The sequence below is a fragment of the Lissotriton helveticus genome, chromosome 5_1 (genome assembly GCF_964261635.1).
Source record: "Lissotriton helveticus chromosome 5_1, aLisHel1.1, whole genome shotgun sequence".
NCBI lineage: Eukaryota > Metazoa > Chordata > Amphibia > Caudata > Salamandridae > Lissotriton > Lissotriton helveticus.
Genome location: NC_136065.1, coordinates 682,773,720 through 682,845,808, shown reverse-complemented (window position 1 = coordinate 682,845,808; position 72,089 = coordinate 682,773,720).

Genomic DNA, 72,089 nt, shown 5'->3' with positions numbered 1-72,089 from the left:
GATTGGCTGTCAGCACTTCATCCAAGAAGTGTTGGCAGCCATCTTGGGACCAATATCCATGATAGCACCTCATTAAAAAGCATTGCAGTTAATAGAGGGTTTTAGGACTTTAGTTACATTATAAATCATTTGTTGATGGTACCATACTCATTTTAGGAATTGTGGTGTGTTGTAAGGTGATTTTACCATGTGGAAAAGCCTTCTGCTGTGATATCATGAATCATGTTTGAAAGAAAACTAATATCTCATGATTTTCCCACAGTGGTTTGGAAGGGGATCTATAAGCTAAACTGAAAGCATGTTTTCTGTAAATTCACATTATCTTTCTCAGTCATGTGAGAATGAAGTCTGACATTCTCAGTAAAACATGTACATCCAACAAGGACAGAGACTGTCAGTTGATTCCTTTGTGTTCTACTGCAGCCTCCTAGAGTGTTCTAAAGAACAACTAGAGCGCTAACAGTCCTACTTATTACAAAGGTATAGCACGCCTGAAGCCATCGTGATGGGGAAACATTTAATTTAAAAAGGAACAACATGAGGGGGTATATTATGCCATAGAAAGTATTATTAGTGCTGCAGAAAGAAAAATTAGGGCACATTTTGAGTGACTTCTCAAATCCTCTTCTATTTCATTAAAAAATTCTGACATGCAGTCTCCCAAGATGGCCACCAGAGACAAAAGAGCCCAAATGTAGCCCAAATATCACCCAGATGTAGCCCAAGTATAGCCCAATGACAGAATGTCCCAGGGTGTTCTAAAGAACAACTAGAGTGCTAACAGTCCTACTTATTACAAAGGTATGGCACACCTGAAGCCATCTTGATTGGAATAAAGTGGTAACTCTTAAAACATTTAATTTAAAAAGGAACAAAATGAGGGGGTATATTATGCCATAGAAAGTATTATTAGTGCTGCAGAAAGAAAAATTAGGGCACACTTTGAGTGACTTCTCAAATCCTCTTCAATTTCATTAAAAAATTCTGACATACAGTCTCCCAAGATGGCCACCAGAGACAAAAGAGCCTAAATGTAGCCCAAATATCACCCATATGTAGCCCAAGTATAGCCCAATGACAGAATGTCCCAGAGTGTTCTAAAGAACAACTAGAGCGCTAACAGTCTTACTTATGACAGAAGTATGGCACACCAGAAGCCATCTTGATTGGAATGAAGTGGTAAGTCTGAAAACATTTAATTTAAAAAGGAACAAAATGAGGGGGTTCATTTTGCCATAGAAAGTATGATTAGTGCTTCAGAAAGAAAAATTAGGGATCATTTTGAGTGACTTCTCAAATCCTCTTCTATTTCATTAAAAAAATTCTGACATGCAGACTGAAACATGCACTTTGAATACCAGCAGCAGACTTCCCTGGTGAGCAGTAGCTTTACTACAGTGATCTAATGAGCAACTAGAGTGCTAACATTCAAAATTTATGGCAAATGTGTGACACATCTGAATGCCTTCTTGATGGAACCAAAGTAAACAAGCATTGAAAATGCAATAGATCTCACCCTCGTTTAAGTTAAAGCCATTCTGTTTGTAATGAGGTGGCTTTTTAGCTTTGCTTGTATTAGTGTTTTTTAAACTTTCATGTAAATAACATGCATCTGTATGCATATATGTATATGTATGCATGCATTTATATTTGTATTTATATAGATATACAGATTATATATGTTTATATATGTATGTATGTATATATATATATATATACATACACATACATATATATAAATGCATATGCATATATATGCATATATATATATGTGTATATGTGTGCGTGTAGAGAGAGGTAGAGAGGTAGAGGTGTAGAGGTAGAGAGGTAGAGGTAGAGAGGTAGTGGTAGAGAGGTAGAGACTAGTAGAGAGAGAAGTAGAGAGAGGTAGAGAGCTAGAGAGTAGAGAGTGAGTAATAGAGAGTAGAGAGTGAGTAGTAGAGAGTAGTAGAGAGCAGTAGAGAGAGTAGCAGAGAGTGAGAGTGAGTAGTAGAGAGTAGTAGAGTGAATAGTAGAGTGAGTAGTAGAGAGTAGTAGAGAGTGAATAGTAGAGAGTAGTAGAGAGTAAGTAGTAGAGTGAGTAGTAGAGAGCAGTAGAGAGTGAGTAGTAGAGAGTAGTAAAGAGTGAGTAGTAGAGAGTGAGTAGTAGAGAGTGAGTAGTAGAGAGTAGTAGAGAGTGAGTAGCAGAGAGAGAGAATAGTAGAGAGTAGTAGAGAGTGAGTAGTAGAGTGAGTAGTAGAGACTAGTAGAGAGAGAGTAGTAGAGAGTGACTAATAGAGAGTAGTAGAGAGTGAGTAGTAGAGTGAGTAGTAGAGAGTGAGTAGTAGAGAGAGAGTAGTAGAGAGTGAGTAGTAGAGAGTAGTAGAGAGTGAGAAGTAGAGAGTGAGTAGTAGAGAGGGGTATAGAGTGAGTAGTAAAGAGTGAGTAGTAGAGAGAGTAGTAGAGAGTGAGTAGTAGAGCGTGAGTAGTAGAGAGTAGTAGATAGTGAGTAGTAGGGAGTGAGTAGTAGAGAGAGAGTAGTAGAGAGTAGTAGAGTAGTAGAGAATGAGTAGTAGAGAGTGAGTATTTGAGAGTAGTAGAGAGTAAGTAGCAGAGAGAGAGAATAGTAGAGAGTAGTAGAGAGTGAGTAGTAGAGTGAGTAGTAGAGACTAGTAGAGAGAGAGTAGTAGAGAGTGAGTAGTAGAGAGTAGTAGAGAGTGAGTAGTAGAGTGAGTAGTAGAGAGTGAGTAGTAGAGAGAGAGTAGAAGAGAGTGAGTAGTAGAGAGTAGTAGAGAGAGAGAAGTAGAGAGTGAGTAGTAGAGAGTAGTAGAGAGTGAGTAGTAAAGAGTGAGTAGTAGAGAGAGTAGTAGAGAGGGAGTAGTAGAGAGTGAGTAGTAGAGAGTAGTAGATAGTGAGTAGTAGGGAGTGAGTAGTAGAGAGAGAGTAGTAGAGAGTAGTGGAGAATATTCCAAAGTTTGGCACAGCACCACTTGCACAATAAGTCCAATCAAATCATATCACTTAGAGTCCTTATTGAAGCGCTGAATCTTGGTGTATATTCAAAAGCTTTTATTTTCCTTAAGTTTATGTACCACAGCCAGCCGAAACGTTTCGTTCTGTACAACAGAACTTCTTCAGGGCGTTCTTATTTCCTTCAAGTTATGTCGGTATCCTGTTGTCATATAACTAGATATTTCTTCCAAATGTTAGACGAGACGTAAGTACATTCTTATTCAAAGTGACTAGGTATCAATTTTACCCACACAATTCGGGCAGACTTGAGTAATTTATAGCATCCTCAAAGTCAGTCTTTCAAAAATTCCAAAGTATAGGACATGATCATCCAAATCCAAATGTTTCTCAAGAAAAGTCATTTTCAATCGTTCGGAATATCGGTGTTTGGGCAGATATGACCCAGGGACCCCCAGTATGCAAGGGGAATTAGTCCCCCCTCTGCAAACGTGCCAGTGGCCTGTGTTGCAGAGAGGTGTAAAAAGGGGCATAGCCTCATTACACCTCTGTGCAATGCAGCCCCCTGGCGCCTACTGGAGGTTCCAGGTGGGCTAGTTGGCCCCCAGGGACCCCTAGTATGCAAGGGGAATTAGTTCCCCCTCTTCAAACATGCACGGGGCAGCGTTGCAGAGAGGTGTAAAAAAGGGTGTGGCCTCATTACACCTCTCTGCAATGCAGCCCCCTGGGGCATACTGGAGGCTCCTGGTGGGCTAGTTGGCCCCCAGGGACCCCCAGTATGCAAGGGGAATTAGTTCCCCCTCTGCAAACGCGGCAGGGGGCTGCGTTGCAGAGAGGTGTAACAAGGGGCATAGCCTCATTACACCTCTGCAATGCAGCCCCCTGGCGCATACTGGAGGTTCCAGGTGGGCTAGTTGGCCCCCAGGGGCCCCCAGTATGCAAGGGGAATTAGTTCCCCCTCTTCAAACATGCACGGGGGCTGCGTTGCAGAGAGGTGTAAAAAGGGGCGTGGCTTCATTACACCTCTCTGCAATGCAGTCCCCTGGCGCATACTGGAGATTCCTGGTGGGCTTTCAGGTCTTATATAGTTAGGAATTAGCATTAAAAAAACCTTTGAAATTCACTGAAAAAAACATAGGTTTCAGGCCTTATATAGTTAGGAACTAGCATTTAAAAAACCTATGAAATTCACTGAAAAAACCATAGGTTTCACACCAGTTATAGTTAGGAATTAGCATTTAAAAAACCTATTAAATTCACTGAAAAAACCATAGGTTTGACACCAGTTATAGTTAGCTGGAAATTTTACTGACATAAAACCATTGAAATTCCCACGTTATAGTTAGTTGGTGTTGGACCCGGCCTCGTGGCGTGGTCCCATCTCTCCCGCCTAGCGGGCCCTGGACAACATCAACCCTTATCCCCCAGCCGGAAGGCTACACCTGCCGAACTGCACGAGAGCCGCCACCCCTAGCGATCCCCGGCTCTCCCCCTCGGGAGCCCGGCGACCCCGGCTCGCCCCACTCTGCGGATCCGACCCCGATGCCAGCCCACCATTTCAGGCCCGACTCCATCTTGGACCCTACACGTCCGAACCACGTGACCCTGGCCCGGCCTCGGTCACAGCCCCAGCGAAGCCCAGACATCGAGGCACCAAGATCCAACCAGGTGGTAAAGCGGCCACTTGACGGATTCCAGGAAGAGGGGAGTTTCGATGGACCTCCAACCATTCCCGGACGCCTAGTTTTGATCGCCCTCCGGCCTCCCTGGGCGCTGGCTCCACCCCCTTGCTGGGTGTCTGGACACTCTCATCCCGGCCCCTCTGACCCCCAGGCGCGAGGGTCCGGACATCAAAGGACACCAGACCTATATCTGGGGCAGCTCTGGGATAGGTAGGCAGTTGTATCCTGGAGTCGAGTGCCCTGCTGACACTATCGTGGCTGACCCCGAGAAGAACTCACTACTTGGAACCCTGTACCCTTGGAGTCCTGCTGGCGCTGCCGCGGCCCAACCTCGCTGAAATCATCTTTGGAGTCCTGCTGGCGCTGCCGCGGCCCAACCTCGCTGAAATCATCTTTGGAGTCCTGCTGGCGCTGCCGCGGCCCAACCTCGCTGAAACCATCTTTGGAGTCCTGCTGGCGCTGCCGCGGCCCAACCTCGCTGAAACCATCTCCGGAGCCTGCTGGCGCTGCCGCGGCCCAACCTTGCAGACCCCCCCGGCTCGAGGATTGAGAGGTGAGCGTAGGGTATCCCCGTGCTAGACTAAGATTAAGACTGTCCCGCTACCCGTGAACCCCCTTATTACCGAGACTTTGTGGATCCCTCGATCCGTTGTATATATACCACCGAAGGAACCGAACCATTAATGCTGATAAAGATTCTAAGAAGTACTCTCTTGTGTGGTGTTCCTTTGTAGTGTGTGAATACTCTGCTGTGACGATTCTGGGAGAGGGCCCTCGCTCAGGAGGCCTCTCGGTGGCGCTCGGCCAACTCCTTAAAGAGAGGTGGGTCTCGGGGTGGTCAGTCAGACATCTTCTGCCTCCCCAGGGACCGCCTTTCTAACATTCGTGGCAGGCGGTGCGATCCGAGCCAACGCAAATCGTACAGAGAGTGACTCACCCACTACGGACAGAAACACACCGCAACCATGACTACCAAAGAAACCAGACCAACGGCGGAGTTTCAGAAAGAACGACTAGACGACTATGGTCACAGAGAATTGAAACAATTCTGCAAGGACCTGGGCATCGCTACCACTGGACTAAGCACCAAGGAAGATTTCAAACAGGCCCTGCAAACATGGGTGGAGGCCGGAGCAACACCACCCCAAAGCGAAGACGACACGGGTCCGAAGCTACACCCCGAGACCAGCGCAATCCCAGCGGGGGAAAGACCTACAAACATAGACACGGGCCTCTCCCCCGAAGACGCCCGAGAGCGAGAAAGGAGCCGGCTCCACGAATTGGAGCTCGCCCCTGAGGACAAATGAGAACCGTTACGATGCTAGCAAATGTGGTATCTATGAACCGTAAATGACGAGATTAATAGGTGTGCGCATTTTCGCTACGCTACTTAGAAGGGTTCGTCTTATTTACAGGTTCTTAACTTTGAACCCTCGGGTTCCATTTTAGATACGGCATCCATTTTGTTTCTTGCCCTCACGTAGTCAGCGAACAGGCAAATGTCCGCCTCATGATCCCGTGATTCCTAAGACTGGGGGATGGCAAGGCAAAGACAGATGGCTCCGCAGCTGGGTAATCTTCCCACGTTGGCCTATTGTTTCAGCCTTGCATGCGCTCGGCTCGAATCCTTTGATCCTGGGATCATGCTTCCGATACAACCTCCACACTCCTTCTCCTTCTGTTGTCTGACTTCCTTGCACCTGTTCCTGTTTCTTACTCTCGTCCTTTTACAACTAGAGTGGAATGTGCATAGCAGCAGGATAATGTGCTTTTACAGTTGGGAACCGACAAATGTTACTGTGATTATGTTCCGGGTTTCCGACACCATGAATGAAGCCTTTTAAGTTTATTGTGGGAACTGAGTTGTAACCTTTTGTTCGTTACGTTATTGAATGCAGAAAATGTGTATAAAAGGAGCGACGCACATTTGCAATTTGAAGCAGACTCTTGGAACCTACACTCTGTTGTACTTCCCATGACTTTTGCATCCCTGCAGTAATAAACGCTGATCTTTGACGCCGAAGGAAGTGTCCCGTGTCTCTGTCACTTGTGCGTCGAACAGGTATCCCACGAAGGTTTCAGGTGTTGTTCCCTGGCACCGCTGGTTCTTAAAAGTCCAGTCCTTCAGTTGGCGCCCACCGTTGGGCGGCATCAGCGGTACCGGTCCAAACCCTGACGATTGCGAGGAACTTCGTGTGAAATCTCCGAGGAAAAGGTGCACCCCGCTTCATCGATCCTGTTGTCGAAATAAGTGGTCCAAAGATTTTTCCCGCGAAGATTCCCGCCTCCTGATGGCTGCAACGGACCGATGCTCTGACTGTTTGGTGCCTGGCGTAGTCCTTTGTATGGCGAGACGATAAACGGGCCTTCCTGGTGACGCCATCGAACTCTCAGTTAAGTATTTGTGGGACGCTCCCAGACCTTAGTTGTTGGTGCTTAGTTGTTTGCATGGTTCCATTGCATTCGTGGTGCTTAGTTGTTGGTCCTTAGTTGTTATTTGACAGTTGCAATTGCCAAAAACCGAGGGTTTTGTCTTTCACGAAGATTTAGTGCTTTGGTACCCCTTGAAGTTTGATACTTGGTTAGTGTGCATGATGCCTAGCCGTAGTGGTTTCATTGGTTTCTTCAAATGGTGCAACAAGGATTCCCGGTTGGAGGACTCGTGTCCGATACCTCCAGTTGGAACTCCGATATATGAGCTCTATAGTCGACATGGTGTGGGCCCTATTATATATAATGATTGTTGGGTCCGTTATACGAGAAAAGATGGTGTCCTTAGTTGGCCACCACACGGAAGTTTTGGAATGGAGATTTTAGATAATCTAGAAACTAAATTATTTAAGAAGAAAGCTAGGCCAGCTATGTTTGATTCCCTTCGGTTATGGCGTAAAGAGGCCAAACAGAAGGAAATCAAACAGCTTAAAAAGAATCGTAAAGAAGGTATCGTCCCGATAATGCAAGTTGTACAACAATGTCAGCGAGATAAAGAAGAAAAAGAAATAGAAGTTTCTACTAGACTACATCACATGAGAATAGACAAATGTTATCCGGTATTATCAACTAGTCTTGATAAGACAGAAGAGGACTCGAAGGAGGATCCTCTGTTAGCGTATTTGATGAAATCGCCACCTCCTTATGCACAGGGTGCTACAGCCCCTGTAGTTCCCCCTGTAGTCCCTCCTGTAGCTCCTCCTGTAGTTCCTCCTGTAGTTCCAGCGGCTGCTGGTCAGCCTGTTGTTGGTCCTGCGTTTGGCCTACCACCTGGTCCTATTCCTACTGCTCCTTTGCCTGTACCTCCTCAGTCAATTGTTCCTGTTACCTCAGCCGTCCCGGCTACCTCTGCTGTCCCTACGTTCACTTCTAATGTTGTTGCTCCTGTTCTTTTTTCTCCTTCTGTTCGTAATCGTATCCCTAATACTGTCGCTACTCTTTACTCCCCACTTTCTGGATCGTTATTTCGATCCGATGTCTCTGAAACTCCTCAGAGGCGCAGTCAAATCCCTGGTGGAAGGCAGAGTGCCACGTTGGTAACTATGGCGCGTAGATGGATAAGACACCCTGCTAACTACCCGCCGCGCGTGGTCTTTGATACGTTTTCTCAGTTTAATGAGCCCACTCAGAGATTTGTGTTTGAAGAAATGTGTAACTTTTTGAGAGAAGAATGGTATAATGATGATTTAGATAATGTACCGCCCGATATGACTGAACTTCAGAGTCAATTTTCGAATGGCATGATCGTAGGTGGAGATGTACGACGTGAATTAGAGCGATTATTAGCCTTACGGTGCACAGAGTTTTCTCGAGTGTCGTTTGATGACGATTCCGATACTCAGAAAACGAACTCTGGTCAGTATCCTATGAGAGAGGTTCCGCCAGTGTACATGCCAGGTGACCCGCAAGCTAATCCTGTGATTCCGCCATACTTTCAGAGAGTTTGGATACACCTCCCATGGAAGCGATCAGAAGTTTTGCAGGTGAAACAATCTTTACCTGATCCACGCAAGAATCCGGCAGGTTATTATAAAGAGTTGTCTCAACTGGTAGACGCTACTGTTATGAATCTTGCGGACATCGACATGCTGTTTGGCAATGTCGTACCACAACCGATTTGGGCGAAAATCCGCCAAGAGAATCATTTAGTTGAGTTAGGTGGTGACTGGGCTACACTAGTAGCGGCAGATGGACGACAAGTTGGTGGGGCTAAGCCTGAGCAGTTAATTACGGAGCTGCCTCAGAAAATCATTACACTTATGAAAACGCTCATGCCAGCGATTAAGGTAAATTGGAACAAATTATCGGCTTGTAAGCAAAAGAAAGACGAGAGTGTCTCCGATTTCTTTACTAGATTTGAGGAGGCATTTGTCGATCATAGTGGTCAGGACATGAGCACCGAAGGTGGTCAACGGTTATTTGTTGATAAGTTTGTGTTAAATTTGTTGCCTGAGCTGTGCAACAAATTGAAGAATTCAGAAAGTGCATGGGCTGTTTCAACCACTGCACAGATATTAGCTACGGCTCAATATTATGAGAATAGGGAAAAGGAAGAAAGTGATCGTTCAGACAAGAAAACGAAGGAGCTTAAAACGAAGGTTTTGTTACAGCAGGCATATCCTCCACGTTCGAATCAAAATGATTCGCAACAGCAGTATCGACCACGAGACCAGTCCACTAGAATGCAGTCACGATCTGACTTCTCCGATTTTAGATCTACGCTTGGGTATAATCAGTGTGCATATTGTAGAAGAGAGGGCCATATGAAATATGATTGTCCAGCTTTGCGTGACCGGCACGAGGGGGTCGTGGTGGTCCTCAACAAGCACCCCGAGGTAGAAGCCGCGGTGCCCCTCAAAATCAAAATCATGAGCGCCCTCATACCCCATCAGACGCGAATAATTATTTTGACCAACGAAATGTGAGGTCCGATAAATCAGCACAGTATCATGTGGACGATTATTACGTCGAACACGAGATTGATGCAGGTAACCACTACTAGGACAGCCACCGACAAAGAGAGGGAGTAGTATCAGTTCCGGTTGATCAGAGTGGGCCTTACGTCGCAGTTGCTACATCTGGCGTAGTTGAGCCTTTTCTGTTAGACACTGGTGCAACGAAAAGTTCCATCATGCATTCGAAACTCCCTGGCGCACCTTTGTCCGGCTTAACAAATGTTTCCATTGGATTCTCTGGCGCCCCTGTTAGCAATCCTGTCTCTAGCCCTTTGTCCCTTACGATTGGTCCTCATGAGCTAGAGGCCCCATTGATTTTATCTACTGGTTGTGGTGAGAATCTTTTGGGCTTGGATTTGTTAAAACGGTTATACTGAAGAGTGTCAGAAAAGTTTTTCTGAATTGCGTGATGCGTTGTGTTCGGCTCCTGTGTTGGGTACTCCTGATTACAATAAGCCGTTCACACTTTATGTTCACGAGAGGGACGGTTGTGCGTTGAGTGTGCTGACACAACAATTTGGCGACAAACAACGTCCATGCGCATATTTTTCTTCGACCTTAGACCCAGTAGCTAGAGCCTTGCCGAGTTGTTTGAGAGCAACAGCGGCAGCTGCGGCGTCCATTCGACAGTCCGCAGGTCTGGTCATGGATAATATGCTCACAGTGATGGTCCCGCATGCAGTCGACACTCTCTTGAACCGAACGAAAACTCAACATTTGACGAGCGCAAGGTTGTCTGGATATGAGTTGACGTTATTGGCAAGTCACATACGGATAAAACGGTGTAATGTGTTGAACCCAGCAACGTTGTTGCCGATTGACATGGAATTAAGTGATGTAACACCACATGATTGCTATTTGAGAACTGAAGAGGAGACGAAGGGTCGTATTGACCTGAAAAACACTCCATTGGTAGATCCCGATGGAACTTTGTATGTGGATGGTTCATGTTTTAAATTACCAAATGGTGATGTAACGACTGCATATGCTGTGGTAACATTGAGTACGATTGTTGAATCTGCGAGATTGAGTCAGAATTCGGCCCAAGCGGCTGAGCTGATCGCCTTGACGAGAGCGTGTGTGTTGTCCAGAGGGAAGCGGGTGAATGTGTTTACAGACAGTCAGTATGCTTTTGGTGTGGCGCATAGTTTTGGTCGATTGTGGAGAGAAAGAGGATTTTTGACGTCGCATGGTACGAAGATTCAACACGGACAGCTTGTGAATGACCTTTTGGACGCAATTACATTGCCTAAAGAGGTGGCAATAATCAAATGTAGTGCGCATCGGAAGGTGACGGATGATGTTGGCCGCGGTAATGCGTTTGCGGATGAGATTGCAAAGGAGACGGCTAGAGATCTGACAAATCGAATGTACGTTGCGAGTTCAGTAAGATGGCCAGCGGAGACTAGTATGTGTGAGGACACAGTTGAGAGTGTGAAGAAGATACAGGATGAAGCTACAGAGATGGAAAAGACTCAGTGGAAAGAGAGTACGGGAAAGTTAGACGAGAATGGATGTTGGGTTGATTTGTCGGAAAAACAGAGATGGATGTTACCAGATGCATACGTGCTTGCTGTTGTTACTATGGCTCATGGTACATCACACATTAGTATGAAAGGCATATGTAAGTTGCTGTCGCCCGTGTGGAAGAATGATGGAATTACTAAGTGTGCGGAGAGAGTGGTTAAAAATTGCATGGTATGTTTGATGTATAATCCTGGCAAGGGCACCCCCACTCCACGTGGTCATTTTGCTCCTCCCACATGTCCCTTTGAAATTATTCAGTTAGACTTCATCCACATGGAGAGATGCAATAATTTGAAGTTCGTCTTGGTTGTAGTTTGTGCGTTCTCCAGATGGATTGAGGCTTACCCCCTAAAGGATAATACTGCCCTGTCCACAGCGAAGGTCCTACTCAAAGAGTATTTCCCCAGGTATGGAATGCCACGGATTGTATGGTCAGATAACAGAAGTGAGTTTGTGGGAAGTGTAATGAAGAGTGTATGTCGTGGTCTTGGCATAAATCAGAAATTTCATAGTGCTAATCATCCTCAGTCTGCGGGTTTAGTGGAAAGATATAATGGCACTCTGAAACTGAAACTTGCCAAAATCCAGGCAACGACTGGTCTATCATGGCCCGACGCTTTGCCTTTAGCTCTCTTATCGACCAGAGCGACTGTGCACTCTCGAGTAGGGCTCAGCCCATATGAGATTGTGTTCGGCCGTCCTGCGAACATTTGGGGAGTTCCGAGGCCTAAAGAATTTGACAGACTTGAATATCCAATGTTAATTGACTATCTCTATGATCTGACTGCTAAATTGAGTTTGATTCATCAACAGGTCTTTGAGGCTCTACCGACACAAACAGAGGGTCCTGGTCATCGGCTCCAACCAGGTGATTGGGTTCTTATCCGAAATTTTGGACGAAATCGAAATCTTGAGCCAAGGTTCGTGGGACCTTTCCAGGTGTTGCTGGCAACGAGGACTGCGGTTCGGCTGGAAGGGAGAAAACACTGGGTGCATGCCACCCACACCAAGAAAATTCCGCTCCCATTGCCAGCAGATAGTTGGATCAGAAAAGGATTCGGCTCGTCTGAAGCTTACGTCCCTCTAAGTTACGTGCCGTTTAGTGACGCGCAGCTTGTAGGAGATAACACAGTAAGACCCGACACCCCTGTTGAACCATCCGGAGTTAACCCTCTTTCAGCAGCATTGGAGAATTCAAATTCTGAACAATTGCGTGGACAATCGAACACCCCTTTGCCGTCTGACCCACTGTTTGAAGAGCAGACTCGCCCCGGAAGAAGTCGATACTTTCTTCGACCGCGCTAACAGACTAATAAATATATATATTTTTTTTTCGAATCTACATCACCTCTATTGTTGCCATACAAATTGTGGACATTACATATATATATATGTATATATATATTGTGTACCTTTTTCCTTACAGCTAGGAGGCGTATATTGAATTCAACGGACTCTATTCGCTGATTAAAAACCTTTTCATCTGGGTTAACGGTAAGGCCGTGAGGGTACTTCCTCCTGTTTAGCAGGTATCTGACACTAGGTCGATTACTTTTGTCGATTTCTGGGAACTCCTGGGGATTGATAATCGCTACTCAGAACGAAGTGCGTCAAGAACGTCACGGACGGTTTTTAGAAGATGAAGTCTTCTAAGCTGTTGGAAATTGAGAAAATGGTGGCGCAAAGATCAAAATTGTACAAGACATTTCGAAAAAAATGTTTTTTGTTACAGGTTTTTATGTTGTTCCTAACTGTTTCTATGCTGCTGGTGGGTGGAGTATATTTTGGTTTTCAATCATTGCTGCCTTCTACTTTACCTACTCCTCCTTCTCATGATTTGAGTTCTGTTTCCACTATGTCTCCACATTCCTTTCATCTTCTGCCCCAACATGAACAGGTCAGACGTGCGGAATTCATGAACAATTCTTTTGTTCAACTTCTACATCAGCATCAGTTGGTGATGAACACTACCAATTGTTGGGTATGTGGTTTAATGCCACATACCATGGATAAGGGTATCACGTATTTTGTTCTTCCTTATAGCCCCCAGGGGTCAGCTCGAGCATTCCAGACCATGTTCCGTAGTGCACTAGATTCCTACCCCCATCGAGAGCCTCGCTCTGCAAACCTTGGTTCTGGCCCGTACCACAAGTCTTTGGCGATAGCAATTGCAGATTTAAATAGAGATATTTTTGACGCAACACTTATCCCAGAGGAAGAGGTGCGAGCTTATAAGGATCTGAGTGAGGTCGAGTATAGTACATCAGTGAAAAATAGGCAGTTTAAAAGCTCATCTCCAATCTGGATCGTACCTCATCTCGGTCATTTCTGTCTGCAAGGTCTTGGTCGCAATCCGAGAGCTCAGCTTGGGAAGAGTGCTTGTGTTGATACTTACGTTTTACCAATGCTCTCTTCCCCTGTCTTTCTGACTGCCAAGGGTACCTATTTTGTATGTTATGATCGCGCATATACGTGGTTACCTCATGACTTCTCGGGTACCTGCTATATCGCGAATCTTTTGCCTCCAACTTTCACTGTTGCCTCAGATTATCACAAAACTAGAGTTGTGAGAGGTGTCATTAGTAAAGAAGATACTGCCGGTCAAGAAGCAGGAGATTTCTATAAGGGTTTCCTACCGTTTTGGGGTCCTATGGTCAATAGCAGGAATCTGAGACAGTTAACTCGTGTAGTGGAAGCAACTGCTAACATAACTGCAAGCGCTCTTGGTAATCTGACAGCAGAGCCTCAAGCGGATAGGCTTATGACGTTACAGAACCGTATGGTTCTAGACGTAGTACTAGCAGACAGAGGTGGTGTGTGCAAGGTCATCCATTCGAGCTGCTGCATTTTCATACCTGATAATGCTCCAACGGTTTATCAAGCCATCTCGAAGTTGCATAAAATCTCAGAGTCCATACACGTGGATGAGGGAGATTGGACGCTTCTAGGATGGCTTTGGGGTCTGATGTCAACTTGGGGTTGGAAAATTCTGATGATTATAGGGGTTGTTGTGACGTTTCTGTTCACGTGTTGTCTTTGTGTGCAGTGTGGTCCTGCCTTATGTGGCCTTTGTGCTACAGCGTGTATAAGAAGGCCATCTGTTACCGGCGAGACATTGATGAATAAGATGATGTTCCAACAACACTTGAATGATCTGATGAATATCGACATAGATTATGATTCCGACTAGTGCTTGCCTACATGAGGGCAAAAGGAGCGTCTGAGGACAAATGAGAACCGTTACGATGCTAGCAAATGTGGTATCTATGAACCGTAAATGACGAGATTAATAGGTGTGCGCATTTTCGCTACGCTACTTAGAAGGGTTCGTCTTATTTACAGGTTCTTCACTTTGAACCCTCGGGTTCCATTTTAGATACGGCATCCATTTTGTTTCTTGCCCTCACGTAGTCAGTGAACAGGCAAATGTCCGCCTCATGATCCCGTGATTCCCAAGACTGGGGGATGGCACGGCAAAGACAGATGGCTCCGCAGCTGGGTAATCTTCCCACGTTGGCCTATTGTTTCAGCCTTGCATGCGCTCGGCTCGAATCCTTTGATCCTGGGATCATGCTTCCGATACAACCTCCACACTCCTTCTCCTTCTGTTGTCTGACTTCCTTGCACCTGTTCCTGTTTCTTACTCTCGTCCTTTTACAACTAGAGTGGAATGTGCATAGCAGCCGGATAATGTGCTTTTACAGTTGGGAACCGACAAATGTTACTGTGATTATGTTCCGGGTTTCCGACACCATGAATGAAGCCTTTTAAGTTTATTGTGGGAACTGAGTTGTAACCTTTTGTTTGTTACGTTATTGAATGCAGAAAATGTGTATAAAAGGAGCGACGCACATTTGCAATTTGAAGCAGACTCTTGGAACCTACACTCTGTTGTACTTCCCATGACTTTTGCATCCCTGCAGTAATAAACGCTGATCTTTGACGCCGAAGGAAGTGTCCCGTGTCTCTGTCACTTGTGCGCCAAACAGGTATCCCACGAAGGTTTCAGGTGTTGTTCCCTGGCACCGCTGGTTCTTAAAAGTCCAGTCCTTCACCCGACTCCGGCTAGACGGAGAACTACAACTGGCAGAGAAAAAAATAGCCCTTGAGCAACTACGGTTACAAGGGGACCTAGAGGAAAAACGAAGGCAGAGAGACCTAGAGGAGAAAAAGCTCACGTTCGAGCACGAGCGTGGCTTAAAAGAACTTGAGATCAAGGCCAAAACTGGGGAGGCCAACGCCTCCGGGAACAGGAGCCCACCTCCTCCTGCGGACACGAAGGTCCACATCCCCAAAGACGTCGTCAAGGAATATTATAAAAACGACGACATCCAGCAGTGGTTTAAGGCCTACGAGGTAGCCATGGCCTCTCATCGAATACCCCAGAAAGACTGGGGTGCCGGCTTAAGGGGGAAGTTCGTCAACGAAGGGAGAGACGCCCTGCTGGAACTCCCCGACACAGAGATGACCTCCTATGAACACATGAAAGCCGCCCTCCTTACTCGCTATGGGCTCACCCCCGAGATGTACCGGCAGCGATTCTGTGACTGTAAAAAACTTCCCGGTACTAGATGGGTGGAGTACGTGAACTTCTATAGTAGAGCCCTAGAGGGATGGATCAAAGGCAGCCAGGTCACCACCTACGAGCAACTGTTCAACCTAATTGTGTGGGAGCACCTCTCCAACAACTGTTTTATCGAACTGAGGCAGCATCTCCTCGACAGTAAACTGACCGAGCCTTGTAAACTCGCCATCGAGGCTGATCGATGGGTGAGCACCCGGGTCCCCCGAAGCCCGATGGGTGACTACGGCCGAGGTTCCCCGGGGAACCACCGCCCGCGAGGCGGCAGAGGAGGCCCGAAGAGGAGCCGCGACTCCCCCGCGGGGCCGCCCCCGACCTCCATTTCACCATCCCTGGCCAGAACAGGGGCCCCCCAGCACGACCAGGGCCCCACCCGAACGCTACCTGCCACAGATGCCAGCGGCCTGGTCACTATGCCAATGACCCCCTCTGCCCGATGAACCAACGACCCGGCCCCACCGGTCCTCCAAACCGCCAGATCGCCGCCGCCGACCTAGGAGAAGAAAGGGCCAAGGAAGAGGACTATGACCACGAGCAGGCCGAGTGGGAGCCCGCCGTGATGTCCCTGGAATGTCTCGGCGAAAGAGATATGGTTCCCCAGGCTCCGATCCCGAGCAACACTCAAAAGTACCGCCAGTGGGTCACCATTAATGGGCGCCGGACCGAAGCCCTCCGCGACACCGGAGCCAGCGTGACGGCCGTCCGTTGCCACTTGGTGTCCCCTGACCAGATCCTGCCCAATGTGCTGTGCCCCGTGCAGTCGGCGGACAATTCCGAAAGCCTGTGCCAGATGGCCTGCATCCCCTTCGAATGGGGGGGGTGTCGGGCATGCTGAAAGTAACTGTCCGGGACGATGCCCCTGTGGACTGCCTCCTTGGGAACGACCTGGAAAGTTCCCCCTGGGCCGATGTCGAACGAAGAGAGCATCTGGGGATGCTAGGCCTTCCAGAGTGGGCCCGCGCGACTACCCGGTCCATGACCGCCAGGGTCGCCACCCCGACGGAGGTCGCCCCGACTGAAGACCCCGAGTGGCTCGCGCCTCCGCTGGCCGTCGTATCCGAAGACAGCGACCCAGAACCCGACCCCCTGGGGCTCCCCAGGGAAGAAATGGCTGAACTTGGCCACCTCCCGGAACTAGCCCAGTGGCGCCAAGAAGGTGGCCCCACACGGGAGCAGTTCCGGCAAGAGCAGAAAACCTGTCCCTCCCTCGAAGGAATCCGACAGCAAGCTGCCAAGCAAGCCGCCGGGGACCCCTCGGGGTCCCATTGGATCTATTGGGACCATGATCTCCTCTATAGTGAACAACATATTGCCGAACTGGGGGCCAGTCGGTGCTGGTGGTCCCCCTCCGATTCAGAGACTTCCTTCTGAACTTGGCACACGACGTGCCCCTCGCCGGGCACCTGGGGCAGGACAAAACATACAGCCGCCTGGTGACCCATTTCTACTGGCCCAAAATGAAAAACAATGTGAACAATCACTGCCGGTCTTGCCCCACCTGCCAGGCCAGCGGGAAGAGTGGAGGGAAGCACAAGGCCCCCCTCCAACCCTTTCCAGTCGTCAGCACCCCCTTCGAGCGAGTGGGAATAGACATTGTGGGGCCTCTGGACCCCCGCACCTCCTAAGGACACCGGTTTATTCTCGTCCTGGTGGACCATGCCACCCGCTATCCCGAAGCCATCCCTCTCCGGACTGTGACGGCCCCAGTGGTAGGCCGGGCGCTACTGGGGATCTTCTCCCGGGTGGGCTTCCCCCGAGAAGTCGTCAGTGACCGGGGAACGAACTTCATTTCTCGGTACATGAAATCCCTGTGGCACCAGTGTGGGGTCACGTATAAGTTTACGACCCCCTACCACCCCCAAGGGAATGGGTTGGTGGAGCATTTCAATAGAACTCTCAAAGGAATGATCATGGGCCTGGAAGAGCCGTTGCGCCGCCAATGGGACGTGCTGCTGCCCTGCCTCCTCTTCGCCTATCGGGAGGTCCCTCAGAAGTCCCAGGGATTCAGTCCCTTCGAACTATTATACGGACACCCCGTCCGGGGTCCCCTCAGCCTGGTCAAGGAAGGCTGGGAGGTCGCAGCACAAGGTACTCCTCCCGATGTCTACCGATACCTCCTGACCCTCCGAAATCAGACTCGGAAGTTCCGGGAACTTGCAGAAGCCAACCTCGAGGCCAGCCAGGAGGACATGAAGCGCTGGTACGACCAAAACGCCTCTTCCATTGAGTTCGAGCCGGGCCAGCAAGTTTGGGTCATGTCCCCGGTCGAACCCTGTGCCCTCCAGGACAAATGGTTGGGGCCCTTCAAGGTGGTGGAGCGCAAGAGCCCTGTCACTTACCTGGTGGACATGGAAACCCCCAGGAACCCCCTCCCGGTCCTCCACTCCAACCGGCTCAAACCGCACTTTGTCCGAACCGAACTTAGCCTGCTGATGGCTACCGATGGCAGGGCCGAAGATGACTCCGAGCCCCTACCAGACCTCCTGAGCACCTCCGAAAAAGACGGCTCCATCGAGGGGGTCACCCTCTCCTCCGCCCTGACCCCAGAACAGCACCAGGATTGCCGGAAATTGTTGGGTCAATTCGCAGACTTGTTTTCCCTCACCCCCGGAGTCACCCAGTGGTGTGTCCACGACGTCGACACGGGAGACAGCCCGCCTGTGCGACACCGGGCCTACCGAGTCCCCAACCGAGTTCGGAACTGCATCCAGTCGGAGGTCTCCAAGATGCTGGCCCTGGGGGTAGTCGAACCCTCCGACAGCCCGTGGGCCAGCCCAGTCGTCCTAGTCCCAAAAGCCGCCGCCCCTGGCGCCACTCCCGAACTACGATTTTGTGTCGACTACCGGGGGTTGAACGCCGTCACCCGGACCAATCCACACCCCATTCCCCGGGCCGATGAACTGATCGACCGCCTGGGGGCGGCCCGCTACCTGAGCACCTTCGACCTCACCTCCGGCTATTGGCAGATCGGACTCACTCCGGGCGCCGAGGAGCGCTCCGCTTTCTCGACCCCCGATGGCCACTACCACTTCAGAGTGATGCCCTTCGGAATGAAGAATGCCCCGGCAACCTTCCAGAGACTGGTGAATAAGGTATTGGCGGGACTGGAAGGGTTCAGCGCCGCATACCTGGACGATATTGCGGTGTACAGCCTCCACTGGGCCGAACACCTCAAGCACCTCTGGGAGGTCCTGACGGCCCTCAACCGGCCCGGATTGACAATCAAAGCCAGCAAGTGCCAGATAGGCCAAGGTTCCGTGACCTATCTGGGACACCAAGTGGGGAGCGGCCATGTGGCTCCCCTCCAGCCCAAGATCGACGCCATTATGGCCTGGGAGCCCCCGGTTACCCAAACATAAGTCAGAGCCTTCCTGGGGCTCACTGGTTATTACCGGCGCTTTGTGAAGGACTATGGGAGCATTGTTGGCCCCCTCACCGAACTCAACCCCAAAAAGCAACCCCAAAAGGTGCACTGGACCCCCGAGTGTCAGGCTGCCTTTGAGACCCTGAAGGCCGCAATGTGTACCGCCCCCGTGCTCCAAGCTCCCGACTACAGCCGGGAATTCGTGGTCCAAACAGATGCCTCGGAGCACGGTGTCGGGGCGGTCCTCTCCCAACTCAACGACGAAGGAGTTGATCAACCGGTGGCCTTCATCAGCCAGCGTCTGCTGGCCCGAGAACAACGCTGGAGCACCATTGAACGAGAGGCCTTCGCCGTGGTGTGGGCCCTCAAGAAGCTCCGATCCTATCTCTTCGGCACCCACTTCCGGGTGCAAACGGACCACCGGCCATTGCGGTGGTTGATGCAAATGCGAGGGGAAAACTCAAATTTGCTGCGATGGTCCATCTCCCTCCAGGGGATAGACTTCACTGTGGAACATCGCCCCGGCAACGACCACGCCAACGCCGATGGCCTGTCCCGCTTCTTCCGCCTCGACGAGGAGAACCCCCAAGAAGATGGGTGACTCTCCCCGCCATCAGCTGGGGGGGACGTGTGTTGGACCCGGCCTCGTGGCGTGGTCCCATCTCTCCCGCCTAGCGGGCCCTGGACAACATCAACCCTTATCCCCCAGCCGGAAGGCTACACTCGCAGAACTGCACGAGAGCCGCCACCCCTAGCGATCCCCGGCTCTCCCCCTCGGGAGCCCGGCGACCCCGGCTCGCCCCACTCTGCGGATCCGACCCCGATGCCAGCCCACCATTTCAGGCCCGACTCCATCTTGGACCCTACACGTCCGAACCACGTGACCCCGGCCCGGCCCGGCCTCGGTCACAGCCCCAGCGAAGCCCAGACATCGAGGCACCAAGATCCAACCAGGTGGTAAAGCGGCCACTTGACGGATCCAGGAAGAGGGGAGTTTCGATGGACCTCCAGCTGTTCCCGGACGCCTAGTTTCGATTGCCCTCCGGCCTCCCTGGGCGCTGGCTCCACCCCCCTGCTGGGTGTCTGGACACTCTCATCCCGGCCCCTCTGACCCCCAGGCGCGAGGGTCCGGACATCAAAGGACACCAGACATATATCTGGGGCAGCTCTGGGATAGGTAGGCAGTTGTATCCTGGAGTCGAGAGCCCTGCTGACACTGTCGCGGCTGACCCCGAGAAGAACTCACTACTTGGAACCCTGTACCCTTGGAGTCCTGCTGGCGCTGCCGCGGCCCAACCTCGCTGAAATCATCTTTGGAGCCCTGCTGGTGCTGCCGCGGCCCAACCTCGCTGAAACTATCTTTGGAGTCCTGCTGGCTCTGCCGCGGCCCAACCTCGCTGAAATCATCTTTGGAGTCCTGCTGGCGCTGCCGCGGCCCAACCTGGCTGAAACCATCTTTGGAGTCCTGCTGGCGCCGCTGCGGCCCAACCTCGCTGAAACCATCTCCGGAGCCTGCTGGCGCTGCCGCGGCCCAACCTTGCGGAACCCCCCGGCTCGAGGATTGAGAGCTGAGCGTAGGGTATCCCCGTGCTAGACTAAGATTAAGACTGTCCCGCTACCCGTGAACCCCCTTATTACCGAGACTTTTTAGATCCCTCGATCCGTTGTATATATACCACCGAAGGAACCGAACCATTAATGCTGATAAAGATTCTAAGAAGTACTCTCTTGTGTGGTGTTCCTTTGTAGTGTGTGAATACTCTGCTGTGACGATTCTGGGAGAGGGCCCTCGCTCAGGAGGCCTCTCGGTGGCGCTCGGCCAACTCCTTAAAGAGAGGTGGGTCTCGGGGTGGTCAGTCAGACATCTTCTGCCTCCCCAGGGACCGCCTTTCTAACAGTTGGACTCACTGTAACTTGCGCGCCTGCAATGCACTGCTGATGACGTCACATATTACATCACTCATGACATGGTCAGTGACATCACTCATGACATCACTGATGACACCATCCTTGTGACAGACCTCCTTCCAGTGTAATGTAACCCTTGAAACACATATTCAAAAATAGAAACAAAAATTTTCAAAAAAATAGAGATACCCATACCAGTTACAACAACCAATTCAGTAATACCACCATCTATATACACATCCACTCATTCACCAACAGTTCTATATAGTCACTCATACATATATTCACTCATCATATGTAGTGAAACACCTATACATCCTGTTACACACCGACAGTCATCCAAAAGTTACTCACACACATAATCACACATGCAAATAAACTATTGAACATCCATTTATTTGCATATACAGCTATACACACACTACCACCTTACTTCTAAGGAAACTTACACATACTTACTCTCTTAAACAATCACTTATAGAAACACATACTTATTTAAACAAGAACTCTTTTAATCTCTCACTCTCACATATACTCACTTATATACATCAATACTCACATATACTAGATTAAAACATTTGTAGTTACTGATAAAGACACTAGTGAGACAGTCATTCACTCACTAACACACACATATACACACTCATCCACCCATACAGTCCTGCACATATGCTGTCTTCAAAACACATACAAACAGTAAGTCAGTCATTGATGCATCTATGTGCTAAGTAACACCCCCACCAAACCATACAGACACTCATACTGATACTAAAAAACATCTAATAACCCATATACACACACATGGAGCTACTCACCAACCCAAGCAGCCACTTATACACAAAGTGAAACACTGATACGAACATTTAAATATTTAAACAATACTCGCTAACATATGTATTCACTAAGATACACTTAATAAGCCAGTTAACCAATCAATTTTTTTTTTAAAAAACATCCATTTAGACACTTATTTAAACATTTATTCTTCCATCGACCTTTACATATACTTATATAAAACATATTTATTTTTCAGAAAGACACACATTCACTGGATGGTGTCATCAGTGATGTCATGAGTGATGTCACTGACCATGTCATGAGTGATGTAATATGTGATGTCATCAGCAGTGCATTGCAGGCGCGCAAGTTATAGTGAGTCCAACTAACTATAACGTGGGAATTTCAATGGTTTTATGTCAGTAAAATTTCCAGCTAACTCTGACTGGTGTCAAACCTATGTTTTTTTCAGTGAATTTAATAGGTTTTTTAAATGCTAATTCCTAACTATAACTGGTGTGAAACCTATGGTTTTTTCAGTGAATATATATATATATATTACCACCTGGCGGTCGCCAGTAGGTAGTTATAGTTCGGACCTACTTTCCATAGGAAATCCATAACATTCCATTTGGAATAACTTTGGCGCTGGTGGACGAATCTTCGTGAATTTCTCCAAGAAAATGGCCTGTTCGGTTCTGCTCCGTCGCCCTTAAAGTTTGGGGGTGATTTGTCAAGTCGAGGCCGAGAAAAAAAGGGGGGTCCCAAAACGTGTTTTCCCCATGCAATTTTTCATAGGGACCTTTAGCCAGGGCTACAGCCCGAACGGCTGAAGGGAATTACACTAAATTTGGCAGAGAGGTAGAGTTCTGTTCGCAGATTGTGCTCTTTGTTAAATGGTGTAAATCCGTTCAGTAGTTTCTGAGAAAATTGCAAGTAAAATCATAGCGATATCTAGAGACGGAGTTCAGCACGCGTACTGAAATCTGTTCAATTACGAGCGCGAGCTGCATGCTGATTGGCTGTGAACTGTCTGTCAACACTCGAAACCAGGAAGTGTTGGCGGCCATCTTGTGCCTCTCTAGAACTGAGTCACAAGAAAACAGTAAAACAAAGTTCAGAAATAAGGGAAGGCGGTAGGGTAGAGACATTCTGACCCTCTAGGCTTGCTCAAGGGGTCGTACATGGATGTTTAGGCTCTATTTTTTATTTTTATTTTGTTAAAGAAAATCGCGGCGTACGCGTATGGAAATACGTACAATTACGAGCAGGAGCTGCACGCTGATTGGCTGTGAATACTCCAAACCAGGAAGTATTGGCAGCCATGTTGTTTGTCGGGAGAGCAGAGTCACAAGAAAACAGTAAAACAAAGTTGAGAAATAAGGAAACGGGGCAGGGTAGAAACATTCTGAGCCTATAGTCTTGGTCAGGGGGTGGTATATGGATCTTTAGGCTCAATTATTATTTTAAAAAAAAAAATGGCGGGGTACTCGTGCAGTACTTGTACATGGTGGAAAAGGTGAAAAAACAGTAGAAGTCCCTTTTATTCATAAGGTCCTGGGGGGCAAATTACGGGGGTCATTTTTCTGCATAATGGGGGCTTGTAAGGTGCCCTGAGCACTGGGGAACGGCACTCCTCTGATTTTAATTTTGAAGTATGCGGATGGGTTATGGCCCTATTCCCCGCAGTCTCGGTGAGCGGCACCCCTCGGGTCTTTTTTAAAAAAAAAATATGTTTTGAGCTCTCCCTCTCTCCCCGTACACGTTGCGGGGAATGCCACTTTCTTGGGGCAGTGATATGTAAAATGACCTTCCAGCTCCGGGTACCTGCATTGTCTGGAGTTTTTTATTAATGTTGGGAGGGTGGGCTTGATAATAAATTTGTAAATTCCCATAGAAGCCTATGTTCTGGTGTTAACATGGGCTTCTATGGGAAATAACAAGACCGTATTATGAAGCTCATTATCGCCGTTTTATGGGCAGTTTCCTGCCAATAAAACGTCGATAATTTTAACTCCGGTCCTTGATAATATGCACCTTAGTTTTCTGGTCAAAAAAAAGAGCAATGGGCCATATTATCAACAAAAGGCAATACATTATCGTGGCTTTTATTGGCAGGAAACTGCCTATAAAGCGGCGATAATGGGCTTGATAATATGCCCTTGTGAATAACCCCAGCAGCCCAGGTTAACATCAGTACTTGGGCTGCTATGGGAATTTACAAGGGCCTATGGTTTTTTATTAATGTTGGGAGGGTGGGCTTGATAATACGTCCTTGTAAATTCCCATAGAAGCCTCTGTTCTGGTGTTGACATGGGCTTCTATGGGAAATAACAAGGCCGTATTATCAAGCTCATTATCGCCGTTTTATCGGCAGTTTCCTGCCAATGAAACGGCGATAATATTAACACCGGTCCTTGATAATATGCACGTAAGTTTACTGGTCAAAAAAAGAGCAATGAGCCATATTATCAACAAAAGGCGATACATTATCGTCGCTTTTATCAGCAGGAAACTGCCGATAAAGCGGCGATAATGGGCTTGATAATATGCCCTTGTGAATACCCATAGGAGCCCAGGTTAACACCAGAACCTGGGCTACTATGGGAAGTTACAAGGGCCTATTATCAAGCGCATTATTGCCGCTTTATCTGCAGTTTTCGTCGATAAAAGCGGCGATAATGTATCGCCTTTCATTGATAATATGGTCCTTCATTTCTATGATAGTATGTAAAGCTTTCCTTTTTTTTTGGTGTAGCAGTTGTACTCTCTTCACATGCTCAGCGTCGTTTCGAAGCCCACGCTTTCTTTTTCTTTAACTTCAACAAGCAAACCTTTCTTTATATCAGTTAGTTAATCTGTCGCTTTCTTTTCCCGGTTTGTGTGTGTATTCCGCTGCTGTACTTTTGTACAGTGTTAATAGTCATATTTTTTATAAATTTATTTGAAAGGTAGTGTCGAGGCGCCAAACGTTGATTACGTACTCCGTCCATCGCTATTTAAGTAGTTTCTCACCGTTGTTTTTATTATATCTGTTAGTTAGAACTCAGTAGTTTTCAATCCTAGTCTTGAATATCTTACTATAGTATTTCAACATTATTTTTATTGTGGGCCGTCATAACCCTCCCCCACAAAATAAAAGAAGTATGTAGTTTTTTTAATTAACTTTTATTAAACAATAAATATAAACGACACTCAATTATACCTATATTAGAACTGAAAAAATAACTTAAACAATGTTATAAACAAATTGTGAAATGGATTCCAAAAGGAGTCTGATTGGTAATCTGTAATCTGCAAAAGAAAAAAGAAAATTAGAGTTTAGAATTATGTAGATGTGAGTAAATGAGCTGAAGCATTACGGGGCATATTATCAAGAACAGCGATAACATAATCGCCGTTTCAGCTGCAGGAAACTGCAGCTAAAGAGGCGATAATGGGCTTGATAATATGGTGTTGTGAATTCCCATAGCAGTCCAGGTTCTGGTGTTAACCTGGGCTACTATAGGAATTCACAAGGGCATATTATAAGCCCATTATCGCCGCTGGAACGGCGATAATTTTATCGCCGTTCTTGATACTATGCCCCTACAAGTTTTGGTAACTCTACAGTTTTACGTGTGCAGCGTGACTCGTACATTCCAGTTCTGTTATAGTGCCGCGTTCAAGTGGTGTCTATATGGAAGTGCCTACTGCGTTACTGACGCCCGTTATGGCGACTTATTTCTAATGCATTCCTATGAAGGCTTTGTAGATCTAGGCCTCTGTGCTTACCGTTGTATAAACCTTGCGGGTAAACATTTCAGGCAGTTGGTGTCACAACTTATTTTGAACAATTCTTCTACACGTCTAAACGTCGAAGACAGCAGTGTCTAAGTTTAAGAGAGAAAGAGAAATGATGTCACAGAGAGTGAGAGGTAGAAAGAGAGAGAAAACAACATTAAAACTTTGTCGCAGAGTCTGGAGTTGAGATTTTTTCTTGAAAAGTTAGACGTATATTTACTAGCTCCTTGCATCACTTTACCCATGTTAAAAGTGACTCAAAAGTGGTGTAATAAGGTTGTGGATCTGTTTTGTCAGACTGTTGTAACCTGTCTGTTGTCACTGCTCGGAGGTAATTATAGATTTTACAGAGAAGCTGCTGTATACTACGCACTCTGGGCCATAATATCAAGCCAGGGTGACAAAATTATCACCACTTTATCGGCAGGAAAGTGTCGCTAAAGTGGTGATAATGGGTTTGATAATATGCTCTATGGAATTCCAATCGAAGCTCATGTTAGATGTCCTTCACATCTAACATGAGCTTCGATTGGAATTCAATAGAGCATAATATCAAACCTATTATGGCCATCATAGCGGCAGTTTGCTGCCGATAAAGTGGCGATAATTTTGTCGCCCAGGCTTGATAATATGGCCCTCGCTCGTTTCACAAATAAAGCTAACACTACAGTTTTACGAGTGCAGTGTACCTGGTACATTTTACTTGTTATAGTGCCGCGTTCAAGTGGTGTCTATATGGACGTGCCTACTGCTTACTAACGCCCGTTATGCCGAATTATTTCTAATGCATTCCTATGAAGGATTTTAGATCTAGGCCTCTGTGCTTACCGTTGTATAAACCTTGCGGCCAAACACTTCAGCCAGTTGGTTTGACAACTTCATTTCAACAATTCTTCTACACGTCCAAGCAGACAGCAGTGCCTAAATTTAAGAGAGAAAGAGAAATAATGTCACAGAGAGTGAGAGAGAGAGAAAGAGAGAGAAAACAACATTAAATCTGTGTCGCAGAGTCTGGAGTTGAGATTTTTTCTTGAAAAGTTAGACCTATATTTACTAGCTCCTTGCATCACTTTACCCATGTTAAAAGTGACTCAAAAGTGGCGTAATAAGGTTGTGGATCTGTTTGTCAGACTGTTGTAAGCTATCTGTTGTCACTGCTCGGAGGTAATTATAGATTTTACAGAGAAGCTACTGTACACTACGCACTCTGGTTTTGGAAAAGGGGGGTGGTGATGGACAGAGTTTCTGAATGATGCAGAATACTCTTACCAAGTCAAGAGATCATGGTTTTAATCCATCACCGTTTTTTAGCTCAATGCACCATCCCAGCTCAGAACTTGGCTATATGCAAATTAGTCTGTTCCTGTCCCAGTGCATGCTGGGAACAGGGCAAACCAAACTACCAAGCCAATTCTTATACTGGGAAGGAAACAAGCTTCCGGGGACCGGTTTCTGGCATCACAGCCTTCTTCGGCCCGGCTTGCTTGAATCCTGATGGTGCAATGAGCAAGGGACTCACGTCTGAGCATACCCTCCCACACATAGTGTGGATAAAACCGATTTTGGAAAAGGGGGGTGGTGATGGACAGAGTTTCTGAATGATGCAGAATACTCTTACCAAGTCAAGAGATCATGGTTTTAATCCATCACCGTTTTTTAGCTCAATGCACCATCCCAGCTCAGAACTTGGCTATATGCAAATTAGTCTGTTCCTGTCCCAGTGCATGCTGGGAACAGGGCAAACCAAACTACCAAGCCAATTCTTATACTGGGAAGGAAACAAGCTTCCGGGGACCGGTTTCTGGCATCACAGCCTTCTTCGGCCCGGCTTGCTTGAATCCTGATGGTGCAATGAGCAAGGGACTCACGTCTGAGCATACCCTCCCACACATAGTGAGGATAAAACCGATTTTGGAAAAGGGGGGTGGTGATGGACAGAGTTTCTGAATGATGCAGAATACTCTTACCAAGTCAAGAGATCATGGTTTTAATCCATCACCGTTTTTTAGCTCAATGCACCATCCCAGCTCAGAACTTGGCTATATGCAAATTAGTCTGTTCCTGTCCCAGTGCATGCTGGGAACAGGGCAAACCAAACTACCAAGCCAATTCTTATACTGGGAAGGAAACAAACTTCCGGGGACCGGTTTCTGGCATCACAGCCTTCTTCGGCCCGGCTTGCTTGAATCCTGATGGTGCAATGAGCAAGGGACTCACGTCTGAGCATACCCTCCCACACATAGTGTGGATAAAACCGATTTTGGAAAAGGGGGGTGGTGATGGACAGAGTTTCTGAATGATGCAGAATACTCTTACCAAGTCAAGAGATCATGGTTTTAATCCATCACCGTTTTTTAGCTCAATGCACCATCCCAGCTCAGAACTTGGCTATATGCAAATTAGTCTGTTCCTGTCCCAGTGCATGCTGGGAACAGGGCAAACCAAACTACCAAGCCAATTCTTATACTGGGAAGGAAACAAGCTTCCGGGGACCGGTTTCTGGCATCACAGCCTTCTTCGGCCCGGCTTGCTTGAATCCTGATGGTGCAATGAGCAAGGGACTCACGTCTGAGCATACCCTCCCACACATAGTGTGGATAAAACCGATTTTGGAAAAGGGGGGTGGTGATGGACAGAGTTTCTGAATGATGCAGAATACTCTTACCAAGTCAAGAGATCATGGTTTTAATCCATCACCGTTTTTTAGCTCAATGCACCATCCCAGCTCAGAACTTGGCTATATGCAAATTAGTCTGTTCCTGTCCCAGTGCATGCTGGGAACAGGGCAAACCAAACTACCAAGCCAATTCTTATACTGGGAAGGAAACAAGCTTCCGGGGACCGGTTTCTGGCATCACAGCCTTCTTCGGCCCGGCTTGCTTGAATCCTGATGGTGCAATGAGCAAGGGACTCACGTCTGAGCATACCCTCCCACACATAGTGTGGATAAAACCGATTTTGGAAAAGGGGGGTGGTGATGGACAGAGTTTCTGAATGATGCAGAATACTCTTACCAAGTCAAGAGATCATGGTTTTAATCCATCACCGTTTTTTAGCTCAATGCACCATCCCAGCTCAGAACTTGGCTATATGCAAATTAGTCTGTTCCTGTCCCAGTGCATGCTGGGAACAGGGCAAACCAAACTACCAAGCCAATTCTTATACTGGGAAGGAAACAAGCTTCCGGGGACCGGTTTCTGGCATCACAGCCTTCTTCGGCCCGGCTTGCTTGAATCCTGATGGTGCAATGAGCAAGGGACTCACGTCTGAGCATACCCTCCCACACATAGTGTGGATAAAACCGATTTTGGAAAAGGGGGGTGGTGATGGACAGAGTTTCTGAATGATGCAGAATACTCTTACCAAGTCAAGAGATCATGGTTTTAATCCATCACCGTTTTTTAGCTCAATGCACCATCCCAGCTCAGAACTTGGCTATATGCAAATTAGTCTGTTCCTGTCCCAGTGCATGCTGGGAACAGGGCAAACCAAACTACCAAGCCAATTCTTATACTGGGAAGGAAACAAGCTTCCGGGGACCGGTTTCTGGCATCACAGCCTTCTTCGGCCCGGCTTGCTTGAATCCTGATGGTGCAATGAGCAAGGGACTCACATCTGAGCATACCCTCCCACACATAGTGTGGATAAAACCGATTTTGGAAAAGGGGGGTGGTGATGGACAGAGTTTCTGAATGATGCAGAATACTCTTACCAAGTCAAGAGATCATGGTTTTAATCCATCACCGTTTTTTAGCTCAATGCACCATCCCAGCTCAGAACTTGGCTATATGCAAATTAGTCTGTTCCTGTCCCAGTGCATGCTGGGAACAGGGCAAACCAAACTGCCAAGCCAATTCTTATACTGGGAAGGAAACAAGCTTCCGGGGACCGGTTTCTGGCATCACAGCCTTCTTCGGCCCGGCTTGCTTGAATCCTGATGGTGCAATGAGCAAGGGACTCACGTCTGAGCATACCCTCCCACACATAGTGTGGATAAAACCGATTTTGGAAAAGGGGGGTGGTGATGGACAGAGTTTCTGAATGATGCAGAATACTCTTACCAAGTCAAGAGATCATGGTTTTAATCCATCACCGTTTTTTAGCTCAATGCACCATCCCAGCTCAGAACTTGGCTATATGCAAATTAGTCTGTTCCTGTCCCAGTGCATGCTGGGAACAGGGCAAACCAAACAATGAGCAAGGGACTCACGTCTGAGCATACCCTCCCACACATAGTGTGGATAACCCGATTTTGGAAAAGGGGGGTGGTGATGGACAGAGTTTCTGAATGATGCAGAATACTCTTACCAAGTCAAGAGATCATGGTTTTAATCCATCACCACCCCCCTTTTCCAAAATCGGTTTATCCACACTATGTGTGGGAGGGTATGCTCAGACGTGAGTCCCTTGCTCATTGCACCATCAGGATTCAAGCAAGCCGGGCCGAAGAAGGCTGTGATGCCAGAAACCGGTCCCCGGAAGCTTGTTTCCTTACCAGTATAAGAATTGGCTTGGTAGTTTGGTTTGCCCTGTTCCCATCATGCACTGGGACAGGAACAGACTAATTTGCATATAGCCAGGTTCTGAGCTGGGATGGTGCATTGAGCTAAAAAACAGTGATGGATTAAAACCATGATCTCTTGACTTGGTAAGAGTATTCTGCATCATTCAGAAACTCTGTCCATCACCACCCCCCTTTTCCAAAATCGGTTTATCCACACTATGTGTGGGAGGGTATGCTCAGACGTGAGTCCCTTGCTCATTGCACCATCAGGATTCAAGCAAGCCGGGCCGAAGAAGGCTGTGATGCCAGAAACCGGTCCCCGGAAGCTTGTTTCCTTACCAGTATAAGAATTGGCTTGGTAGTTTGGTTTGCCCTGTTCCCATCATGCACTGGGACAGGAACAGACTAATTTGCATATAGCCAGGTTCTGAGCTGGGATGGTGCATTGAGCTAAAAAACGGTGATGGATTAAAACCATGATCTCTTGACTTGGTAAGAGTATTCTGCATCATTCAGAAACTCTGTCCATCACCACCCCCCTTTTCCAAAATCGGTTTATCCACACTATGTGTGGGAGGGTATGCTCAGACGTGAGTCCCTTGCTCATTGCACCATCAGGATTCAAGCAAGCCGGGCCGAAGAAGGCTGTGATGCCAGAAACCGGTCCCCGGAAGCTTGTTTCCTTACCAGTATAAGAATTGGCTTGGTAGTTTGGTTTGCCCTGTTCCCATCATGCACTGGGACAGGAACAGACTAATTTGCATATAGCCAGGTTCTGAGCTGGGATGGTGCATTGAGCTAAAAAACGGTGATGGATTAAAACCATGATCTCTTGACTTGGTAAGAGTATTCTGCATCATTCAGAAACTCTGTCCATCACCACCCCCCCTTTTCCAAAATCGGTTTATCCACACTATGTGTGGGAGGGTATGCTCAGACGTGAGTCCCTTGCTCATTGCACCATCAGGATTCAAGCAAGCCGGGCCGAAGAAGGCTGTGATGCCAGAAACCGGTCCCCGGAAGCTTGTTTCCTTACCAGTATAAGAATTGGCTTGGTAGTTTGGTTTGCCCTGTTCCCATCATGCACTGGGACAGGAACAGACTAATTTGCATATAGCCAGGTTCTGAGCTGGGATGGTGCATTGAGCTAAAAAACGGTGATGGATTAAAACCATGATCTCTTGACTTGGTAAGAGTATTCTGCATCATTCAGAAACTCTGTCCATCACCACCCCCCTTTTCCAAAATCGGTTTATCCACACTATGTGTGGGAGGGTATGCTCAGACGTGAGTCCCTTGCTCATTGCACCATCAGGATTCAAGCAAGCCGGGCCGAAGAAGGCTGTGATGCCAGAAACCGGTCCCCGGAAGCTTGTTTCCTTACCAGTATAAGAATTGGCTTGGTAGTTTGGTTTGCCCTGTTCCCATCATGCACTGGGACAGGAACAGACTAATTTGCATATAGCCAGGTTCTGAGCTGGGATGGTGCATTGAGCTAAAAAACGGTGATGGATTAAAACCATGATCTCTTGACTTGGTAAGAGTATTCTGCATCATTCAGAAACTCTGTCCATCACCACCCCCCTTTTCCAAAATCACTACGCACTCTGGGCCATAATATCAAGCCTGGCGACTAAATTATCGCCACTTTATCGGCAGGAAAGTGTCGCTAAAGTGGCAATAATGGGTTTGATAATATGCTCTATGGAATTCCAATCGAAGATCATGTTAGATGTCCTTCACATCTAACATGAGCTTCGATTGGACTTCAATAGAGCATATTATCAAACCTATTATGGCCACTTTAGCGGCAGTTTGCTGCCGATAAAGTGGCGATAATTTTGTTGCCAAGGTTTAATAATATGGCCCTCTCTCGTTTCACAAATAAAGCTAACACTACAGTTTTACGAGTGCAGTGTACCTGGTATATTTCAGTTGTTATAGTGCCGCATTCAAGTGGTGTCTATATGGAAGTGCCAACTGCATTACTGACGCCCGTTATGGTGACTTATTTCTATTGCATTGCTATGAAGGCTTTGTGGATCTAGGCTGCTGTGCTTACCTTGTATAAAGAGTGCGGCCACCGGAGTGCACCATTCGACTTGAACTCTGCTTCTATATGTCAAAGTATATTCAATAAGTTGCAGAGAATTCCATTGCTGTTGCTCGATAGGCTGTGGTTGCTTCTGAACGATGTTTGGTGAAGGAAACAAAAGGACATTTTGATTAGTCATCGTAAACTGAGTTGCATAACTTCTAACAAAAGTGAATTTTAATGTGGGTTCGTAATATTACGTAGTTAGACTGTTGCAGCTCCAGCAAATAAAGGAAGATCAATAAGTTAATAGAGGCCTGGTACGGCCTCGTGACGCAGAAAAAAAAATACTATCCCGACGCACAATTAATAATAAGAGAGGCCTAAGCATGTGGCGTAGTACAGAAATACGACACAGAAATTTATGCACGCACAATTTTTAAGATTAGAGGTGTATAGGACGTCGTGACTTATAAAGAAATATTTCAATTATGTAGGTACAATTTAAAACCATTAAAGCCATATGAAGGATAAAAAAATAGCATTATACATATACAATTTACAGTGGAGGCTGATGATGTGACGTCTTCTCTTACCTTTGCTTCTGTCATCTTTTGTCGTGTCTTGAAAGGCTGCGGTTTTGCTGAGTATGGGGTGTTTTTGACAGTCTGTCTGTCACCGCAGCAGAGGCAGGCAAAAGAGAGCGTGCTCACGTCAGTGCCCGCATTATATGGGAACCGCGGGGGCTGACCAAACCAAGCCCAGGGCCATCATTGGTAGCGTTTTCGCGGTCTGTAAGAATGATGGCCCTGGGGGACATGCCATTGGGTAATGTATTGGTTTCCAGGCTAAATGATAGCAAGCATGCTAGGTGGTGGCATGTGGGTAGTGTGGGCGAGTATGCACCGCGCATGTGCAAGTATGAGTGTGTGCACTAACAATTAACAACAGAGAGAGATGGGGGCGGTGTTATAATGTGCGCAGAGGCAGGCCCAGAATCGGATCTGCAATGAGTCAGCACTTCTAATCATTCTCCTTAGCGTGCCCTGAACTCTGATTTGTCACTGAGAGGGTGATCGCACCATAGTTTGCACTGTTTATCATACTCAGCGCGTACCTGTGCATACGGTACAAATATGCTTTGATGTTACGCGTCGCATTAAAGCTTCGGTGTGACGTCATGTACGGCGTTCTGTATGCGAAAGGGGGCAATGTTTCTACTTGGTTTAAAACATGTATGTATTTAATGTACGTACTAAGGGCAGAGATTTGGGATAACTATGAATTTTTTTAAATACTTGTAATATTCATATATTACTTTAAAAAAGAATTACACAAATCGCGGTAGAACATCATGCGTACTCGTATTGAAAGAGCTGCGCAAGCGCATCATAAGCGTACGCAAAGCCATGTGACTTTAAAAGTAGAGATTTGATGGGTTCATAACTTTTCCTATTGCGACTGTTGAAAGTTCTGTCCCATTATAATTATTCGACTTTGACTTTCTAAGAAGAAGCATTTGTTCTGAGAATCTTCTCAAATAGAAAGAAGATCACAATAATAAGAGCAATGGAGTCATCTTCCAGCAGTTCTTCAGAGGGAGATTTCATTCCTGAAGAACGTCCAAAGAAGAGGAAAGAAGCTCTAATTTGGAAGTTTTTCACTTTTCCAGAAGGTCAAAAAAAGGTTAATGTTCCAAAAGTAACCTGTAAAATTTGCCAAACAACTATTTCAAGGGGTTATACATGTAAAAAATACTCCTTTGGCACAGCAAATATGGTGCGACACGTGAGGAATTTGCACCCCAAGAACTTTGCTCGAGCTGCAAGAAGGAGGTTGCACGAGAACCCACCTGCTGCTACACCAAGCACATCAACTGCTGCAGCAGCATTTCCAGCAAGCAGTCCACACCCACATATTGATTCTGACTTTGCTAAAGTTAAAATTCTATGCATTTATTGCGATACACTTTTGTGTTATGGGTAACAGTCTATAGACTTGATGAAATGCAGGATGCAGTATCATTGCGGTCCTCGACATTAGTTGTTCTTTTTTTCATTCTTTTGTTCCGCTTGGAATTTGTTGAGAAAACACAAAAAAAATACAAAACAAAAAAAGCAGTTCTTTTTAGAACTACCTTCACTGGTCAAAGAAAGAACTATGGGCCAGATGTAGGTAACTCTATTTTACCGATTCATAAATACCGAATTTTACCGATTCGGTATTTATGAATCGGTAAAATAGAAGGGGGGAGATGTGGGTAGAATCGGTAATTGAATTACTGATTCTGTAAAAATCGTTATTTACCGAATCGATAAATACCGATTCGGTAATGCCCATTGATTCCTATGGGCATTGAAGCCCATAGGAATCAATGGGCATTACCGAATCGGTATTTACCGATTCGGTAAATACCGATTCCAGCAAGGGTGCAGGGAGTGTCACTTTGACACCCTCTAGCACCCCAAATACTGGCATGTGTGCCATGTGGCAGACAGACATGCCCTAAGGGCATGTCTGTCTGTCACATGGCATAGGTGTGCATGCACACATGTGCATGCACACCTGGATTCGGTATTTTACCACCCAATTGGATTGGGTGGTAAAATACCGAATCTGTAAGGCCTTAGGGACTCTGAAGAGTCCCACCTACATCCCGAAGTTACCGAATCGGTAAAATTACCGATTCGGTATTTTACCGATTCGGTAAATTTACCGATTCGGTAAATTTACAGAATCAGTAAATTCAGCCCCCTACATACCAAAAACCCATTTACCGGTCGGTAACGGCCGAAATCGGCCGTTACCGGTCGGTAAATGGCCACCTACATCTGGCCCTATATTTCTATGGTAGTGTGTAAACGTTTGTCAGAATGAATGTGTAGTTCATAAATGAATGAATGAATATGTTACTAGTGTATGGAGAATGTGAAAGTGCAGAACTATAAGGAACTGCTACAGCATAAATCTATAAGGTGTTTATCTATAGTATACTGTAGTATGTCCGAAGTACTTGAATGTATCATATGTACATAAATATGTTACAAGTGTATGCTTAAATCTGCGCTGCTGGTGAAAGTGCCTGGGTGAATTTGTATGGGTTAGGGGAGGATTTACAATCCCCTTGTGCCTCTTTTACACAGCCGTTGCGTCACTTTTGTGACACAGCGGTGGCGTGGTTCTTAAAATTCAGAATTCATATAAATCGTTCTGAAACTCGAGAATTAAAACTTCATCGAAGTTTCACGAATTTGGTATCAAAAGACCGAGAATGACGAGCACAACATGTACATGTATTTTCAGCACATTTGGGTGACGATTTCACCTCGAGATCGTCATTTGCGTTCTGAACCCTTGGCTTCATTTATATGTTGACCTTTACATAGGCCTTAATCCAGTTGATTTCAATTCCACAAGGACACATACTCCTTAATCGACTTTTCCATGACCTCAGTACAAGTTGGAACCATTGCCCCAGGCCGAACTCGTTAGGTCAGTTCCCTCCCAGTGGCCGAGCAAGATAGCATCTAGGCTCAACAAACCATAAAACCATTTCAGCGCGCACACCTGCCATATCTCGCTCACATCTTTCTCCACTCCTTCGCTTCACTTACTTTATGGTGGGGAGGTGCCCGTTTTTATTGGGGGTCCAGTGATATCTGATGAAATGTTGGGCTTTGCCAAATGATTTGTTGTAGGCAACACGAAGTGAAACATGGACATGTCATCATGACTCTGCTTTTTCTTTGTATTGGAAATATGTCAACGATTTACTTTATGACCAAGAATGTTTTGCCCAGGGCCCACAACTGTGTATAAGAAGAGAAGCCTGACTTCATGAAAGTGCAGCAGTCTCCTGAGAATATACCCGTTGTACTTCTAGGACACTTGTTACCTTGGTTGCAGCCAATAAACTAATCTTTGACTTCACCTAGAAGACTCCGAGTTTCTGTAGGTCTGGATCAGGAAGAACCCGAGGTCTCTGGGTGTTGATTCCCTGGCACCGCTGGGTTACCGGTTCTGTGCCGGTTCTTAAAAACCCAGTACCTCAGTTGGCGCCCAACGTTTGGGGCGATTCCAGTGGTACCAGTCAGCCAGAAGATCGTGAGGAGCTTCGTGTGGAAATTCCGGAGGACGTCCAACCACCTCATCGACCCCTGCATGTCGACGTGGTCCGAAGGTCTTTGCTGCGAGGTTCCCCGCTTCCCGACGGCTACAAGGACTGCTGCCCTGGCTATCGCCCTGATTTGGACCCTTGAAGTTTTTGGTAGAGCGAAACACTGAGACGAGTCTTCTGGTGACGTCATCGATATTTCAGTTAAGTATAAGTGGAGCGTCTCTCAGTCCTTAGTTGGACTTAGTTTTGGGTATCTTTTGGGATACAAAGGTTTGTGTTGGTACTTGCAAGCACCAAAACCGAAGGACTCGTGTATTCACGAGAAATATCGTAATCGATAATCCTTTGAAGTTTGGAACTAGACTAGAGAGCGAGGATGCCTAGTCTTAGATTTGGGAATTTGTTTTGTCTTGGTGGTAATAATAGGGACTCCCGATTGGAGGACTCATGTCCGGTTCCTCCAGTTGGAACTCCGACTTACGAGCTATATGTGAAACATGGGGTAGGCCCCATCACTTACAACGAAGTATGGATTAAATACACCAGGAAAGATGGTGTTCTAAAATGGCCCCAATATGGTAGTTTTGACTCCGAAATCTTAGACAACCTTGAAGTAAAACTCTTTAAAAAGAAAGCCCGGCCGGCGATGTTTGACTCTTTTCGCTTATGGCGTAAAGAAGCCAAACAAAAAGAAATTAAATTAGCTAAGAAAAATAAGAGAGAAGGGGGACTTTCAGTAATGCAAGCTGCTGTGCAGTTTAAAGATAATGAAGAAGAGCAGATGAATGAGCAGTTGCACAGGCAACGTAAAATGGCAATAGATAAGTGTTATCCAGTTTTGCCGTCTCTTCAGCAAGAGGCAGCAAAGGAGCGTGAAAAAGACCCATTAATGTCGCAGTTACTAAATTCACCACCCCCCTATGCGCAGAATGCCACAGCGCCCCCGCAACCTTTAGTTGCGCAAACTACGCCTTCTGCTCCTCCACAGCACCCACCAGCTGTTCTTCAGCTGGCTCCTACTTCTTCGGTGCAGCCTCCTCCAGGCCCACCGACCACCTCTGTTTCACCTGTGTTTTCTACGGTTTTACCTACTGTGTTCTTTTCGGCTCATAATGCTCCCTCTGCGATTTTGCCCAGTGCCCCCTCTATTTCCCCTGATACCTCTTCTGCTATTTCAGCCCCTGTCTTATCTCACCCCGTTTTTCCATCTGTTTGTCCTTCAGTTTCACCTTTCATTCGGCAGAAAATGGCCAGCACTGTTACTAACCTTCTTTTACCTCTTTTCGGGTCGCCTACTACGACCCCTAACATGGGAAGAAGACAGTTGCGAAGTCAAGTACCTGATTATCAAGAGAGAGATTCACTGAATAGTTTAGCACGGAAATGGGTCATGGATACCGTAAAATATGATGTACAGTCTGTCATGGAAGTCTTCCATCAATGGGAAGCAGCGACACAGAGATATGTTTTCGAACAGATGTGTGTTTTCCTTTGCGAGGATTTAGAAGACAATGATCAGGAATGCATCCCACGAGAAATGTGTCATGTACGGTTTAGGTTCGGAGAGGGTATGATTGTAGGTCCAGATGTGGAGAAAGCAGTTGAAATGTTGTTATCATATCGAAGTAAGGGAAGCAGTTCTGGGTCACCATCTGAATGTAATACATCCAGTAGGAAAAAGGCGCGACAATACCCTATGAGAGAAGTTCCCCCACAATGGAGAGAGGGCGACACGACTGCTGTCCCACCTATTCTGCCACACTTCCAGCGTGTATGGGTACATGTCCCATGGAAGCGAGCTGAAGTTTTAGCACTTAAACAAACATTACCTGACCCACGTAAAAATCCTGCAGGGTATTATAAGGAGTTGTCACAAACTGCTGGTTCATGTATCATGAATCTAGCCGATATCGATATGTTATTTGGGAATGTTGTTCCACAGCCTTTATGGGGAAAAATTCGTCATGTAGATCATGACCAGGAATTAGGTGACACATGGGCTAATATTACTGCTGCAGATGCCCGACAAGTTGGTGGTGCCAAGCCTGAGCCTTTGATAGCAGAACTCCCTGGTAAAATAGTAGATTACATGAAAACGATAATGCCTGCAATACGCGTAAATTGGGCTAAGTTGTCTGCATGCAAGCAAAAGAAAGAAGAAACTGTTTCAGACTTCTTCACTAGATTTGAAGAAACATTCGTTGACCACAGCGGTCAAGATATGACCACAGAAGGTGGTCATAGATTGTTTGTCGATAAATTCGTGCACAATCTGCTTCCAGAATTGTGTAACAAGTTAAAAGATTCAGAAAGTTCCTGGGCAGTCTCATCTTCAGCGCAGATATTGGCTACTGCACAATATTACGAAAATAGAGACAAAGATGAGAAAGATAAAGTAGAAAAGAAAACTAGAGAACTAAAAACGAAGGTTTTGCTACAGCAAGCCTATCCGCCACGTGGTGGTGGTAATCAAAACTATAATTGTCAGAATCACTACCAAAATACTTTCCAGCAGCCTCAACAGTATCAGAGAAACTCGCAAAGATTCGAGTATACTCAACCCCGTGTAGGCCCCAACCAGTGTTTATATTGCAAACAAGAGGGTCATTACAAGTATAATTGTCCTGTCTTATCACAGCGTGCAAATGGAGTTTCTGGTGTTAGAGGTCGTGGCAGTCAGCAAGCACCTAGAGGTAGAGGACGTGGAAACGCCCCTCAGGACGCTCGTCCCCTTCCACCACAGAACTCTATGAACAGGTTTGATCAGCAGAATAACGTATCTGACAGAACAGCTCAATACTACGTTGATGAGTATTACACAGAAAATGAGCAGTGGGAGAATAATGATTGCTAGGACAGCCATAGACAAAGAGAGGGGGTTGTTTCAGTTCCAGTAGATCAGAGTGGACCATACGTTGAGGTGATTACATCAGGTGTGTCAGAACCTTTTCTGTTGGATACTGGTGCTACAAAGAGTTCTATTATGCACTCCAAACTCCCTGGCGCACCCTTGTCTGGCGAAATGAACGTTTCTGTAGGTTTTTCTGGCGCCCCAGTTAGGAATCCAATTTCTGACCCTTTATCTCTTTCTGTTGGTCCTTGTGAATTCGAAGCACCCCTTATTCTGACAACAAGTTGTGGTGAAAATTTGCTAGGATTGGATTTGTTAAAAAGATTGTATGCGACTTTGTACTGTTCTCCTTCAGGAGTACAACTCACTTTAGGTAAGAAAGTGGTTTCTCCAATGTATTTGTCGAGAGATGCACTTCCAGCTGAATTGTCACTCCTCCCAGATATTCTTTGGGCCACTGGACCTAATGATGTAGGTCTTTTAGAAATTCCACCCTATGTTGTAACATTGAAGTCGAATGTCAAAATGCCACGAATTCCCCAATACAGAATATCTAATGAGGGCGAAAAAGCTTTACTAGCGATTGTTTACGAATTGATTGAAAAGGATGTGATTGAAGAAACACGAGGCAATGTTTGCAATAGTCCTGTTCTGCCTGTTTTAAAACAAACTGACCCTTCTCAGCCACCTGTGTACAGATTTGTGATTGATCTTCGAGAAGTAAATAAGATAGTTGTGCCACAATTCCCAGTTGTCTCCGACATTACCACATTATTAACCATGATTCCAGCTTCTGCTTCGTGGTTTTCGGTAATTGACCTGAAGAATGCTTTCTTCAGCATTCCAATTGCTGAGGAGAGCAGGGACATTTTTTTCCTTCAGTTTAGGAGGTCGAAGCTTCCGCTTTAAACGCGCCCCTCATGGCTACTGTGAAAGCCCCTCAATATACAGTCAAGCTCTGAAAACAAGCTTGACACGATTGTTTTACCTGAAGGTGCTACTCTTGTACAATATGTGGATGATTTGCTCATTGCTGCAGATACTGAGGAAATTTGTAAAGAGGCCACATTGACATTACTGCGTCATCTGTGTGATCTGCATCACAAGGTGTCACTTTACAAGCTCCAATATTGCCGACAAGAAGTGACCTACTTAGGTCACCTCTTATCGAAGGAGGGAAGGAAACTGACCCCAGAAAGAATCCAGGCAATAGCGAAATTGAGTGTGCCAAGAACACAGAGAGAAGTGCGTGCTTTCTTGGGCATCACATCGTACTGTAGACAGTGGATTCCAAATTTTTCATTACTGGCCAAACCCTTGGTGGCATTAACGTGTAAAAATACACCCAATCCCATTCCTTGGTCCGAAGAGTGTCAGAAAAGTTTTCTCGAATTACGCACAGCATTATGTTCAGCTCCGGTGTTAGGTACCCCCAACTACAGTAAACCTTTCACATTATATGTCCACGAGAAGGAGGGCTGTGCATTGTCTGTGCTGACTCAATTATTTGGAGGTAGACAGCGGCCATGCGCCTATTTTTTGTCGACTTTGGATCCGGTAGCTAAGGCATTGCCAAGTTGTTTGAGGGCCACAGCAGCAGCAGCTGTTTCCATTCGACAGTCTGCTGGTCTAGTAATGAATAATACACTAATCGTGATGGTCCCACATGCAGTAGACACATTGTTAAATAGGACCAAGACACAGCACTTAACTAGTGCTCGTTTGTCCAGTTACGAACTGAAACTGTTAGCAAGTCATGTGCATATAAAGAGGTGCAGCACCCTAAACCTAGCCACATTGTTACCAATTGCAGAAGAATCAGACGCTTTAGAACAGCACGATTGTGTCCTCACAACAGAGGAAGAGACAAAAGGGAGAGTGGATTTATTTGACACTCCTCTTGCTGAATGTGATGGTACATTATGGGTGGATGGTTCATGTTTTAAGCTCCCAAATGGGAACGTGACTGCAGCATATGCTGTCACGACTTTGCACACAGTTGTTGAAACTGCACGAATACCACATGGTTCAGCTCAAGCTGCAGAACTAATTGCGCTCACGAGAGCATGTGTGTTGTCTAAAGGAATGAAAGTGACTGTCTATACCGACAGCCAGTATGCATTTGGGGTGGCTCACAGTTTTGGACGATTGTGGAGAGAACGTGGATTCCTGACTTCGCATGGAGCTAAGATTCAGCATGGTCAGTTGGTGAATGAGCTTCTTGAATCACTGACCCTGCCCCTGCAAATGGCGATTGTGAAATGTAGTGCTCACAGGAAGGTGACTGATGATGTAGGTCGTGGAAATGCATTTGCTGATGAGACCGCTAAAGAGACGGCAAAGAATGTGAGGAGCCGAATGTATGTTGCAGGCCCTGAAAGATGGACTGGTGATGTTGGAATATGTGAGGACACGATAGAAAGTGTGAAGTCCATCCAAGCTGAGGCCACAGAGAAAGAGTTGAACACGTGGAGAGAGAGTACAGGAAGAATGGATGCAAATGGTTGTTGGATTGAATTGGCAGAGCGTCAGAGATGGTTGTTACCCGATGCATATGTGCTTGCAGTGGTTACAATGGCTCATGGAATGGCTCATATCAGCGTGAAAGGGATTTGCGAGTTGTTGGCCCCAGTGTGGAAGAATTCAGGGATTCCCAAGTGTGCAGAGAATGTCGTCAAGAATTGCATGGTATGTCTGAAACACAATCCTGGTAGGGGTACCCCAACTCCAGCTGGTCATTTTGCACCTCCTACGTATCCGTTCGAGGTTTTGCAGCTAGATTTCAGACACATGGAGAGGTGCAACAACTTAAAATACGTGCTCGTGGTTGTTTGTGCTTTCTCAAGATGGGTAGAAGCCTATCCCCTAAAAGACAATACTGCCTTGTCCACAGCAAAAGCCCTTGTAAAAGAGTTCTTCCCCAGGTTCGGAATGCCTAGAATGGTCTGGTCTGATAATGGAAGTGAATTTGTGGGTCGTGTGATGAAAAGAGTGTGTGAAGGGCTAGGCATTAGGCAGAAGTTCCACGCTGCAAATCACCCCCAATCAGCTGGATTAGTAGAATGTTACAATGGCACACTTAAACTTAAATTGGCCAAAATCCAAGCGAGCACAGGTCTTAAATGGCCTGACGCTCTACCCTTAGCACTCCTGTCCACCAGAATGACTGTGCATTCGCGAGTGAAACTCAGCCCTTACGAAATTGTCTTTGGCCGGCCAGCCAACATATGGGGAGTGCCTAGGCCCACGAAGTTCAGCGAGCTGCAACACCCTATTTTGCTTGATTACCTGCATGAATTGACGGCTAAATTGCGTGTTTTGCATCAACAGGTCCACAACACCCTGCCTCCGGTCTCTGAGACTCCGGGTCACGCCATTGACCCCGGTTCCTGGGTTCTCGTCCGCAACTTTCAAAGAACAAAGAACGACCAGCCCAGGTGGACCGGGCCGCACCTCGTCCTTCTTGCCATGAGGTCAGCTGTTCGAGTGGAGGGGAAGGCCAACTGGATCCACGGGGTCCACTGCAAAAGAATCCCTTCACCTCCGCCACATGACCAGTGGGTCCAGAAAGGTGGCACTGACTCAGAGCTTGCCGCTGCGCCACGTGTTATACCTGTCAGCGATGACCGTGTAAAAGGAACTAACCCTGAATGTGAAAGCGAGAGTATTTTTCAAGAGACTGTGCCACCACCAGAACAATTGAACTCTTTGGAGCCTGAACTGCTGTTTCAGGACCAGACAATACCAGGAAAAAGACGCTACAATTTGCGACCTAGGAAAACGAACTAACAAAAGTGATTCTTTTTACAGTTTGAGACTAAAATCCATGGACAAATAAAATACTTATTTTTCCCCCAAGTACTATTTTTGAAAGTGCAGATCTCCCATCTAGGTAACTTGCTTATTTTTGTTTTTTCGAACCGCCATCCGGGTTCCGCTGCTAGGGCCGCGGTTGCCCAAAAGTCTTTTGGGTGCAGCTAACGACGTTAGGTCGGTAGTTCTGGTTGGTCTAAGGGAGTTGCCCTGGACTGACAGAAGCATCCTTTAGCAGAATCAACCTACCACCGCGGGCAGCACTGTAGAGAGGATGGAGTTTCCTGATGGGGAGATACCTGCCAAACAAATGAACTTTAAGCAGAGACTGTGTAACACGATGACAAAGAAAAGTTTTATAATATTGTGTATATTTATGCTGTCCAGCGTAATGATCTTTTTGATAAGTTATGTTTTATTTACTTTCCATGTAACATTTGCGCCCACTGCACCACCCATACCTCCTCCTACTGTTTCCTCTCATTCTTTCCACCCTCTGCCTGACCACGAGTCCAATAGACGGTTAGAGTTCATTAATAACTCCTTTGTTCAGCTTTTACACCAACACCAACTGGTAATGAACACAACTAACTGTTGGGTTTGTAGCCTTATGCCTCACACTACGGATAAAGGTATCCCCTATTTGGTCCTGCCATTTAGTCACAATGGTTCAGTATGGGCATATAGGACAATGTTCATATATGCACGAGAAATCCAACCCCTACGTTCTGTAAAAGACAACCTCAAGACTAGCGCCCTAGTAAAAGGTATAGTCGACATGATCAAGGAAGTAATTTCTTATGAAGATACTTCGGATGATGAGTTACGGGCATATGTAGGTTGGAACGTGACCGGATATGGAGCTACCTTAAGTGAGAAACAGCAAGCAAAGAGGTCTTCCCCGATATGGATTGTACCCCATCAGGGTAACCTGTGTCTGCAAGGTATTGGCAAGAATCCCGGAGCACAGTTAGGGAAAAGTGTCTGTACACAAACTTATGTTTTTGGGTCTCAGACTTCCCCTGCATTTTTAGCAGCTAAGGGTACCTATTTCATCTGCCATGATAGAGCCTATACATGGTTGCCCCCTGACTTCTCTGGCTCATGTTTTGTTTCATTCCTGTTACCTCCCACCTACACAGCAGCGGCGGATTACCACCGGACAAGGGTAGTTAGAGGTGTCTTGAGTAAAGAAGACACTGCAGGTCAAGAATTTGGGGACTTTGCAAAGGGTTTTCTGCCGTTCTGGGGATCTATGGCTAACAGTAGAAACATAAGGCAATTAACAAGGGTAGTTGAGTCCACCGTGACTGAAACTGCTGGTGCCCTTAGTAACTTGACTGCTGAGCTCCAGTCGGATCGACTTATGACCCTTCAGAACCGGGTCACTTTGGATGTTATACTTGCAGACCGAGGTGGAGTATGCAAATTGATCCAATCTAGTTGTTGCATTTTCATCCCAGATAATGCTCCAACCGTGTATAGGGCCATCTCCAAACTACATAAGATTTCCGAATCTATTCATGTGGATAAAGGAGATTGGTCGTTAATGGGATGGTTCTGGGAACTGATATCTGCCTGGGGATGGAAAATTCTAATGGTCATTGGGATGGTCTTAGCCATTCTTTTCCTGTTCTGTCTGTGCATACAGTGTGCTCCTGCAATATGTGGCCTCTGTGCTACATCATGTGTAAGGAAGCCTGTGTCAAGAGATGAACTAAGTACTAGAATGATGCTACAGCAACATCTCAATGACTTTAGGAATATAGATCTGGACTCAGACTAACATGAGGATAGATTGATTGCCTATGTAAGGGCAAAAGGAGGGTTTGTGGTTCTTAAAATTCAGAATTCATATAAATCGTTCTGAAACTCGAGAATTAAAACTTCATCGAAGTTTCACGAATTTGGTATCAAAAGACCGAGAATGACGAGCACAACATGTACATGTATTTTCAGCACATTTGGGTGACGATTTCACCTCGAAATCGTCATTTGCGTTCTGAACCCTTGGCTTCATTTATATGTTGCCCTTTACATAGGCCTTAATCCAGTTGATTTCAATTCCACAAGGACACATACTCCTTAATCGACTTTTCCATGACCTCAGTACAAGTTGGAACCATTGCCCCAGGCCGAACTCGTTAGGTCAGTTCCCTCCCAGTGGCCGAGCAAGATAGCATCTAGCAGGGCCGGTTCTAGGCTCACGGAGGCCCTGAGCAGGGAGTGTAGGTAGGGGGCCCGAGGCCGCCAAATTCCTGCCAGGGGCCGCCACGCAAATATGTATCTAAGGATATATATTTGCGTGGCGGCCCCTGGGGTTTGGCAGCCCTGTGCAGGTGCACAGCTTGCACATGCCTTAGGCCGGCCCTGCATCTAGGCTCAACAAACCATAAAACCATTTCAGCGCGCACACCTGCCATATCTCGCTCACATCTTTCTCCACTCCTTCGCTTCACTTACTTTATGGTGGGGAGGTGCCCGTTTTTATTGGGGGTCCAGTGATATCTGATGAAATGTTGGGCCTTGCCAAATGATTTGTTGTAGGCAACACGAAGTGAAATATGGACATGTCATCATGACTATGCTTTTTCTTTGTATTGGAAATATGTCAACGATTTACTTTACGACCAAGAATGTTTTTCCCAGGGCCCAAAACTGTGTATAAGAAGAGAAGCCTGACTTCATGAAAGTGCAGCAGTCTCCTGAGAATATACCCGTTGTACTTCTAGGACACTTGTTACCTTGGTTGCAGCCAATAAACTAATCTTTGACTTCACCTAGAAGACTCCGAGTTTCTGTAGGTCTGGATCAGGAAGAACCCGAGGTCTCTGGGTGTTGATTCCCTGGCACCGCTGGGTTACCGGTTCTGTGCCGGTTCTTAAAAACCCAGTACCTCAGTGGTGCAAAAGATGTGCCATGGTGTGTGCTATTAACGATGTGATGCATCTGGAGGGTGTATTACATTGTAAAGAAGAGGCTTTCTTGTGCAAAAGGAGGTGCAGCAAGGCCTCGTAAAAGTGACAGAGTAAAATGTATAACATTTTATTCAGTGAATTTTGAGTTTATGCTGCGTCAAAACCTTGCACATGCTTGAAGCAGGGGTAAGGATTGATACAGCATTGTGAGCATAGGGCCCCAAGAGAATTGCTGGAGCTGTGTTATACTTGCAACCGACGTCAAGCTATAATTCATCCAAAAATTACTTTGCAATTTAGTTTTGTTATTATTTGATAATAAGAATATGAAATATAATCTAAAAAATAAAATAAATATAAATATTTATATTAAAAATATAAGAAATTAGTATAAAAAGAAAGACATAATAATTAATACATTTATAAATGATCATTTACAAAACCTTTGAAATTCACTGAAAAAACCATAGGTTTCACACACGTTATAGTTAGGAATTAGCATTTAAAAAACCTTGCAAATTCATTGAAAAAACCATAGGTTTCACACACGTTATAGTTAGGAATTAGCATTTAAAAAACTATGCAAATTCATTGAAAAAAACATAGGTTTCACACGTTATAGTTAGATGAACATTTCTCTCATACAAAAACTTTGAAATTCCTCCGTTATAGTTTGCTCAGCTAACTATAACTTGCGCGCCCGCAATGCACTGCTGATGACGTCACATATTACATCACTCATGACATGGTCAGTTTGTGGGGTGATGGTATTGTGGAGTAATCTCACAGGGAAAACCAGGACGGGTTCCCCAGCGGTCTACAGCGCCAGGACACTCGGGTAGAGTAACAGTGCGCTTTACAAGAATCCCACATTTACATTTACATTTAATGTGTTGTTAAAAAATTGCAGAGTGCTGGTATGCGGGATAATAGTTGGCAGGATAACATCATATATTCATTTGTACTTTCCCCATGCTGTTTTTGCATGCAAAAACGGGTTCGCAAATCCATTTGGGCATGCAAAAATAGTCGGAAATCTGTCCCTCAGTGATTAAGGGCAAATCACTTAATCTACCTGTGGCTGCCCGCATTTGATGCTGGTTACCCGTCCACCTCTCAACTGTCGCTGCTTGCCCAGCTGAACTCTGTCGCACAGATGCCCTCCTCTAACGACTCGGGGGCATATTATCTAGGGAGGGCGATAGATAACGCAAAGCGCGCTTAGCGCTTTTTTATTTATCGCTGGAATTTATCGCCCTGGTAGCGGGTTATTAACAACGCGTTCCTCCAGGGCGATAAAAATTCCAGCGATAGTGGGGAAATAGCCGTTTTGCAGGGAACATCGATGGTTTTCCAGCGATGTTTCCCTGCAAAACGGCGATAACCTTGCTGATACGACCCTGTGGTCATATCAGCATAATCCACCCCAATGTTAGGGATAGGTAAGTCTGCATTTTAGCAGACGTTAGTTTTTAGCGAAAACAGTGGTTTTCTCCAAAAACTAACGTCTTTTGAAATGCTGGGGCAGCCTTGTAAATATCGCAATGTGCACATCAGCAATATTTGCAAGGTTGTACTGCCCAGTGACGCCCACTTTGCATCTCATATAGAGATACAAAGCGAGGCGTCAGTAACAAGGCTGCTAACATGCGCTAATGCATGTTAGGACTGCCTTGTTAATAGGGCGAAAACATTATCTCCGCTTTTTTGGCTTTTGAAGCCAAAAAAGCAGAGATAAGGCGCTTGATAATATGCCCCTCTGTTTTTCAAAACATTTTTGTGCAGTTTTTTGAAGCTCCAACACCATCCAAAGGTATTGGAGTTGTGTACATAAGCACCAGTTACTTTTTTGTGCAGTTTTATATAGCACCAACACCACCCAAAGGTATTGGAGCACTTTTCATTAGCCCCAGTTACTTTACACAAGGACACATTCATTTTTGTAGAAACTGGGAGATTAAGTGATTTGCCCAAAATCAATGATGTTAAGCCGACACAGAAGCTCGAACCGGTTTCCCAGCGCCATGGTCGGCAGCTCTGGCCCTTACGCTACATCCTCTCCCGAAAGGACGAAATATCATCTCCCTAGCCTCAGTTCTACATTTTGTGATTAAGGATAAATCACTTAATCTCCCTGTTTCTAAACACACAAACATTGGCAAAGCTAGCAGGTTTCGCCTGTGCGAAATCTATTGTTTTTGGGCTTCGGTTAGACTGCAAATACGCTGCTCGGCTAGACAGTGCATGCACTGTCTCAAAGAGATGTGTTGTGTTCTATCTGTGGGATTACAAGCTACCTATCTCCTACCATTGGTAAACGTAAAGGTTGCTCTAATTTTCCTTGATGTCATTCATTATGGCGTTGTTGTGTACTCTTCTTGTGTTTGGCTCTACCATAGCGCATGGACCAAGTTCATATCTCTTGGTCTGCAGTGCTATTTTTTTTGGTTTTCAAGCACTCCACGGGAGCACTTGTGTTTTCAGGCCATCTCCCTTATACACATAACACTAAAATGCACGCAGGTATTTTTTTTACCCACCATTATCGCTTCCTCTTGCCCTCTCCAGTTGTTACTTGCCCATCTCCCCATCCCCTCCTGCTTCCCTGCTTGACCTGTCCCGCATTAATCTCCCTTGTCGATGCTCCTTTTCTTTTTTGTACGATCCCATGGTGTTAAAGATCTCTTTCCGTCCTCTGTCTTGCCAGAGTCTCTCTTGTACACATACACATATACTGCTAAAATGAATGCAAGTGTACATAAACTAATGCATTTCTTAAAAAGTTGTTAAAATATGAACAGCACATGTTTATTTATTTTTTTGTACGATCCAATGGTATTGGAGCGCTTGCTCTGTCTTGCCATAGCTTGAAGATGAGCCAATGGTATTGGAGCACTCTAAGTACTCACCAGTTACATTCATCAATGACATCATCATTTTTGTCACTGATCCTGCTTCAATAAATGTATTTTTCCCCCATCATTGTTGCTTCCTCCTGCCCTTTCCCGTTGTGGCTTGCCCTTCTCCCTATCCCCTCCTGCTTCCCTGCTTTACCCGTCCCCCTACTACCTCCTTCATTGCTGCTGCTTTTATTTTTATTTTGTTTCTGCATGATCCAATGGTATTGGAGCACTTATTCCGTCCTCCATCTTGCCTTAGTGCTAACATCAGCTGATGGTATTAGAGCACTACAAGTCTTCCCCACTTACATTACACAATGACATATTCATTGTCATAGGCAGGGAGGAGCGTAAGTGATTTTCCCAGATTCACAATCTGTTCAGCCGACCCCGAGAATCTAAACTGGTTCCCCTGGCAGCAGTTCAGCTATTACAGCACATCACATAACATGTGTAAAGCGCACGCCCACCCTAGGTTTCTTGGCGCTGAATAACAGATGCTTATTGTTACCCAGCTCAATGGTACTCATTTTATTGACCTTAGATGGATGAAAGACTGAGTGGACCCGCCGGGATTTGAACCTGTGACCATGAGGTCGAACACAGGCCCCTGCAGTGCATGCATTAGTCCACTGAGTCACCAGACCCGGCTGTCCTGCATTTACTTCAAAGCTCCTCAACTGTTTCTCACTATCACTTCCACATTTGCTCAGCAAGACCCCATCAACACCTAACAAGCATTGGCAAAGCCAATGGATCTCGGCAATGCCCTAGCTATTGGCCTTGTTATCGTGAATGTCTTATGGCATGTTGTCTAGCTGCATATCTGCTGTTCAGCATAGCCAAAGTCCAGGCACTGATGCCAACCACCACTGTGTACGTAGAAGACAATATATAGTGGTGGTTGGCTGCCCACTGTGGGTTGCATGCAGATACTGGCTGAAATGCTAGGTGCTGCCCCCAATCCCTGCTGCACATGACCCAAGATCGTGCACAACGGGGGTTGACAGTCTTCAGTAGGCTGGGAGCAGAGACTGGCCACAACCGTGGCAATTTATATAACTTCTATTACCGCAGTCTTAGGCCGTGCGCCTCGGAGATTGGCTGCTTGCAGTAGTTAGGCACAAGAAAAAATTGGATTTGGTAAATATGTATATGTGAAAGTGGCTAGGTAAACTTGATGAAGCAAAGCTTCGCATATTTTGCGGCTTGCCGAAGTCAAGAACCTCGTTTATGTGTAATAAGGTAACAAAACGTATGTTTTACTAACATTTATTTTTGTTTAGGCAAAGTTCCCGAAGCTTGCCTATGTGTATTTCTAATGAATTTAATCCGTGTTCTTTAATATGGCCGCCGCTTGTATTTTAGTTACTGCGCATGCGTCAGCCACACTCACGTGTCCTGACGCGTCTGCAGAAGTGGAGGGAAAGTTATGCGCATGCGTAATTCATAGCTGTGCTTATCATGTGGTACTGCTCGTACCACTGCTCTTGTGATTGTGTCAATGTAGCTAACATTTAATGCAATAGTTTTATTTCTTGATGATGAGTTAAAAGTACAAACCCTATGATGTATTTTCATAATGACATTATTATGTATTAACTTGTTTTCGCTTACTTTTCATGTACCGCGGGGAATGGGGGTCCAAACTGATTGGGAGCCATATTGACGGTCTCTTCTGCGCATGACCAGGGAGCATTGAAAGGTGGCCACTTTGGACAGTGGAACTCAGCCAGCTGGCAGCCACAGTCAAGATGCGCCTGGGAAAGCCACCTCTGCGCTACGAGAACGGCGAATGTTGCTCCTCATGTGTTACAATGTTAATTTTCACTCGTATTTCTGCACAGTTCTCATGAGAACCCCAAACCTGCTAGGCGGTACCCAAGTATGTTAATGAAGGCTTCAAATCTTGTATTGTGATTGGTGTGTTACCCAAATCCTACCTTAGGACCAATCGAAATTGAGGGATTCTGACACTTTGCAACATTGGGGGGTGGTACACTGTCCCCAAACTGTATATCTACCCTGGGTTCACCTAGTGAACCGTCCGACTTGTCTGGTTTAGCTGACCTGTCACTGACCCAACGCACTCAATAGGTGACTGAAGATACAGAGCGCTGCGAAGCACTCTGTCCGAATTTGACCATAGACTAAGGTTCTACTGAGCCTTAAAGTGCTGGCAAGCACTTAGCTGGGAGTTCGCTGACCCAATCGGGGTCTTGATCGATAGCTGCAGAGCGGGTGGAGCGCAGGCGTTGCTTCCGAACTGTGGGTTCCGGTCCTGTCCTGAAGAGGGTCCTGTCCTGAGGGTTTGCTGTCCTGTCCTGAGGGTCCTGTCCTGATTCCTATTCCGAGGGTATCCTGTCCTGTCCTGGGTGTCCATTCTGCACCTGCTGTCCTTTGAGGGGTATCCTTCCTTGAGGGTTTCCTGTCCTTAACTGACCCGTGGCCAGGGTTTGGTTTCCACACCTTTCTAGGTAAATATTGCTCTGAATCTCTTGAAATTCTTGCACCTTCTGAATTTCTAACTTTTGCTTTAATAAAGTTCAACATTGCATATGTGATATTTTCCATGCCTTTCTGCAACTATTGAAGGTCATTTATATTTTTCCATAAGTTTATTCCTATGTCTTCTCATTTGTTAGAAATTATATTTTGCATAGCAGTGTGTAATTTTATGATATGGTCTAGAACTTCATTGCCTAGATTGTTCAAAGGCCCATTCACCTTAAGTGAAGCGTGCTACTCTTTATAGGCCCTCCCATAGTTAATCATGCATAAAATGTCCATGCTTAAACATTTCTGAGATTTTATAATATTTCCCATCTGCATTTCATATTACATTTGAATGATTACCCTGTCATTATTTCTTTATGTCTATGTGATTTACGTTATCTTGGTTACTGACTGCCTTATTCTACTGTACCTCATGCAAGAAAATATTGAATTTAGATAAACATTTTAAAACTTCCAGTTGTCCGTGGTCATTTAAAACAGTATTTTGAATGTTATTGGTTGGGTTTGTATTTTGTTGCCTTTCTTTTACAGCTAGCTCCCTGATTCATTGTGGTCATTAGGCACCCGCATCGGTGGATGGTAAGTCGGGTGCACCGAAAATTGGTAGCAGGGAACACACACACATCAACTTGGTAGAGCTCGTGAAGTCACCCGATCGATGTATATGGTGATTTGAAAAGTATATGGGCCCTGAAGCCGGAAACGGCGAAAACTATTGGTCGGGTGGCCTCGCGCGCTCTATCAAACTAACCATAACTCGTGCTACATTCATGCACTGGTTACAGCCTAGCAGATTACATAATTCATGACATGTTTAATGACACCGTTGATGACTCACTAATGTCATCTCAAATGAGATAATTGATGATATTATTGATGACAGCATCCAGAAGTTGGCTATGCACAGCTTGGGTAAGCTGTAGGACCAGACCATGTGCCCAACACTCAGCAAGCAAGCAACACACATTGCCCACGGCCTTTGGACTTCAGCCACTGCACTCTTTGAAGGATGTGTGAAGCAGGGCTCAGATTTTGTCATAAATATAAATTATAAATATACAATAAACATGCAACTATACATTTATATATTATATAGCTACATATATATTTATGCAACAACAGTGAAAACAAATGAGGCCCAATAGCACATCACGTTATTTAAAACAATTGAACTCATATTCACAAACTTATTAATATAATGCAAAGGCTAAATTTCATGATATTAACACAATTCAGTGAATTTGACATAAATAAACCTTGTTTACTGCCGCACAGGTTGCATTCTACAAAGACTATACACAGAGAAACAATTGTTTTATATCTCAGGAAGCCTCTTCGAATTAGTTCAGTTACTGCACAAATGTTAGCCCTTTGCATCCTGGTTTAGTTTTTAAAATAACTACATGTGAAATAATGCCAAGGCATAAACAAAATATGCAGATGTGCAGTGGCATACTGTGAGAAGCTGGCCTGGTATATGATGTCCACTTATTTAAGTGGGAACCTTGCACCAGTCCAGATAACCCTTATGGTGGTTTAAGAGGTCTAAGGCAACCTTAGAGAGATCTCTAAGTGGTAGCGGTGGTGAGTAGCCTTCAGGCTTAGTCCAGAAGGAGTGTAAACCAGCTTGTTTTTACCAGAATGCAATCTTATAGTGGAGATTAAGGGGTCTATTAGAATGGCGGGCGGATCGCCACCGCCTGTCTGGCAGTGGCGATCCACCCGCCGTTTCCCTCTGCCCGCTCACCAATTTCCCTGCCAAATTACGATGGTGGTGGGGACCCCGCGGAAGGAAAGACCGTCCTCCGGATTTCCACCGGTCAAACAAGCGACCGGGTGGAAAAGTGCTCAGATATGGTGGCGGTGTCTGCAAGACACCGCCATCCACATAATGATGGGCAGCGGTGGAGGGCTTTCCATGGCGGAGACTCCGCCATGGAAAGCCAGGCGGAGATCACTTTCGGGGGCCCGTTGCGGGCCCCCAGGGGTTGGGGGGGTTGGGGGTGCATGGGTTCCCCCTCCATTTGCATGCACCGCGCGGTGCCTGCCACGTTGTGCATGCGAATGCACGACATGCATATATTGCATTGTGGCGGGTGCTGCTTACAGCACCGCCCGCCAAAATGTAATATATGCGGGATGCCACCACCACCGTGGCAGTGGCATCCTAATTTCCATGGCGGGACCGCCGCACCTATGGCGGTCCGTCCCGTTTCCCGTTTTCTAAGTGAAAAAGAACCACACCAAGTATTTACAAAAGTATGTATTTATTATATAATACTTTCTAGCACATTCACATATATCCTACACTGAGATAAATACAATGCACACAATACTTTAGCAAAGAAATACAGTAAATAGCACAGAATACACAGTGGACCCCAGAGGGGGAACAAAACATTATACTAAGAATGTGGTATAAGAAGCACAGCTCGAGTCAGGACAATGTCGAGAGGACGTAGAAATGCTGTGGACCCAAGGAACCACCCATGGTGAGTAGACAGGGACCCCATGGAGAGCGTGTGCAGTGTGGAAACCTGACCGCGTGCTCAGTACAACTCTACATGTAAGTTGAGGTTGGATTTTTAAAGATTAAGGACCCTTCCCGGTGGACCCTGAAGAAACCCTTTGGAAGACAGAAGGTTGGAGAGACACCTCAGCCGTGGATACCCTAGCACCCACGTTTAACCCTGGGCGGAGACCGCTGCTCCGCCCGCGGAGTGTGCAGAGATTTGCCTCCTCCATGTTCCGTGGAGAAGGCAAATCTCTGCACACTCCGCAGCGGAGCGGAGTTGGCCAGCCCCTGCCTCCACCTCCCCTATATTATCAAGTAAATCTACATTACGTACTAGTAAATTAAAAACACTTACCTGGCATGTGGCGCCCCCGGGCTGCCCTCCTCCTCTTACTCGCAGTATCGGTAATCCTTGAGAAAACTGTGCATGAGCGCGCACCCGCGCAGACGCATTTCTCGCAGGAAATAAGTAATGTAAGTATTGTAAGTAATTAATGTAGATTTACTTGTTAATATAGGGGAGATGGAGGCGGGTGGCCTAGCGGAGCAGAGAGGAGTTCCACGGAGTTTGTTTGCAACTCTGTGGACCTCCGCGTAGCCCCGCTTTGCCCACTACGCCCAGGGTTAGCTAAAACTCACATGTGAGTAGGCTTGTCTATCTAAAGGATCTCAGGCCACCACTTGGGAGCCTGCAATCTTTGTATACAAGCCTATCTCTAATGTCCAGGAAACTTAGGAAGTCCCTAGTCACATGCAGTAATGAAATGACTAACTGCTCAATTGCTAAAAAGTTAAGTTGTTATGGAAACTGTCTGCTGCCAGAACCAGAAACCAAGATAAAAGGCAGGTTACAGACCATAGTTACAGCTGCTGTTTAAACAACCAAAATGAAAACTGTCCTTTCCTTCTTCTGGCCTGTTTCTTATAAATGAACAGTGTTCAGCAGTACCGAGACATTCATGGCATCATGTTTATTTTTTGCCTTATTGGTCTCTTCACGGAAGACAGAAACTTTCTGCATGTTCAACATATTCTGAACACCAGCAATCAATTTTTAAAGGCCAACTTATGGTAAACTGATTCTAAAATCTTTTTACAGCAAATGACTGTTTTTGGTGTGTTTCATTTTGCACTATAGATTCTACTTTGTTTGAATAGCAAGACACCACGAATGTAAGTGGTTTGTGGTAAGATTGATGTGACTATATACTATAAGTAATAAAGTACCCCTGCCCTACATTATGAGGGCATTGCAAGTCACCACAAAGTTCCATGACTTTGTAAGCAGCGGCGGCTCCTCCGCAATGGCGGAGGAGCGTCACCCGACCAAAAACAGCAGGAAAGGAAAATATAAAACAACACACATTTTATTTCTCATTTGCTACTGAGTCTTGGGGCAGGGCCTGAGGGGGCGACAGCACAGAGAGTAGTGGTTGTGCACTCCCTTTACTCCCCATGACGGATTGGCGGGCCAAACCCTCATGCTCAGTGAAGCTCTCTCCAGCCCCAGCTGCTTTGTTGGGGTTGGAGAAAGCAGGCACAGACTCCCAGTCTGTCCCGAAGCGCTAATTGAGAGCATTTAGGCCAATCCTGAAGCTGCGCTCATGCGAGAGCAGCTTCAGGATTGGCCACAGGGCAGGCTGGAGCCTGTGCCTGAAGAAGATGAGCAGAGCAGTGTGACACAGGACCTGGCCAGCTGATGGTATGTTTTTTCTTTAATTATTATTATTTTTTATTTTGCCCCCCTCTCTTCACGCCTCAACCCCCCCGCCTGCCTGCCTGCCTGCCTGCCTCACCACTAGTTGCAAACACTGGCCGCTACTGTTTATAAGGAACTCCGCGGTGATCTTGTATTGTACTACAGAAAGTACAGTATCCCATGTATCATACCAAAATCTGTTGCAAATTTGTCTCTATCTTCTAATATCTTAATGTACATATTGTTTCCGAACTAAAATAATTTGTTTCTGATTGATTTAGGGTATGCAGACCTATTCCATGTTATGGAAGTTTAAAAACATTTCCAGATGAAAGGTTGTTTGCGACATATGGGTTTTTACTGGCCTTAAGCACATGTGTTATATACCGACAAGTGCTAAGGAACACTGTAAGAAGAAATTATATATATTACAAGGTAAGAAACAAGGAGCTTCTCTTTTTAGTAAATTGTGATGGAAAATATATTTTTCAAGGATGGGATTATTGTGTAAAGGGAAGATCAAACTGTGGTTTGTTTAGGCTGTTTTCTGAACACTTTACTTGTAATGCTAAGCTAAAATAGAATAGGGTTAGATGCAGGTCCCAGATGAGGTAGACACATGTTTAATCTATTACAATCAGCGTCATTGGCCTAAATGAGCCCAGTACACAGAGTTTTGGGGCTAATTATGATGGCGGGAGGACCACCACCGCAGGGCCAGCGGTGGCGATCCTCCTGCCATCACAATGAGATTTACCCACCGCCAAATAAGGATGGCGGTGGGTATCGCGGAGGACGTAAAGTTCGTCTGCCGCTTTTCCACCTGTGGCAATTGCACTGATTGCACTGATTGCCCGGCAGGCGGAAAAGTGCCTAAGATGTTGGCGGTGCCTAGCAGGCACCGTCTGCTATATTAGGATGTGCCCAGTAGGAGGCCTTTCCATGGCAGCGATGCCGCCATTGAAAGGCTGGTGGGGGTGGGGTTTAGGGCCAGTTGCAGGTCCCCTCTGTGTGGGGGGAGGGTGTAGGGGCACTGGGGAGTACCCATGGTACCCCCCTATTTCCATGCACAAAGTGTCAGGTACCCCATGGTGCCTGCCATGTTGTGCATGGAAATGCACATCGTGGCATTTTAACAATGTGAACGGTGCTGCAGCCAGCAGCACCGTCCGCAATTTTAAAAGGCCCGGATGCGCCTGCCATACTGGCGGGCGCATCCTAATTGGGCTGGTGGGACCGCCGTACGTCTGGCGGGCAGTCCTAGCACCGCTATGATGGCGGGCGGACTGATGTCCGCCCACCATCATAATGAGCCCCTTTGTTATGATGATGAAAAACTGTGAAATATAATGCTAAAACGTTCCTCAAACTCTACCCAGGAGAAAGAGCGATTTTAGAAGGATGTATTTGTAAAAATAGCAGCATTTAATGATATGAGATCTCAAACGAGGAGTGGCATGAATAAACCACAGCAGCAAATCTACCATAATAGGGAAAATTATAACTGATCCCTGGATTTCAAATGCTTCTCTTTTTTGACAGCAGCACAAAACCTATTCCAGAATAGATCATATTTTCGTCAGACATATTCTCTTAATTACGGTAGAGAAGGTGCAAATTTAAAATGCATCAGTGTTAGGATAGGGGTCAAAGGTCATAAGAAGACTAGTGATAAAACTGCCCTAGGTCTCAAACCTAGGGGACTGTATGCAGAACTTTGGAGAGTTCAGTGTGCCACATTCCTCATCCGAGAAATGGTAAGAAGATTCAGGCTCCACTTTCCTGGCAGCACAGAAATCACCTTCTGCTGAAATGATCTTGTCTTCTGGGAGGTTCTGCTGGATTTTGCACTTGCTGATGATTCATTACTTCGCTAAGACCTCTTGAGTTTTGAACACTGCAAAGTAGTGTACAATGCACCTTGTTCAGTTAGCAGCTGCTCAGGGACTTAGTGGGCAGCAAGGCAATTGGTTCCTTTCCATCAAGGTATTGTGGGCTAATCGCAATTCATGAAATTGAAGGAGCACATTTCACGCTTGGTCAAAGTCCATGATTTGTGTTGCCTGCATATTATCCTTCAGACAAAGCTATTAAATGCATGTTCTCTACTTTACAGGAAGTGCGCTCAAGCAGAATATGGGTTTCAATCCTGCAGATCTGTCCCTACCAGGGTTACTGTCTTCTGGCAGGCTTTGACTGGCTTGTGTATGCCATCAGCATTCGCAATCAAACTCGCATAAGATGGTGCAGTCTATGGCATAAGCTAGGAGACAGTCGTGAATACATTTACCAAACATTCAGGCTGTGTCAGAGCAGATTTTGGAAAAACTACTCGCTTTAGATCAAGTTGCATCTGAGGAGCAGTAAATATGTTTCAAAAAATATGAGTATAATAAAAAAACTACCTGACAAAGCTGTTTTGCAGAATTTATACAGTGCAGAATACATTTTAAATAAAGTGAGAAAAGTACAGTGTATTTTATGACTTGGTTATGTGATAAAGTCATTAGAAAGAAAGAGAAAATCTGGGAAGTAAAAAGAACATGATAGAAAGGTTGAGGGAATTCAGCATTATTGAGAAAACAGGCAGTAGTCACAGAATGAATGTCTAGAATAACAAATGTATCCTGCACCCCAATCCAACCCTGTTGTTTATTCAAGAAGAAGCTGGATCAAGCACCAGGAACAATTGCTTGTTTTTTTTGGTATGACCTTCACTCTGTTTTAATGTCACACTTTATTATCAGGTCTCATTCGGATCCCTAAAAACCAGGAAGGGCTCAACCATTTTTCAGGGAGCACTTTTAATGTTGTGGAATGGGGAAGATAAACATATTTGGTATATCAGGCAAGGTTAATAATTATGAATTGTTGGTGTCTCTAGGGAGATTAGTATCCTTGCACCTTCCTCGTTGTCGTGTTTCAGCATTTCCTATTGGCCTCTTAGTGTCCTAGGCTTTCATCAGGACATTCAGAAAACACCCAATTAAGCTCTACTGTGTAATCCTGTCCCTAATGCCAGTGCGAGTACTCGGACAACAAACATATATATTCATGCTGTCTTACTTTGCCTCATAGGTCAAGCAACTATTAGTCCGTAGAAAGGGCACATTATAAATCAGTAAAATATTCCAGGTAATATTAAAACATCTATTGTTGCACTATTATCACATTCGATAAGCATACAAAGGATATTTTTGTAACCCTCAAGTTTATTTCTAATGTGTATAGTTAATTAAAAACATTACATCTTCATACAATACAACAGCAATACATAAACAGTGCACAAAGAAACGTTAATCAAAAGCATAAAGTGCAACCCTGTAACCCTGACACAGAACATGACACAAATATAAATAATGTCATGGTGTATGGTCTATGAAGGAATGTGGACACATCCTGTAGACATAACAACATGTAGTTGTGTCCCATCTACTTGTGTCCCAGGTGAAAGACAGTGGACATAACTAGGATGGTAAGGAACCTGGCACAGTTGGCGTAGTAAGTACTGCACTGCATATCTTTTTAATGGAAAATTGAATGCCAGCGTGAGTTTGAGACTTACACTATTAACTGATGACTCATATATTATGGCACCTTTATCAAATACAGAGTGTGACTACAGGGGCATGTCGGTCCTGCCTTTCAAATAAAGAGACAAATAACCAGTTAAGCCTAGGGTGAGACCAAACTTTCACTTGAGAAGTCAGTGTGCTCACTACACAAGTGTGCAGCACAGTGCCTCATGTATTTATTCCATTATTTAATGGTGGGGAATAGAGGGCGAGCCCCAAACCTCCCATGGCCCGGTCAGCTCCCCTCGGACCCAGCCAACTCCAGCAGCCGCCGTGGGAGCCAGTCACTCTGTATTCATTCTCCCATCCACATGGAGCACTGAGGGCTGGGATGCCCGCTGAGGTGCGGCCTCTGGCCCCCCAGATATAGACATAGGTTATAGAGTAGGCTCATTGCATTGCTTTCAGGGTCTGGCCACCACAGCAGCAGTAGCTTAGGCATTCTGAGCCATGTTTGTCTTTTTTTCTGTGCTCTGCAATTCTGAATATGGGGTCTTGAGACCCATCATTACTGTGCCAGCCTCTGCAGAGTTTAGGACCCCTGAAGGTAGAAATCAGAACAGACAGAGGGGCATATTACCAAGCAGGGCGATAGGCAATTATTGCCGCTTTAGCGGCCATTTTCGGCCGCTAAGCGGCGAAAATTCTATCGCTCTATTAGCAAGCTGTCGCTGACAGCAGTTAGCAACAGCTTTAGGCGATAGCGAGTGGTTTGGGTCCCGCTTTGCATGTCAGCGATATTTATCGCTAATGACATGCAAAGTGGGCGTACCCAACCTGTTGGCGACTGAAAGCAGTCATTAACGTCGCTATCGCCTATTAGCAAGGCAGGCGTAGCGATGGAAATATTCCCGCTATCGCCAAAAACTAACGCCTGCTCTGACCAGTTCTTAGCCATAGTATCCAATGGGAGGTGGATAACATGGCTAAGAGCATTTTGTCGCCTATGCGTGAATATCGCTGTATTCTCAGCGATATTCACGCTATCGCCGGAAAATGTATCGCTTTGGAGATAAACGTTGCTAATAGCACGTTATCTCAGCGATAATTTCCGGCGATGCTTAGCGATAAAAAAATAGTTGCTAAGCCTAGTTAGCGATAAATATCGCTAATCGTTGGTAATATGCTCCAGAATCCCATGCATATCCCCTCTCCAGAGTTATTATTGAACTAAAGATGCTCTGATCCTGTGCCCTGGCCCACCCTGAGGGCAATTTAGTGAAATCTGGCACTGTGCTATGCATCTGTTTTCGTGTTTCTTTTCTTTAAGAAGGCAAATCTTTAGAAGCAGCATATCTCTGGCCCTAGGGCTGATTTCAACGATCTTTGGCTTGTTCTGCTCCTGGTGGCCAACACTAGTCACCAGAAGCACCAGAGTCCTGGTGCCATTTTGATGCTGGTGGGGGCATCGTGTCCAGCCCCCATGCAACCAGCCAGCAATGTTTTATCCTGGCCTCACTTCCCAGGCCCAGGATGCCCCCTGGCTTCTTGAAGGTGAGGCCAGTGGATGCCAGGGCAGGTCCGTAGAAGTCTTAGGGCAGCCATCCAGGGCCTCCAAGGCAAGTCCTTCTCCCAACCGGTCCTTAGTGACAATAATATTCAAACATGCAAACATCGTGCTCGTGGCTAAACAATCCAACATGTGACAGTTTTCACAAAAAAGTGCCCTCAGGATCTCACCTCATCCTAAAACCACACCAATATCACAATGTCAAACTCGGTTGACATTGTCAGCGTTAACTAGAAAACAGATGGTTAAATACACAGGGGCAGATTTATGATGGGAATGCTCCACGTTTGCGTCACGCAACTGCGGCGTAAACGTGGCGCATCCCTACGACCCATTTACAACGTGACGCATCTAGGCAGATGCATCACGTTGTAAAGCCCTGTGCCACTTGTGGGTGTTCCGGAGCAGGGTGGGCGTTCCGGGGCAGGTGCGCCTCGCAAAAGTGGCTGAGTGAAATCTATAAGATTTCACTCAGTCACTTTCAGGCCAATGCTGTGTCAAAACCCTGCGCCTGCTTGAAGCAGGCGTAGGTCTTGACGCAGCATTGTATAGATGGGGCACCCCCGAGCCTTCGTGGAGCTGCGTCGCGCTTGCGACGCAACTCCAGCAATGTGCCACCTTTACGGCACAGATGCGTCACGCATTTTTGCCCCATGGTGCGCCGCATTGTAAATGCAGCGCACCATGGGTGGCGGAGCAGCGACGCAAAATAACTGGCGCATCCCTGGGGATGCGCCAGTTATCATAAATCTGCCCCACAGAGTCAAATGACCAGAGCCACAGTTCTTGCCGGAAGCAGCAACTTTTTAACTTCCAGCAAACATTTTTTAGGGACACTTATTGTTTAGCACCATGTTTTACTTGGTTTTGTGAATAGCATTTTGTGTGTATTTTTTTGGCCCATGGATGGTTTAGACACTGTATACGTATAGCTTAAAGAGTAAAGTGAGATGAAAGATTCTTATTTTTATGCAGTAGGGATTTGAAGAGAAATGCAGTGCGTGAATCTAATATGGTCTGTTGTTTAGGTAAGAAAAAAATCCAGTTGAGGGTAATGCCATCTATACCAGCTTTGTTTGGCCCCAGAAGTAAGGTGTCAGAGAAATTCAGGAGTAGTAATATATAGGTACCATTTTTGTCGACTAACATTATTTAGATCAGCCGAAAGTTCTAGTAGCAAAAATTTGGCCCTTCTCTTTGGGCAGAATCCTGTTGGCCAGTCTGAGAGCAGTTTGTGTTCTTCTCTATAGTCTCAAATCTGGTGAAAGGCTGCTCTTCACATAGGATTGTTAAGGAAGGGGATATTGGAGATTGGTCTGTAGCTGCAGTGATCTTGAGAGTCCAGGGGCCATATTATCGAGAAAGGGAGATACATTATCGCCGCTTTCATCGGCAGGAAACTGCCGCTAAAGCGGCGATAATGGGCTTGATAATATGCCCTTGTGAATTCCCATAGAAGCCAGGTTAACACCAGAACCAGGGCTTCTATGGGAATTCACAAGGGCATATTATCAAGCCCATTATCGCCGATTTAGCGGCAGTTTCCTGCCGATAAAAGCGGCGAGAATGTATCGCCCTTCCTTGATAATATGGCTCCAGGTTTTGCTTCTTAAGTAGTGGGCCTTTTTTAAAGTCTTTAGGAAAATGTGTTGTAGGCATGGATCTGAAGGGTAGCTGGCTGGGCTGCTAGCTTTTAGTAGGTTTTCATATTATGAGGTTGCATTTTCATGGAAGATTGGCATACATGGAGGTTGAGTACCTTTTGTGAATATTGTTGTGACTGTATAGCAAGAACAGGATGAGTTGTTTTTCTTGGTTATTAGATAAGAACCCAGTGTGTCTGCTTTGTTTAGATAATGTGTTGCTAATGTATGGTAGAAGTCTTGACAGCCCTCTGGATTGCAAAACTCATCTAGACTTGTATTGAGTTCATTTGCTGGGCATTTAGCATTGTCAATCTTGCTTGAGAAGTGTTTTTTTTTGGTCTTCTTTATGTATGAGTTGTACATTTTGATGGGTCTGTGTAGAGGCATTTTCTCTTGTGAGTTCTTGGAGTTGAATCACCCGTGTTGACGATTTGAGATTTGGTCTTCAATTTTTTCAGCTTTTCATTCATCAAAGAGGGCCATCTTATTTATTTTGCCTTGTTTCAAAGTTGCTTTTGGGATTCATATATCAAAGGCTGAGGACATCTTTTTATAGAATTTTTCCTCTGAGTTTATTGTTTCAAGTTGAGTATTTATCTTTATCTTTGATTCCAAATCTTGCATGCTCTTCCACTGTCTGAAGGTTATAGTAGGTTGGTGGGCTTTAGTTGATATTGTATTTGAAAACTTTAATATGATAGTGATGATGTGATGTCTGGTCGGATCACTGCCATAATATCGAATACACAAATATAGAATTACCAAAATATAGAAGAAAAAATATGGAATGCACAAATATCGAATTCCTATCTACAAACAGGTAAGTACAAAAATATCGAATCAAAAATATCACTTTTAAAAATATAGTCAAAATATCGAATTTTTTAAAATGTCTTAAAATTAAATTAAAATAATAAATATAATTAACTAAAACACACTTACATAACCTTAAATGTATTAATTAATTAATTTAAGTTATAAAAAAACATAAAATTTAGCTTTTTAATACATATATATATTAACATAATATTAATAAAAAATATACAATATTTTTACCGTAGGATAACGGGCTCTGGAGAGGGGTCAGAGCAAGAGCTGTCTGCAAAACATAAATCTAAAGTTTTGACAAAAAAAAGGAAAAAACCAAAGGGCACTACGAGCCCTGCAATCACTAATGTTGCGAAGAGACTTGACTGGAATTACTCAGTCACGTCACAGATGTATCAAGAGGGGACTGGGGGACTAGGTGGAAATTTGGGTACTTCAGGGTTTTTGAACAAAGACCTAGACAAAATCAATGCGAAAAACAGAATCAGAGTCAGAGTCAGGGCTGCTCACAGGGGGAAGCTTCACCAATGGGGTTTGGAACAATGTTCTCAATGTTGAAGCAAATTCAAACTGAGGCAAGGGTGGAAAGTCGTAGAGCCAGACAGGAAAGTAAAAAGATACAAGGTTCCCTTCGAAAAGTGAACAAAATTTATGCAGATTTGGCAGGGAGAGTTACGGAGGTGGAAGAAAGAACTGGGGTTCTGGAGGATGAAATGAAGGACTGGAAGGAATTTAAACAGGAGCAAGAGAAGACCAATAGCGAGGTGTTATGGAAGCTGGAAGATTTTGAGAACAGGCAGCGGAGAAACAATATTAGGCTTTTGGGTATTGCGGAAGGAAGAGAAGGGCAGGATGTTAGAGCCTATGTTATAGAGCTTCTCAAGGGTGCATTTCCTGATTCGAAAGGCTGGGATTGGGAATCAGAGATCCAACGCGCTCATAGATTTCCATTTACACAGAGGAAGGGCGATGTCTCAAATAAGCCTAGAGCAATACTAATATATGTGGGTAATTATCTACTGAGGGAGGAAATAATGGCGAAGGCAAAGCCGCAGGCTAAGTGTAGGTATAAGGATGTTGAATTCTTTGCTAGGCCAGACTTCTGCCATACTACGGTAGAACGCAGGTGGAGATTGCGGGAGCTAATATCACCATTTCAAAAAATTGGCTGTGAGGCATATCTAATGTTCCCAAGCAGACTGAAGGTGGTAAAGGATGGGCAGTTCAAAATTTTCTATTCTGAGATTAAAGCGGCTGAGTTCCTGTCATGGTTAAGAGAAAGGAATCCGCAGAAACAAACAGAATCCCAGACACAGGCCGATAGGGATCAAGTGGTAGCCTTGGTAGCCAAAAGAAAATAAAAGAAAGTATGCATATGTCTGTATGAAATAGAGAAGAAGCACAAAGATTATGGAACTGTATTGTATGTACTGTATGGAAAATCTGAAAATGTGTATATAGGCATGATGTAAGGCCTTCACCTTGTTTGTTTAAAGTAAATTAAAGGCCAGGGGGGGGGGGGCGTGGTGGTCCCATGCAGATACAGCTGTCACACATAGGTCCTACGGACCTATTTGCCTGTAGGGGGGGTGGGATAGTCGGGGTGGGGGTTCAGAGGGGGGAAACGGGGGGGGGGGTGAGGAACATCAAATAAGCTGTAGTCATAGTAGAGGGGGAGTAATCTGTAATACATGGATCAATAAAATAGGAAAAATATATGAGTTATATATGGCTGTGAGTCTAATACGTAGTGCTAGGTATCAGTTTGGTATTTGCAAAGTGAACGGTAAATTACCTAAAAAACCAGGATGAATACTCGAATAATGACGTGGAATGTGTGTGGCCTCAATGACAGAACAAAAAGGCAGAAAGTGGCTGTTTTGATTAAAAGTCTAAGATTAGATTTCCTTATACTCCAGGAGACTCATATACAGGCATCCGAAATTAAGCTGCTTGACCAGTTAGGCCTTACTGTCATAGCATACTCTAGGCAGGGGGCTAGGAATAGGGGGGTTGCTGTAATGGCAAGACAAAGAAACATTACTACTAGGAAAAAATGGGAGGATGTTTGGGGTAGGTGGGCCTTAATAGAATGTTTGATAGGGGGACGATGGGTAACCCTTGGTTCTATTTATGGGTCTACAGGGGATGACTCGGAAATCTTTGAGGAGATTGATATTGAATTGGCGACCTGGGCTCCATATGTGGTAATAGGAGGGGATTTTAATATCAATGGAGCAGGGGGGCTGGGTTTGGGGTTAGGACCTCCAGTTAAATATAAAGGAAGGAAGAGAAAAGTGTTTCAAGCAGTTTGTTCCTTAGCAAGGAATAATGGGCTATTGGACGTTTGGGATACTCTTAAGCCAGGTCAAGATGGCTATACTTACTACTCAGCACCACATAGAGTAAGCGCAAGATTAGATTACTTCTTAATCAGTAGCCAAGGCATTGATGCTGCAGATATTGAGAGACTGCCAAGAATATTAGCGGATCATAATCCCCTAATTGTCACCTTAAAGGGATTGGTTGGGGCAAGGAAGGTCTCAGAGTGGACATTTGAAAAGGCATTGTTAGAGGATGAGGCATATACTCAACACATGAAGAGCTGGATAATAGAATTTATGTCAATAAATAGGCATACAGCGCCTGTAGGGATAGTATGGGATTGCTTTAAGGCAGGAGTGAGGGGAGAGACTATCAGTTTTGGGGCTAGGAGAAGGAAACAGGAGAAAGAAAGAAATGATGCCTTGAGAAGGGAATTATTGCTAGCAGAGGAAGAATTAAGCAACAGATCAGACCAGACTATAGATCGAGGTGTAAATGAACCTGTATATATGAAGCTGGCGAAATTGAGAATGGAAGCAGAAGATTTTATAACGGTGAAGGCGGCTAAACAATATGCGGTGAATAGGGAGAACTGCTATGAGATGAGCGAAAGGGTTGGTAAAATGCTAGCAATAAGAACAAGGCAAAAGATATCACTTGGAGAGATAAAGGCAATAAAAGATAGCTCAGGAGGGATTGTAACAAATGTCCAACAAATTAGAGAAGTCTTCAGGAGTTTTTATACGAATTTATACCATGAAAATGATATAAAAGATCCCGAAGATATTAAGGAGTATTTGAATCATTATGATGGGGGACAGTTGGATGAAACAGAGAAACATAGGATTGATAACCCATTAGATAAAGAGGAAATAAAAGGAGCTTTGAACAGTTTACCTCCTGGAAAGGCGGCCGGACCTGATAAGATTCCGCTAGAATTTTATAAAGTGTTCTGGGAGGAGATAGGGGAAGATATGGTACATATCATGATACAGACACAGAAGGGAATGTCAACACCAAGTACCTGGGCAGGGGCAGAAATAGTAGTTATCTTAAAGAAAGGGAAGATACCAACAGATCCGGGGTCGTATAGACCAATTACCCTTATGAACACTGACACAAAGGTCTATTCAAAGGCACTGGCAATAAGACTCGCCAGTGTAATAACACCTCTAGTCACTGTTAGTCAACATGGTTTTATACCTGGACGTGGGACCACGCATCATATACGGAAACTAATAACCCTTATGGATAAAACGGAGGTTAGTGGGGAGCCGTTCGCGGCATTATTTCTGGATGCTGAAAAAGCATTTGACCGCGTATCATGGATATATTTGTGGAGTGTTCTGGAAAAAATGGGGTTTGGAAAGGGCTTTCTTACAGCAATAAAGGCTCTGTATAGCGCTCCAGTTGCTACAATCAGAATTAATTCAGGAACAACAGAAAAAGTAGTAATCAATAGGGGGACTAGGCAGGCCGTGCTCCCCGCTACTTTTTGCAATATATTTAGATCCGTTAATTCGGAGGCTAGAAGTAAACGGGAGCATACCCCCAGTTGCCACACCTAGGGGGGACTGTAAAATACTGGCTTATGCCGATGACGTGGCTGTCGTAACACCAGTACCCACAGAGGCTATAAGATATGTGGAACAGGAAGCCTTACTGGGAGGGAGGCAAGATGGCCGCCATGCTGTGGTAGAGAGCAGTCGCACTAACCCCCTCTCCCTGTCCCTGGGATTAAATGACTGGATGTAGGAGAAAAATATGCTGATTCTTCAAGGTGTTCTGAGCGTCAAAGGAGTTACTAAAGGAGCTACAGATACAGGCACCAACGCATTACAAAAGGTGATCACAACCTTGAGACTTTTTTGCTGTGGACACTTAAAGAAAACGCTGGTTTATGGTTTCACTGCAGCTTTGAGAATGGCACAGCGCACAGGCACGATTCCCAAATCCATGCAGAGCAAACGTGCAGCAACAGCAACCACTGCAGCAAATGGCGCTACGCAAAAGATACAGGCCAAGAGAAGCGAAAAATCTGTGAAGGATAAGGCAAAAGCCGACTCTAAGGCTGCGCCTAAAGCACCTACTGATGTAACAACAACGGAGACTCCTGCAAGCAAAGGGCACGCACAGCAGAGGCGCCCTCACTTGGAAAGTGGAGCGGTGAAACATTTGCTCGCTCCGATCGCTACACCTACCTCAGGCAGAGACTTGCGGCAATCCACCGTGACTGAGGCATTTGCGGGCAGAAATCAGCAAGTAACATCGGCCGCCGGAGGGGCTCCAGGCTCAATCCTAGCACTGAATGCGGAAACCGTGCGCGCCGACCGCGAGGACGCAAGTACGGCGGTTGCTAGGCAACCAGGACCTGAGACGCCTACCATCCAGGCGGGAGCCGCGCAAGGAGCCGAGAAGACTGGTGAGAACGCCAACAACAGTTGTCAGAGCGATAATGCAGGCAGAGGAGCTGTCAGAGAGACGGCGAGTAGTACCAGCGCCAGCGCCAGCATCTGTGAGCCGAGTAATGAGCCGAGTAATGGCCAATTGAAGGACCAGACTGAAACGGTAAATACTGTCAATACTGTCAACACTACTAACACTAATAATGCTCAAATGCTTGAGGCTTTACTGGAAGTGAAACTAGCGCCAACACCTGTGGACAGGGGTATAATGGCACAATCAAACTGGGGGAGTATGAGAAGCATACAGAGTGACCAGAGCTACGCAAAGGGGGCTAAAGGGAGGAGAGTGCGCTCCCCAGAGGGGGAACAATTCTATTCAGTGACTGAGGGGTCGGATTCTTCACTGTTGGGGTCAGATGAGGAACCCTCGACCACAGATCTCTCATCAGGGGCAGAGTCAGACTCAGGAAGATCTCTCTCTAGCGAACACATAGATAAGGAAACACAAAAGAAAAGAAGAAGAACTATGATAAGGCGTGATAGAGAGATGGATAGCGCAGCGACAAGTACAAACCGGAAACTATTATGGGATTATGGTAGTGCTTCCAGAATGTATCAGGAACAAGATATGGGCACCGCACCTGAAAGCTATCCCTCAGATGACTTGAATGAAGCCCCGCCACAAGCAACTCTGGATGGCATGTTTTCTATGCTGAAGCAGATGCACTTAGAGGCCCGCTTAGAAAGCAGACGAGCAAGGCAGGACACCAAGAAAATACAAACAAGCATTAGGAAAATGAACAAGAAATATGTGGAAGTGGAGGGTAGAGTGGAACAAGTGGAGGAAAGAACTGGAAGACTCGAGGATGAAGTCACGGACTGGCAGAGCGCGAGAACTGAGCAAGGGAAGGTGATCGAGGACTTGCAGTGGAAACTGGAAGGTTTCGAGAATCGCCAAAGGCGGAATAATCTACGCTTCCTGGGCTTAGAGGAAGGACTTGAAGGGAGGGACCCGAGGGGGTTTATGATTAAGCTACTAAAGGAGGCATACCCGGAGACACAGTGGCAGTGGGAACTGGAAGTGCAGCGAGCGCACAGATTCCCGCTGACACAGAAGGGAGGAAGAGGCAGCAGTCAAAATGGTCTACCCAGGGCAATGCTTGTCTTTTTTGGGAATTTCTTGGCTAGACAGGAGGTTATGGAGACTGCGAGACCAGACAGAAAAAAGTCAGTCGAGGGGATTACATTTTTTACGAGACCAGACTTTTGCCACACGACCGTGGAAAGGCGGTGGAAACTTAGGCAGCTTATCACCCCCTTCCAACGTCTGGGCTCCGAAGCTTACTTGATGTATCCATCAAAGTTAAAAGTTGTTACAAAAGGGCGCACCAGAATGTTCTTCTCCGAAGTAAAGGCGGGCGAGTATCTTGCTGAGATTACAGAGTCTCAGAAAGATAGGAAGGGCAGGGAATTAGAACCAGCATAAGACGCACAGGGAGATCAATAGGCGCACTGGATATACTGAACATAGATTACCAGGGCGGGGGAGGGGAAGCGACGCTACTGCAGCAAGCAGTCACATATAGGTCAGTATTGACCTATTTGCCTGTAACAGGGGGGGGGTTAGCAAGGGGTGGGGGGGCAGAGGGGGGGTGGGGGAGGGGGGGGGCAGCACGGTGGTGGGAAAAAGGTATGGATATATTCAGCACAAAACAAGAAGCTATTCAGACATTTAAGACATTTAAAGGTGGCAGTAAAAAAACTAGTGGGAGTTATTCGTGGGCTTTTTTATAAAAACAGATGGCAATAAGAATTGCTACGATTAACATTTGTGGTTTGAATAACGGGGGGAAAAGACAGAAAGTAGCGGCCATGTGTAGAGCATTAAAATTAGATCTTATATGTCTCCAGGAGACACACGTGAGGGGGAAGGATAGGTATCTTATAGATCAGTTAGGGTTTGAAGTTCTAGCACACACTCTGCAAGATGCAAAAACAAAAGGAGTGGCGATACTGGCAAGAAAAGGGCTAATGGTAGTAAAGAGAAAAAAGGAAGATGTTGGCGGCAGATGGGTAATGATAGAAGGAGAGATAGGTGAATGCTGTTACACAATTGTTTCTGTATATGGCTCCAATGAAGACGAACCTGATATATTTGAGTTCTTAGATACTGAATTGGCATTATGGCCAGAACCAATAATTTTCTGTGGAGATTTTAATGTCAATGGGTTAACAGGGTTGGGTATGATGGGAGGGGGGATGAAGGGAGTTCGCAAGAAGAGAACAAGAAAGGCTATTGTAAACTTAATGAATAATAATGCATTAGTAGATGTATGGTCGGCATATAATCCCGCAGGGACAGGTAGCACTTTCTATTCTGCCCCTCACAAAAGCATAGCCAGACTAGATTACTTTTTAGTTACTAGCCCCCTAGTACCAGAACTGAAGATAGAAAGGATACCACGGGTCTCCTCAGACCATAATCCATTGGTGTTGACTATCTATAAGAATCATAGTTCTAGCCGCAAAGAGTACAACTGGACATTCGAAAGGGGACTGCTCAAGGAGGAGGACTATATCAGTAGAATGAAGTCATGGATTATACAGTTCTGGGAGGTAAACAGGGGCACGGCAGCCACTGGCATGGTTTGGGATGCATTCAAAGCAGGGGTAAGGGGGGAAACGCTGGCTTACACCTTACATAGGAGTAAAAAAGAGAAAATGGAATTAGCCAGTAGGCTACGGGAGCTAGAGAATCTAGAACAAAAACTCATCCACTTGGTTACGAATCAGGAATCTCTCGAGCAGACTCTATTAGAAATAGAAGTGAAAAAGGCAGAGACTGGGGAGAGATTGGCTAATAAAGCAGCTGCTAATTATTTAGCGAAAAGGGAAAAGCTTTACGAATTCAATGAGAGGGTTGGGCATATGCTGGCACTACGCACCAGACAAAATCTGGCAGCTGGGGAAATCAAAGAAATCAAAGATAAAAGGGGGAAGGTAGTAACCAAGGTGGAAGATGTGAGGGAAGTGTTTAGAGAATTTTATTCAGAACTCTATGACCAGGATGCGGAAAATAAGGAAGAGGAAATAGATGAGTACTTGGCTGGAATCCCTCACAAGGAATTGACTCTGGAGGATAAAGAGGCTATGGAGTTACCATTAACATTGGGAGAAATATATTATGCAGTATCAAAACTTCCCTCGGGTAAGGCCGCAGGGCCTGACCAGATACCGGCAGAATTTTATAAAACATTCTGGGACACATTAGGGATAGATATGCTAGAAATTTTAAAGCACGCACAGATAGGGGAAAATACACCACAATCATGGGCCGGTGCTAGTATAGTAGTTATCTTGAAAAAGAATAAACCGCATTTAGATCCTGGCTCTTACAGACCAATCACCCTTATGAATGCGGACGCAAAAATATACTCTAAGGCACTCTCACAAAGGCTTAGCAGGGTAATCGAGGGGTTGGTGTATACAACACAACACGGTTTCATCCCGGGTAAAGGGACTACGGAACACACAAGGAGGATGATTACCATTTTGGATGTCACGGGAGCCACAGGGGATCCTGCCTCAGCCATCTTCCTGGACGCTGAGAAGGCTTTTGACAGGGTCTCCTGGGGCTACCTGTGGAAAGCCTTGGAGTGGTTCGGGATAGGAGCAGGTTATGTGGGAGCCATAAAAGCGCTATACATAGCTCCAACAGCAAGGGTGAGGATTAATAGAGGGTATACAGAGGACATATGTATAAAGCGCGGTACAAGACAGGGTTGCCCGGCCTCACCATTGTTATTCGCTTTATATTTAGATTCTTTTCTGCGAAGACTAGAAGGGAATCCTAAAATACTCCCGATCGAAGTACATGGTCAGGCATATAAGACGCTTGCATATGCAGACGATGTGGCAGTGGTTACACCAGACCCTGGGTCAGCTATAATAGAAATCGAACAGGAGGCTGTTCTGTTTGGCTCATTTTCAGGTTATTCTTTGAATAAAGGAAAAACACAAATAATACAAAACAACCGGGTAAATTTTCAAGATATAAGAATAACATCTGAAGTTACATATTTAGGGGTGAAGATCACAACGGAATTAGATAGATTAGTAGAAATTAATATGAGCCCGTTGCTGGGAAAAATTAAAATAAACACAGAAAGAATGAACAACCTACACCTGACCTTAATGGGTCGAATCAACGTCATCAAGATGATAACATTCCCCAAAGTTTTGTATTTATTTAGATCCATCCCTTTATTTTTTGAAAACATCTGGTTTAGTAAGTTAGAATCAATTTTGAACAAATTCATTTGGGTTAAAGGAAAAACAAGAAGAGCCTATAGACACTTAACAATGGATAGAGAGAAAGGGGGTTGGGGAGCACCGGACTTCAGGCTCTATTAC